Source organism: Loxodonta africana, chromosome 4 (assembly GCF_030014295.1).
Source record: "Loxodonta africana isolate mLoxAfr1 chromosome 4, mLoxAfr1.hap2, whole genome shotgun sequence".
NCBI classification, from domain to species: domain Eukaryota; kingdom Metazoa; phylum Chordata; class Mammalia; order Proboscidea; family Elephantidae; genus Loxodonta; species Loxodonta africana.
Window position 1 is genome coordinate 149,640,080 of NC_087345.1, and position 72,089 is coordinate 149,712,168.

The following is a 72,089-nucleotide window of genomic DNA, read 5'->3' on the forward strand; positions in this document are numbered from 1 at the left end:
TCAAAGGACCATAAGAAGCAGTTTGCCTTCAGCTGGCAAGGACAGCAGTTTTTTTTTTGGGGGGGTGGTGTTTGGCAAGGGCAGCAATACATCTTCAGTGTCCTACCTCTTAGTATATCGACTCTCCAGCCTTATCTCACAATTTAGTCCACAGGGAGTTTGATTCCCTTTCCTTTTCACAAGATGTCATACTGGTCTATTAATTGATGACATTATGCCGATTGGTCTTAGTAAGGAAGAAGTGTCAATGACTCTGGACTTATTGGTTAAATTTTTACCTGCTAGAGAGTGGGAAATTAGTGCGAAAAAATTCAGGTGCCTTTCGCCTCAGTGAAATTTCTAGGTGTCCAGTGGTATGGGGCATGTCAAGATATTTCTACTGAAGGGAAGGATAAGTTATTGCACCTGACTCCTCCCACAACTGAAAAGGAGGCAAATGCCTGCTGGGCCTCTATGGATTTTAGAAGCAACATATCACTCAATTTTGTGTGCTAATCTGGCCTATTTATCAAGAGACTCGAACAGCTGCTAGTTTTGAATGGGGTCAGACCAAGAGAAGACTCTGCAACAGGTTCAAGCTGTCTGCCAGTTAGACTATATGATCTGGCTGATCCAATGGTGTATGAAATGTCAGCGGCAGATAGAGATGCTATTTGGAGTCTTTGGCAAGCCCCTATTGGTTAATCACGGCAAAGCCCTTAAGATTTTGGAGCAAAGCCCCACTATCCTTTGCAGATAACTACTTTCCTTTTCAGAAACAGCTTTTGGCTTGTTACTGGACATTAGTAGAGACTGAACACTTAACCATGGGCCACGAAGTCACCATGCAGCATGAGCTGCACGTCATGAACTGTGTGTTGTCTTACCCATGGAGTCATAAAGATGGATGTGCACAGCAGCACTCCATCATCAAATGGAAGTGGTATATACAAGATCAGGCCTGAGCAAGATATGAAGGCACAAGTAAGTTGCACAAGGATGTGGCCCAAATGCCCATGGTCTCCACTCTTGTCACATTATCTGCTGTCTCCCAGTCTGCACCTATGGCCTCAATGGGAGCTTCTTATGATAAGTTGAAGGAGGAAGAGAAAACTTGAGCCTGGTATATAGATGGCTCTGCACAATATGCAGGCAACACTTGAAAGGGGACAGTGGCAGCACTTCAGCCCCTTTCTGGGACCTCCCTGAAAGATGGTGGTGAAATGAAATCCTCCCATGAACACAGCATTGGCAATCCACCTGTTTGTTCACCTTGTTTGGAAGGAGAAATGGCCATATGTGTGATTTTATACTGATTCGTGGGCTGTGGCCAATAGTCTGGCTGGATGGTCAGGGACTTGGAAGGAACATGACTGAAAAATTGGTGACAAGGAGGTATGTGGATAGACCTCTCTGAATGGGTGAAAGAAGTGAAGATATTTGTGTCCCATGTGAATGCTCACTAAAGGGTGACCTCAGCAGAGGAAGATTTTAACAATCAAGTAGATAGGATGACACATTCTGTGGAAATCAGTCACCCTCTTTCCCCAGCCACTCCTGTCATTGCCCAGTGGGCTCATGAACAAGGTGGCCATGGTGGCAGGGATGGAGGTAATGCATAGACTCAGCAACATGGACTTTCACTAAACAAAGCACCTGCTGAGTGTCCAGTGTTCCAACAGCAGAGATAAACACTGAGTCCCTGATATGGCACAATTCCTCAAGGTAATTAGCCAGCAACCTTGTGGCAGGTTGATTACGTTAACCCTGCAGAGTGATTACTGCTTCATGATGTAAATGCCTGTTATTCAAATGCAATATTTGTAAAGGATCTAAGTCACTATTACTATTTATTACTATTATTTATTAACTTCTTCAAAGGAGAACTTATTAGTAAGAAGGAACTCAATGAATCAAACTAAGCAGTTTTAAGAAGCTGAATCCTTTGTAAACCCCTTTTAAAATTCTATCGATAGGATTTAGCCATCATCATATTTACATGAAAACATCTTTAAATTTTTTATGTATATGGCTAGATAAATAGAAAAATAAATGAGTTGTTACAATGGCTTTTCCTCCCTGTGATGTGTCTATTTCCTTTGTACTATATTCTGGAGGAACCCTGGTAGGGCAGTGGTTAAGCGTTCGATTACTAACAGAAAGGTTAGCAGTTCAAATCCACCAGCAGCTCCATGGAAGAAAGAAGTGGCAGTCTACTTCTGTGAAGATTTCAGTCTTAGAAACTCTATGGGACAACTCTACTCTGTCCTATTTGGTTGCTACAGTTGTAATCAACTAGATGGCAATGGTTTTTTTTTGTTGTCGTTGTTATATTCTGACAGTTTCTCCTGGAGGGTGTTTTCCTTATGTCTAATATTACCTTTATTGACTGATTCCATTTATTAGTGTTTTCCCTAAAACTTATTTTGAGAGACTCTCCTGGTTCAAGATTGATTTAAGATCGATCTACTAGGAAAATATCTAACACTCTACTCCAGTGTTCACAAACCATGTCATGTGGGTAAAATAGAGCCCGTTACCTATTCCTATAAACAAAATTTTATTGAAACACAGGAATTCCTAATCATTTACATATTGTCTATGCTGCTTTTTACTACTACAGTAGACTTGAACAGCTGTAATGAATACCATATGTATCATAAAGCCTAACCTATTTATTTGTTGTTAGTTGCTGTTGATTTTGGCTCATGGTGACCCCATGTGTGCAGAGTAGAACTGTTCCACAGATTTGAACTGCCAACCTTTTGCTTAGCAGCTGGAGCTGTTAACCATTATGCCTCCAGGGTTTCCAGATATTTACATAAAGAGCAAAATTTATGTCCAATAGTTACTGCAAGGCTTCTGGTAATATTATGATCCATACAATATAAAAAATATATATGTATATAAAATTTTAAATATATAAGATTTCCCAAAGAATATTACAATGCCAAGGAAAATTTCTGTATATATGAAGCCCATAATACCAGTGTAAAAGCTTGGTAAATAAATTTATGGTCACAATCAGGTTACAATCTGTATTGCAAATGGCAGCTTAGTATGGATTAACCTAATAAACCTTAGATGTGGGAGCATAATCTTACTTTCCATTGAAATAATATGTTAAATACCAGATTTAGGGAGTTTTCAAAATTAACATACCAAGGAGGCTTTTCCGTTTTAAAATGTGCTCAATGGATTCTTTAATAATTCTAGAAACCATTAAATTTCATTAAGATAATATGGATTTTAAAGATTCTTTTACACCACAAGGCAGCAAGAGCTTGAAATATAATTCACATGAATACCAGAGCTAATTTAGGGAAGACAAACTGTCTCCAGTAATATTTAATGACTTTCTTAAGATCACACAATGAGTTTCTGTCATAAATACTAGAAATCGTAGCTTCTATTATCAAGAACATTGTTATATAAAATTGTTCAGTCCTTATTTACAGCACAAGTGTGGTGACAGAGAAAATAAAATGTGTTTTCAAACCTTATTTCCCTTACATTCCAGGCACTCAACGAGAAGATTGTGTTTTCCAACCACCTGCAATGAGGCAGGGACACAAGGTTGAATTCTAATAAATGGACTGTGGGTGAAAGGAATGCTTGTCATTTATCGATTCAACCCTAACATTTCCAAGATAGCCCTCCATGTAAGCTCTATCCCTTTCTCTGCAGGCAGGGTGGGAGGAATAGCAGTTGTAAAGCAGACTCTTGGATAACTGTAGAACATGCCCACTCTGACTTCCTTCTCCCCATATAGTACTCTGATGTGAGCAAAAAATAAATGTTTGTAGTCATATTTGTTTTGATCATGATACAGAAGTTAATCTAGCCTCACTAATAACCATCTTGCTCACTTATTTTGGACATAAAAAAATGCTACCTTAAAAATTTTAAGAAAAAATTCATCATTTAGCACCCAACTTGTTAGTTGCCATCGACTCATGGCTCTGATTCATGGCAACATTGTGTGTAACAGAACAAAATGGTGCCTGGTCCTTTGTCATCTTCATAATCCTCATGAGTCCAATAAGTATGGTTATAATAAAACAGATGAACAATAAGTGTTTCCGAACATGTGGAGAAATTTGAATCCTCATATATTGCTGGTGGAGACGTAAGATGATGCAGCCTCTGTGGAAAGCAGTTTGGCAGTTTCTCAAAAAGTTCAACATAGAGTTACCATATGACTCAGGAATTACCCTCCTATTCCAATGAAAATGAAAACAAATGTCCACACAAAGCTTGTACACCAATATTCATAGTGGTATTATGGTCCAAATGTGGGAACAACACAAATGTCCAGAGTAGAACTGGCTCATAGGGTTTCCAGGGAGAGCCTGGTCAATTCAAACTACCCACCTTTTGGTTAGTAGCTGTAGCTCTTAACCACTACACCACCAGAGTTTCCAAAGATTATAATTAATAAAATACAATCATTGTTTTGGCTTTTGAATTATGTGCACTATTATATACACTCTAAACACAGTTTTTTCCACCCAAACTATCTAAAGTCATAGAGGCAATATCCAACAACAGCTCAACAATGACAGGCTTACTCACTACCACAGTAATCCTTAACCTGTGGGTCCTATGAACCCACACCCTACTCCTCTTCTGAACCTCCTACGCTTAGGGTAAGGCTGAGTGTTTGTAATTTGAATATAGTCAAAGTAATACAAATATGGTCCTCTTTACATTATTCCAGGAAACCCTGGTGGCAGCGTGGTTAAGAGCTTATCTACTAATCAAAACTCGACAGTTTGAACCCACCCGGAGCTCCTTGGAAACTGTATGGGCAAGTTCCGGTCTGTCCTATAGGGTCGTTATTGTTGTTAGGTGCCGTTGAGTGGGTTCTGACTCATAGTGACCCTAAGCACAACAGAATGAAATACTGCCAGATCCTGCGCCATCCTTGCAATCGTTGTTATGCTTGAGCTCATTGTTGCAGCCACTGTGTCAATCGACCTCTTTGAGGGTCTTCCTCTTTTCCACTGACCCTGTACTCTGCCAAGCATGATGTCTTTCTCCAGTGACTGATCCCTCCTGACAACACGTCCAAAGTATGTAAGATGCAGTCTCACCATCCTTGCCTCTAAGGAGCATTCTGGCAGCACTTCTTCCAAGTCAGATTTGTTCCTTCTTTTGGCAGTCCATGGTATATTCAATACTCTTCACCAACACCACAATTCAAAGGCATCAGCTCTTCTTTGGTCTTCCTTATTCATTGTCCAGCTTTCACATGCATATGATGTGATTGAAAATACCATGGCTTGGGTCAGGCGCACCTTAGTCTTCAGGGTGACATCTTTGCTCTTCAACACTTTGAAGAGGTCCTTTGCAGCAGATTTGCCCAATGCAATGCATCTTTTGATTTCTTGACTGCTGCTTCCATGGGTGTTGATTGTGGATCCAAGTAAAATGAAATCCTTGACAACTTCAATCTTTTGTCCGTTTACCATGATGTTGCTTGTTGGTCTTGCTGTGAGGATTTTTGTTTTCTTTATGTTGAGGTGTAATCCATACTGAAGGCTGTGGTCGTTGAGCTTCACTAGTAAGTGCTTCAAGTCCTCTTCACTTTCAGCAAACAAGCTTGTGCCATCTGCATAACGCAGGTTGTTAATGAGTCTTTCTCTAGTCCTGATGCCCCATTCTTCTTCATGTAGTCCAGCTTCTCGGATTATTTGTTCAGCATACAGATTAAATAGGTATGGTGAAAGAATACAACCCTGATGCACACCTTTCCTGACTTTAAACTAATCAGTATCCCCTTGTTCTGTCCGAACAACTGCCTCTTGATCTATGGAAAGGTTCCTCATGAGCACAATTAAGTGTTCTGGAATTCCCATTCTTCTCAGTGTTATCCATAGTTTGTTATGATCCACACAGTCGAATGCCTTTGCATAATCAATAAAACACAGGTAAACATCCTTCTGGTATTCTCTGCTTTCAGCCAGGATCCATTTGACATCAGTAATGATACCCCTACTTCCATGTCCTCTTCTGAAACCGGCCTGAATTTCTGGCAGTTCTCTGTCAATATACTGCTGCAGCCGTTTTTGAATGATCTTCAGCAAAATTTTGCTTGCATGTGATATTAATGATATTGTTCTATAAATTCCACATTTGGTTGGATCACCTTTCTCAGGAATAGGCATAAATATGGATCTCTTCCAGTCAGTTGGCCAGGAATCTGTCTTCCATATTTCTTGGCATAGACGAGTGAGCGCCTCCAGTGCTGCATCTGTTTGTTGAAACATCTCAATTGATATTCCATCAATTCCTGGAGTCTTGTTTTTCACCAATGCCTTCAGAGCAGCTTGGACTGCATCCTTCAGTACCATCAGTTCCTGATCATATGCCACCTCTTGAAATGGTTGAATATCCACTAATTCTTTTTGGTATAATGACTGTGTATTCCTTCCATCTTCTTTTGATGCTTCCTGTGTGGTTTAATATTTTCCCCATGGAATCCTTCACTATTGCAACTCGAGGCATGAATTTTTTCTTCAGTTCTTTCAGCTTGAGAAATGCCGAGCATGTTCTTCCTTTTCGGTTTTCCATCTCCAGCTCTTTGCATATGTCATTATAATACTTTGTCTTCTCGAGAGGCCCTTTGAAATATTCTGTTCAGTTCTGTTACTTCATCAATTCTTCCTCGACACTCAAGAACAAGTTTCAGAATCTCCTCTGACATCCATCTTGGTCTTTTATTTGTTTTCTGTCTTTTCAGGGACCTCTTGCTATCTTCATGGATGATGTCCTTGATGTCATTCCACAACTCGTCTAGTCTTCAGTCACTAGTGTTCAATTTGTCAAATCTATTCTTGAGATGGTCTCTAAATTCAGGTGGGATATACTCAAGGTCATATTTTGGCTCTCGTGGACTTGCTCTGATTTTCTTCAGTTTCAGCTTGAACTTGCATATGAGCAATTGATGGTCTGTTCCACAGTCGGCCCCTGGCCTTGTTCTGACTGATGATATTGAGCTTTTCCATCATCTCTTTCCACAGATGTAGTCAATTTGATTTCTGTGTGTTCCATCTGTCGAGGTCCATGTGCATAGTCGCTGTTTATGTTGGTGAAAGAAGGTATTTGCAATGAAGAAGTTGTTGGTCTTGCAAAATTCTATCATTCTATCTCCAGCATTGCTTCTATCACCAAGGCCGTATTTTCCAAATACTGATCCTTCTCCTTTGTTTCCAACTTTCGCATTCCAATCACCAGTAATTATCAATGCATCTTGATTGCATGTTCGATCAATTTCAGGCTGCAGCAGCTGATAAAAATCTTCTATTTCTTCATCTTTGGCCCTAGTGGTTGGTGTGTAAATTTGAATAATAGTCGTATTAACTGGTCTTCCTTGAAGGGGTATGGATATTATCCTATCACTGACAACGTTGTACTTCAGGATAGCTCTTCAATAGGGTGATTATGAGTCAGAATTTACTCAATGGCAACAGGTTTGGGTTTTTTTTTTTTTTTTTTACCTTATTTCAAGTTGACAATCACCTCTAATTATTCTAAAAGTATGTACTTTCTAATCCATATCACACACACACACCTATGGAAAAATTTGCCAACTAAAGTAAATATTAAAAGCAGACACTGTGGAAGAGTCATAATTTTTCTCTGGTATAAACCAAAAACCCACTGCCATCCAGTTGATTCTGACTCATAGGGACCCTATAGGACAGAGTAGAACTGCCTTTTAGGGTTTCCAAGAAGAGGCTGGTAAATTCGAATTGCTGACCTTTTTTTGGTTGGCAGCTGTAGCTCTTAACCACTGTGCCACCAGGGCTTCATCTCTGGTATAAGCAATATTTATTTCAGAGAACTGTTTGATGAGCCTTTTTGCTTTGAGAAAGGAAGACAGTCTAGACAAATATAGCTGAGAGAATATGAGAAAAATAAAGGAAACTGGTCTATAAAAGAGTAGCAGGACTTTTGACTTTCCAGAGTCACAATAGGTGGGAAATCTCAGCAAAAGGGAAGAAAAATACCTCTATGAAGAGGAAATTTGTTCATTGACAATGTGTCCAAAGTTTAGAGCCTAAGAGTCGGACATGGCTAAGAGGTTTCTTGTGACAATGAGAAACAGATTTTCTTTAGCAGCTTAAATTTAATTGTCAAAATTCTGTTCTTTTACCCCTGAACCTTCAATAGAAATCTCTTATTAGTGGCATTTTGGAATACTGAAGGAAGAATGGCAATAGTCTAAGAATTTGAGTTGGTAACCAATAATCAAATAAGAGGATAGCTGAAAGCTACAGGTAAAACTAGAAAAGTGTGGCTTTAAATTGAAATGCCTCAGAAGCAAATACAAGCCAAATTACTTTGAAAGAAATGGAATTCTAAAATTGAGTGATATTCTTCTAAGTAACACACCTTGATGGAATTTTTTTTTAAATCATATTATATGATATAGACAAATGTAATTTTTGTCCTTAAATTACCAAGGCCTATGGCAACATTTAGCTGCTAGAAAATGGGCTTTGTTGAAAGTCCTATTAGCTCTCAAAAATATTTCCTTCCTTTAGTAGATATGACATGAATTTAGTCACTCAGCTGAAATGTGATAAAGAAATTAGAGCCTTTTACATGTAATTTATAATACAATATAGATAATGTGTTGGATAGATTTTAAATATGGTTATCAACAATTCCTCCCTTCCCTGTGTGCACATTTTTCATCTCATCAAGAAGTGAGGCCTGTTTTCCCCCTTTTGAACATAGCCTGGCCTTGTGACCTGTTTTGACGCTTTTCCTAGTTTTTAAGTGATCTGGCACTTTCTGATTTTGTATTATTTGATGAAGTGAGCTACCATATATAAAGAACTGAGCTAGGTGATTAAATGGTAATACATAAAGTGGAGAGAGAGAGATGATATGATAAGCAGGGAGACACTAACCAAAATTCAAACCCATTGCCGTCCAGTTAATTCTGACCCATGTAAACCTTATAGGACAGAGCAGAACTGCTCCATAGGGTTTCCATGGCTGTAATCTTTATGGAAGCAGATTGCCACATCTTTCTCCCATGGATCAGCTGGTGGGTTCAAACCACCAACTTTTCAGTCATTAGCTGAGTGCTTAACCACTGCACCACCAGGGCTCCTTAGGGAGATATTAGGCATGTGAATAAACCACTCTTGAAATTTTCAGCACAGTGCAGCCACCATCTGAATGCAACTGATGAAGTGACTTCAGCCAATGTCAAGTAGAAGAGAAGAATCAGCCAACTGAGTCCTACATGGGTTCCTAACTCAAAGATTCATAATAAATAATTGTTGTTATAAGCTACTACCTTTGGGGGATGTTTGTTACCCAGTATTAGATAACTGAAACAAAAATTGTACCAGAAATGTAGTGCCATAGTAACGAAATCCTAAAATATGTGCTAATGGAAAAGAAATGAGAAGACTGTTAGTGAGGGCTTGAAATATGGTGAGAAAATTGCTATTGAAACCTGGAGAAAGGAGTACTTGTATTATTTCCCTGCAGTAAATAGAAGATAGAATATATTCCACAAAATATACTACAAAAATATATACCTAATGGACACACAAATCTGATTAAAGATTTCCAGGTAGAATGTAGAAAGCACAAATTGGCTTATTTTAACCACTTATGATAAAGTGTTGCAAAACTGAGATAAAATAAGGAAGGAATTGAGATTTTAAAGGAAGTATTTCCAACTGAAAGCTTGCTAGGTTGAAAAACAAAATTGTTTCTTGAGCTGGCAAAAAGATATCAGAGTAGGGTAAAAATAAACTCAAGGATGTGGAGGGGTTCTCTTAACTCTTTTGAATTTCATCATAGAGCTGAGGTCACAAGGCAAAGGATGACATGACATACCAAGGAGTGAACACGTAGTTAATCTGTTTCACCTTTGATAAAACATGAGAGGAATTAAAAAAAAAAAAAAAAGTGCTTTCAAGTCGATTTCGACTCATAACAACCCTATAGGACAGAGTAGACCCCCCAAATGGTTTCCAAGGAGCAGCTGGTAGAATTGAACTGCCAAACCCTTGGTTAGAAGCTGAGCTATTAACCACTGCACCACCAGTTCTCCTATGAGAGGAATAAGCAGCTATAAAAGCAAATAGTAAAATAGCTAAAATTTTAATGATAGGTTCTCATTTCAAGCCAGGATACAGTTACAAGGACCAGATATATTGTCTCACCTAAAACAACTATAAAACTGAACAAAATAGGTAAAAATTGGTATTAAAGACATTGGCCATCAAGCAACAAAGGACCATGATCCTTGAGCTATGAGGGAGAAAATTAAGTCCTGTAACTTGCCCAGCATACTGTACAGAGAATGTAAACTCAGGTAAAGCCTAACAGATTCTCCAAGTTAGAGAGACAGAGTTTGGAGTTCAGGGAAGCCCAGGTGGTTAGATTTTTCAGAAATACCAAAGGGAGAGCTGCACAGAGAACTCTGGAGAGCTATAGAGGGTCCCCTTGAGTCTTCAACTGAGTAATCAGTAGTGCATGTGTGTGAGTAAACTAGACAAGATCAGAGAAAAACACCCCCCAAAATTAGAGGGACTAATATCCAGAGCTTACAAAGGCAGAAATAGTTCCTGTACGAGGAACTCTTAAAGTGAGTAATAGTTCCCAGGTACAGTGAAAAACTGGATTATTCACATAATCCATAAGAAGTTAGGGAAAGAGAAAAAAAAAAAAACAGACAGAAAGAAACATATGGGACAAATAGAAAATAAAAAGGAAGAGACCAGCTTTAAATTCAACCATATCAATAGTCACATTAAATATAAGTGGCCTAAAGTTCAGATTAAAAAGAAGAGATTCTCAAATGAAGGAGGGGGCTAAGTCCCAACTATATACTGTCTATAAGAAAACCACCTTACCTACAAAACTATTTGATAGATTAAAAGCATAATCACAGAAAAAGATGAACTATGCAGACATTAAACATAAGGACTCTTGAATGAATTCTTGAGAACTCAGCAGGGTGAACTGGGAGTAGTTAGCCTCCAAAGATATCTGCCATCAATTCTTTCCTTCTTTTTGTGCACATGTCACTCTTCTTATCAACAGGCGAAGTCAATTTTTCTTCTCTTTGAATTTTGGATGATCTTATGTCTTCTTTTGTTCAACAGAATGTGGTAAAAGTGATGCTTTCCCAATTCTTGGCCTAGTCTTTAAAATTCCTGGCAATTTCTGTTTTCACACACTGCAGTGAAGCCAGCCACCACTCTGTAAAAAAAAAAAAAAAAGTTCAGGCATTATTTGTAAGACTCCCTGTGGAGCAAGGACACAGCAGAAATAAGAATGAAAGCTTCTTGAAATTTCCAACCTGGTCCAGCTTCCAGCTAAATGAAGCTGAGTTAATAATCCCAGCTGATACCACAAGGATCACAAGTAATGTAAAGTTGAGCCCTACCCAAAATCCTAACTAACCTAATCGTAAGAAAATAATCACTGTTGTTTTAAGTTACTAAGTTTTGGGGTTCTCTATTACACAGAAATAGGTAACCGATACAGGCCAGCAACAAATCCCACCTAGAGGAATATTCTCAGGATGCTGGTTCCCAAGATTGATCTTCTAAAGATAGATAGGAACATGGATTCATAACTTTTAGTATGCCACCAGGTACTAATAGGTTAAAAAAGGAAAAAACTTACAGATGGAAATAAATTGTACTTTTGGATTGTTCATACCCACAGTAATGGCTCTTAGGTGGCTTATGCATAAAAAAGTTTCTCCCATTTCTCCATTTTGAAGAACTGAAAAAAAAAAATTATATTCCAGGCATGCTGCAAGCCTCAGAAACATTCTGAAGGTCTTTAGGGTGACAGTTTGACCCTACTGCTTTAATTTCTTATAAAGCTCTGCGTGATATCTATGTTTTCTCTTAAAAAGAGAGTGAAGTATTACATAGTAGGTACTACAGCATTTTTCTTTTTCAGGCAAAATATGTGCCAAGTAGCTGCTTCCTGCAAATGTGTTATCTAAATGAGTATCCTAGATAATGATCATAATTTTCTCCATGATTGCTCTCACTAAAAGGGAAAACCAGAAGTTAAAGGATTTCTCTAGTCTCCTCTAACTTATAATTTATCCTGAAAGCTGAAATAAAAGCATGTCCTAGGTTAACACAGTGGTAACCCTTTTTCTTCAGATATTTCTTTATTTTCCGTTTCTTAGCTGTATAACCTAAAGCAAGTACACCTACTCTAGAAAAAAGAATTGACTCAGTATTAGATTTGGTCACCATAAACTCATTTATGATTATCAAATTATTTTAAAAATTGAAAATACATGGAAAAAAAAAGAAGAGTAGGAAGAGACCATTGAGAGGAAAAGATCCAAATGCTCTACTTGCTCTCTTTCTGTTGGTTTTCATGTCAATTTAAATAAATATTGGGTCTGATTATTGTTGGGAAAAAAAAAAAACTTGCATATCTTCAGACTAGTCTGGGATATAAAGTCTAGGGACAGCAATGAGAGAGAGGAAAGCCCATGCTGTACTCCTGTTCACTAATTCTGTTTATTTGCAAGCCTCAAATATAAAACATAACTTTAAAAAATATGTAATGAGTAGAATTCTTAATATGGTATAGGATGTAAATTGTCTTTATCCATACAATGAAAATACTACTTTCTATTAAAATACATATTTTAGATGATACATATTTTAGAAAGTACTCTCACAGTGGTTAAAGTGCTCAGCTGCTAACCACTAGCCACTCCTTGGGATAAAGACGTGGCACTCTGCTTTTGTAAAGACTACAGACTGGAAACCCATCGGGGCAGTTCTACTTTTTTCTATAGGGCCTCTATCAGTCCGAATCATTTCAACAGCAGTTGGTTTGGTTTGGGTACAGTGTTTATGACAAAGATGGCAAATAAATTTTAATTTACATGCCTGTCTGATAAATGGGTAATAGCTCCCGCAAGGTCAAATTGCAGACCTATTTTTGTACCATAAAAGAGTATGATGATTAATTATATTTACAATAGACACAAGAAAGTGACTGTGCTAACCATTTTCCAGTTCCGATCTGCAAGAGTCACACCTTAATCAGACAAATATAATAGAGGAATCATCATTTGCAAGACATTAATGGATTTTATCAAAAGGAAAATTGATATTCTAATAAGACAATGGTTTATAGTTGCTTATTTGGAGTGCCAGGAGATTGGATTGTTTGGAACCGTGGACAGCTTCTTTTACCAAATGGTGGATGTGATACCTGATCTGGCAAGGAGAGATTTGTGAAGTGAGATATTTTTAGTTGAATTTCAAAAGCAGCATAATCCTCAAAATAGGAGTACTGTAAAGTGTTAGACCAGTTGGCCAAAAGTATATGTGTAAGATCTGTGCCACAAACACACTGTATATGATGGTTCCATGTCCTGTGTCAATACCTGATGTCTAAACTAGGAGAATATGAAGATGGCAGTCTTTGCCTAAAGATTATTTCCTCATATTTAATACATACACATTGTACTTAGATAACAAAGGATAGAATCCAATTACCAAAGAAATTGAAAACAGGATTCATAGGAAAGATACATTCATGGTAAACGTGGCCCAAAAAAGAGGAAATAGAAGTAACATTACCAGGGTGACAAGAAGGTAAAGGGGTTAAAGGCGGTGCATTTAAGTTTCTTTTTCAACTTACCTACTTTAATAAAAGGGCATATATATTCTACATTCTGCAGCAAATCAACGTTTAAGGTGGACAATATTGGTAAACATGCCATGCTTCAGGAACATAAACCCACCCAGTGCCGTCGAGTTGATTCTGACTCATAGCAACCCTATAGGACAGAGTAGAAATTCCCCATAGAGTTTCCAAGGAGCACCTGGTGGATTTGAATGCCAACCTTCTGGTTAGCAGCTGTAGCACTTAACCACTATGTCACCAGGGTTTCCACAGGAACATAGTACCTTCATGTTAACATATTTTTAATACCCATGTTAACAGGTATATTAATAGATAGGAGTCCCTGGGTGGTGCAAATAGTTAAGTACTTGACTACTAGCCAAAGTTTTGGTGGGTCACATAAAGAAGCAGACCATGATTGCTTCTACAACTTCCCAAACTAAAGAATCAAAATCTTTCCCAAATGAAGATACAATCCTGGAATTGCCAGATGCAGAATATAAAAAACTAATTTACAGAATGCTTCAAGACATCAGGGATGACCTCAGAAATGAAATAAGGCAATCTACAGAAAAAGCCAAGGAACACACGGATAAAACAGTTGAAGAACTCAAAAAGATTATTCAAGAACATAGTGGAAAAATTAATAAGTTGCAAGAATCCATAGAGAGACAGCATGCAGAAATCCAAAAGATTAACAATAAAATTACAGAATTAGACAACGCAATAGGAAGTCAGAGGAGCAGACTCGAGCAATTGCAATGCAGAGTGGGAAATCTGGAGGACCAGGGAATCGACACCAATATAGCCAGAAAAAAATCAGATAAAAGAATTTTAAAAAATGAAGAAACCCTAAGAATCATGTGGGACTCTATCAAGAAGAATAACTTGTGTGTGATTGGAGTCCCAGAACAGGGAGGAATAACAGAAAACACAGAGAGAATAGTTGAAGATCTGTTGGCAGAAAACTTCCCTGACATCATGAAAGATGAAAGGATATCTATCCAAGATGCTCATTGAACCCCATTTAAGATTGATCCAAAAAGAAAATCACCAAGACATATTATCATCAAACTTGCCAAAACCAAAGACAAACAGAAAATTTTAAAAGCAGCCAGGGATAAAAGAAAGATCTCCTACAAAGGAGAATCAATAAGAATAAGTTCAGACTACTCAGCAGAAACCATACAGTCAAGAAGGCAATGGGATGACATATATAGAGCACTGAAGGAGAAAAACTGCCAGCTAAGAATCATATATCCAGCAAAGCTCTCTCTGAAATATGAAGGAATAATTAAGATATTTACAGATAAACACAAGCTTAGAGAATTTGCAAAAACCAAACCAAAGCTACAAGAAATACTAAAGGAAATTGTTTGGTCAGAAAACCAATATCAGATACCAGCACAACACAAGGTCACAGAACAGAGCATCCTGATATCAACTCAAATAGGGAAATCACAAAAACAAATTAGATTCATTTTAAAAAGAAAAAAACGCTCAAAACAGAGAATCATTGAAGTCAATATGTAAAAGATCACAATAATCAAAAAGAGGGACTAAATACAGTGGCACAGAACTGACACATGGAGAGAGATACAAGGCGATACAGGACAACACAAGATAGGTTTTTACTTAGAAAAATAGGGGTAAATATTAAGGTAACCACAAAGAGGTATAACAACTACATAACTCAAAATAAAAACCAAGAAAAGCATAACGACTCAGCAAACATAAAGTCGAATACTATGAAAATGAGGAACACACAATTTACAAACAAAGTTTTGGTGCTTCAAACCCACCCAGAGGTACCTCAGAGGACAGTCCTGGTGATCGTCATTAGAAAGGTCACAGACTTGAAAACTCTATGTAATAGTTCTACCCTGCACACATGGGGTCTCCATGAGCTGGAATCTACTTGACAGCAACTAATAAAAACAGTTAATAGGTAATCATGATACCCTGTTGTTGTTAGGTGCGGTTGAGTCGGTTCTGACTCATAGACCCTGCGTACAACAAAACAAAATACTGCCCAGTCCTACACCATCCTCGAAATTGTTATGCTTGAGCCCATTGTTGCAGCCACTCTGTCAGTCCGTGTCTCATTGAGAGTCTTCCTCTTTTTTGCTGATCATCTACTTTACCAAGTATGACGCCCTTGTCCAGATACTGACCCCTCCTGATAACATGTCCAAAGTATCTGAAACATAGGCTTGCCATCCTGCTTTGAAGGAGCATTCTGGATGTACTTCTTCCAAGACAGATTTTTCTGTTCTTCTGGCAGTCCATGGTATATTTAATTCCTAGCAAACACTAAAATTCAAAGGCTTCAATTCTTGTTTGGTCTTCCTTATTCACCGTCCAGCTTCTGCATGTATATGAGGTGACTGAAAACACCATGGCTTGGGTCAGGAGCACCTTAGTATTCAAGATGACATCTTTGCTTTTTAACACTTTAAAGAGGTCTTTTGCAGCGGATTTGCCCAATGCACAATGTAGTGTTTTCTTGACTGATGCTTCCATGGGTATTGATTGTGGATCCAAGTAAAACGAAATCCTTGACAACTTCAATCTTTTCTCTGTTAGTCATGTTTTTTCTTATTGGTCCAGTTGTGAGGATTTTTGTTTTATATTGAGGTGTAATCCACACCGAAGGCTGAAGTCTTTGATCATCGGTAAATGCTTCAAGCCCTCTTCACTTTTATTGAGCAATGTTGTGTCATCTGCATAATGCAGGTTGTTAATAAAATGGGTATAATTCATAGTATTAATAAATACACAGGTCTAAGCATAACCAGTAGTTTCAGCCTCTTGGCCATTAAGTTCAGAGGACAAAGAAAGTCTAAGATACAACAATAAATGAAATTTTTGCCTTTCACCAGTTCTGGCAGATGTCTTGGAGAGTAAGAAAAGAGCAAAAGGTGTGCTACTGTAGAAAGCTAGAGAAGAAAAGATTAGGAATAATGCATACAATAAAGAAGGTACAGAGTCCCTGTGTGGTGCAAACAGTTAATGTACTGGGCTGTTAATTGAAGGTTGGAAATCCCAGTCTACCCAGAAGTTCTTCAAAAGAAGGTCTGGTGATCTACTTCCAAAAAATTAGCCTTTGAAAACCCTGCTGAGCACAGTTCCACTCTGACACAAATGGGGTCATGTGAGTCAAAACCAATTCGAGGGCAACTGGTTTTTGGTTTTAGAGAAGGTGCAAGTTAACTAACTATAATTGGATTAGTAAAACATTGCAATGCCATACCTGAGGAGCCAGGGGCATCTTCTGATTGCACGTTGTGAAGGGATTTTCAGAGAGTCTCAAGGGGATTGGTTCAGATTATATTAAATTCCTACATGATGGCTGGAGATCCTTCAAGTCACACTTCTTCCAGTGATTTAGTCACACAGCAAAATGAAACTAAGTTACTCACAGTATGAATATAAAGTTTTTCCTGCCTGCTGTTCTCTTAAGAACAGCCTGTTGGGGGCCTTTGAATACTTTCACCTTTTGACCTTTTAAAAATAAATTATATTTTTCAAGTTAAAAAGAAAATTTCAAAAGAAGGTGTTAACATAATTAAGGCATGATAAGTTTGACAGTAGGTGTCATTATCAGAGCTCTACTGACAGCTTTTAGAAGTTAAAAAAAATTCTTCTTACATAGGCACAAAACCTCTTCTAGTGTTTAAACAATTTAACCCAATATATTAATATTCTACAACTGCCCCTTCATTTTGAAGGTTACTCAAGTGAAATAGTTTTCATGATATTTGGGTTTTTTAATCTATTGAACAAAGATGCAGTACTCTCTGGTATTCAATACTGGGAAAATAAAAAAGAAATTCAAGTATGAGATGAAAGATAAAAATATGAAGAAATGTCCTCAGGTTTGTCTTCTGCATACCAATGACTCATCTTGTATGCACCTTAGGATACACATCTCCTACCTTGAATATCCTTGCTGTAAGTAATGTGGCTGGCTAAACGGATAAATAAGAAGCCAGATAAATCCCAGGTCATCCAAAAAAAAAAAAAAAGGCTTTGCCTAAATTTAGTAAAAAACCAAGAATGTGTTTTCCAAATGAAATATTTGAATTTTCGTTGTTGTTGAGTGCTGTCTAGTCAATTCTAACTCATAAAACAAACCCATTGTCATCGAGTCGATTCCAATTCATAGCAACCCTATAGGACAGAGTAGAACTGCCCCATACAGCTTCCAAGGAGTGCATGGTGGATTTGAACTGCTGATCTTCTGGTTAGCAGCCATAGCACTTAACCATTACACCAACAGGGTTTCCTTCTGACTCACAGCAACTCTATAAGACACAGTAGAGCTGCTCCATAGGGTTTCCAAGGCTGTAATCTTAACAGAAGCAGACTGTAACATCTTTCTCCTGTGGAATGGCTGGTGAGTTCAAACCGCTGACCCCAACCTCTGTATTAACAGGACTCCTTCCTTAAAAATATAGTAGTCCTTAATTGGGAAATTAAAAACATATATATAAGATGCTTTATATATATATAATGCTTATTTCAATTAAACATTGTAATTCTTTCTTCTTAGAGCTTTCCGGATTTCTGAGTTTTAGTTTATAAAAAAATTACTAGTGTAAATATTTAATACAAAAAAAAAAAAACTTGTGAATAATTAAGGAGTGCTGACCAGTTGATCTTGGAAGGAAAAAAAAAAAAAGTAACAGGTTATGGTGGAACAGAAAATAACACCAAGCCAAAATAATGTAAAGAAAATGCTTAGTTGGAAAATTTTTGTCCTAAGAGTCTCCTCTAACTTTCTTTTCCGGGTGAATTTTGACTTCTTTCCCTTAGCATTTCAAAGCAATATTTACTGCTTTAAAAATCATGCAGCTGAAGTGTTACGGAAATAAATCAGATACGAAGAGAAACAAACAAACAAAAAAATTAATATCAGAAGACATGGTTTGGGCCATCGCTTTGCCACTTAACACTGTGTGATTTTGGGTAAGTAACTTAAAAATTCTGAATCTCAGTTTTTTCTTGATTCTGGAGAGGATAAATCCTACTTCACAAGTTTTTTTCTAAAAAGTAAATAAAGATTTCTGTTTCCTTTAATGGCAATTCGATAACTTAGACCAGTTCTCCCACTAAGAACAACTAGGAAATGTTTTCCAAGCCAAAATCTAACAAATGACTACTCAGATGCAGAGAAATGAGTCTGATAATGGGGACTTTTTTGCCTGGGAACATTTCTAATCTGAAACAGTTAGTGGGCATCTGAGACCATGAGCCTTTTCCAATTCCGTACGAATAAAAGTTGGATTCCAGAGCTGGCCAAAGTTTGGGTGCTAATAAGTCCCATGTGCTTTGTATTGGACCGTGAAAGTTACACTATAGAAAAAAGGGTAAACCAGAAAGAGAGAAGCCATAGTAGAGATTACAACACAATATCAAAAATTTCTAGTCCTAGAGGCGGGGCCAAGATGGCGGACTAGGTGGACGCTACCGCGGATCCCTCTTGCAACAAAGACTCGGAAAAACAAGTGAATCGATCACATACATAACAATCTATGAACTCTGAACAACAAACACAAACTTAGAGACGGAGAACGAACAAATACGGGCAGACAGCGATCGTTTTCAGAACCAGGAGCCAGCGTACCAGGCAGGTGACCTTCGGAGCCCAATCTGGGGCAGAGCCCAGGGCGGCAGACGGCACAGACAAGGGGCCCAGCCCTACCCCCCAAACTCATCCCGGGAGAGAGCCTAGCCGGTTGGCGCAGGTGGAGTAGCGGTGCAGCCGGTGGGAGAAGCACCCGGGAGGCAGTGACTGATCTTGGAGCAGGGAGAGCAGTGTCCCAGCCGCAGAGCCGTCCCGCGGGGAGTTTGGCAGGAAGCGGGCGTGGCGCGAGCGTGGGGATCAGCTATATTTCCCTAAAGCGACCCTGGGGGTGGGCCCAGCCGTTCGTGCAGGCGAAGTCCACCCAGTTCGCGCGAGCGGTGCAACGCACCGGAGGGAGAAGTCCCTGGGAGGAAGTGACAGGTCTCGGGGCGGGGAGAGCAGCGTCCCAGCCGGGGACCCGTCCAGCTGGAATTTTGGCGAGCGCGGGCGGGGAGTGAGCGTGTTCGCCTGAATAGACCCCGGGGGTGGACCCAGCTATTCGTGAGAGTGACTCCCACCCAGTTCACATGAGCAGAGCAACGCGCCAGAGGGAGAAGTCCCCGAGAGGAAGTGACTGGTCTTGGAGCGAGGAGAGCAGCATCCCAGCCGGGAAGCCGTCCCGCTGGGATTTTGGTGGACGCGGGCGGAGCGTGAACGTGGGGATCAGCTCTATATTCTGAGGTGCTACACTCCCAGCTCTCTGATCCCTCCCTCACCCTCCCCAGGCAGCTCCATTAACATCCGAATACCCTGAGCCAGAGGGAGAATTCAGATAGGGATCTGACTGCATTTTTTTTTTAGCTGATTACCTGGAAAAACTAGTTTCCCAGTGATGGCTCGGAGACAGCAGTCCATGTCAAACCACATAAAGAAACAGACCATAACAGCTTCTCCAACCCCCCAAACAAAAGAATCAAAATCTTTCCCAAATGAAGATACAGTCCTGGAATTATCAGACACAGAATATAAAAAACTAATTTACAGAATGCTTAAAGACATCACAAATGAAATTAGGCTAACTGCAGAAAAAGCCAAGGAACACACTGATAAAACTGTTGAAGAACTCAAAAAGATTATTCAAGAACATAGTGGAAAAATTAATAAGTTGCAAGAATCCATAGAGAGACAGCATGTAGAAATCCAAAAGATTAACAATAAAATTACAGAATTTGACAACGCAATAGGAAGTCAGAGGAGCAGACTCGAGCAATTAGAATGTAGACTGGGACATCTGGAGGACCAGGGAATCAACACCAACATAGCTGAAAAAAAATCAGATAAAAGAATTAAAAAAAATGAAAAAACCCTAAGAATCATGTGGGACTCTATCAAGAAGGATAACTTGCGAGTGATTGGAGTCCCAGAACAGGGAGGGGAGACAGAAAACACAGAGAAAATAGTTGAAGAACTCCTGACACAAAACTTCCCTGACATCATGAAAGACGAAAGGATATCTATCCAAGATGCTCATCGAACCCCATTTAAGATTGATCCAAAAAGAAAAACACCAAGACATATTATCATCAAACTTGCCAAAACCAAAGACAAACAGAAAATTTTAAAAGCAGCCAGGGAGAAAAGAAAGGTTTCCTTCAAGGGAGAATCAATAAGAATAAGTTCAGACTACTCAGCAGAAACCATGCAGGCAAGAAGGGAATGGGACGACGTATACAGAGCACTGAAGGAGAAAAACTGCCAACCAAGGATCATATATCCAGCAAAACTCTCTCTGAAATATGAAGGAGAAATTAAGATATTTACAGATAAACACAAGTTTAGAGAATTTGCAAAAACTGAACGAAGACTGCAAGAAATGCTAAAGGAGATTGTTCGGCCTGATGAGCAATAATATCAGGTACCAGCACAATACAAGGTCACAAAACAGAACGTCCTGATATCAACGCAACTCAAATAGGGAAAGCACAAAAACAAACAAATTAAGATTAATTCTAAAAAATAAATAAATAAACAAAATAATACACATAACAGGGAATCATGGAAATCAATAGATAAATGATCACAATAATCAAAAAGAGGGACTAAATATAGGAGGCATTGAACTGCCAGATGGAGAGTGATACAAGGCAATATAGAACGATAGAAGTTAGGTTTTTACTTAGAAAAATAGGGGTAAATAATAAGGTAACCACAAAAAGGAATATCAATTCCTTAACTCAAGAAAAAGCCAAGAAAAACGTAACGACTCAACTAACATAAAGTTAAACATTATGAAAATGAGGATCTCACAATCTACTAAGAAAAACGCCTCAGCACAAAAAAGTATGTGGAAAAATGAAATGGCCAACAACACACATGAAAAGGCATCAAAATGACAGCACTAAAAACTTATTTATCTATAATTACGCTGAATGTAAATGGACTAAATGCACCAATAAAGAGACAGAGAGTCACGGACTGGATAAAGAAACACGATCCATCTATATGCTGCCTACAAGAGACACACCTTAGACTTAGAGACACAAACAAACTAAAACTCAAAGGATGGAAAAAAACATATCAAGCAAATAATAAGCAAAAAAGAAGAGGAGTAGCAATATTAATTTCTGACAAAATAGACTTTAGACTTAAATCCACCACAAAGGATAAAGAAGGACACTATATAATGATAAAAGGGACAATTGATCAGGAAGACATAACCATATTAAATATTTATGCACCCAGTGACAGGGCTGCAAGATACATAAATCAAATTTTAACAGAATTGAAAAATGAGACAGACACCTCCACATTTATAGTAGGGGACTTCAACACACCACTTTCGGAGAAGGACAGGACATCCAGTAAGAAGCTCAATAGAGACATGGAAGACCTACTTACAACAATCAACCAACTTGACCTCATTGACTTATACAGAACTCTCCACCCAACGGCTGCAAAGTATACTTTTTTTTCTAGTGCACATGGAACATTCTCTAGAATAGACCACATATTAGGTCATAAAACAAATCTTTGAAGAATCCAAAACATTGAAATATTACAAAGCATCTTCTCAGACCACAAGGCAATGAAGCTAGAAATCAATAACAGAAAAACTAGGGCAAAGAAATCAAATACTTGGAAAATGAACACTACCCTCCTGAAAAAAGACTGGGTTATAGAAGACATCAAGGAGGGAATAAGGAAATTCATAGAAAGCAACGAGAATGAAAATACTTCCTATCAAAACCTCTGGGACACAGCAAAAGCAGTGCTCGGAGGTCAGTTTATATCGATAAATGCACACATACAAAAAGAAGAAAGAGCCAAAATCAGAGAACTGTCCCTACAACTTGAACAAATAGAAAGTGAGCAACAAAAGAACCCATCAGGCACCAGAAGAAAACAAATAATAAAAATTAGAGCTGAACTAAATGAACTAGAGAACAGAAAAACAATTGAAAGAATTAACAAAGCCAAAAGCTGGTTCTTTGAAAAAATTAACAAAATTGATAAACCATTGGCTAGACTGACTAAAGAAAAACAGGAAAGGAAACAAATAACCCGAATAAGAAACGAGAAGGACCACATCACAACAGAGCCAAATGAAATTAAAAGAATCATTTCAGATTACTACGAAAAATTGTACTCTAACAAATTTGAAAACCTAGAAGAAATGGATAAATTCTTGGAAAAATACTACCTACCTAAATTAACACATTCAGAAATAGAACAACTAAATAGACCCATAACAAAAAAAGAGATTGAAACGGTAATCAAAAAACTTCCAACAAAAAAAAGTCCTGGCCCAGACGGCTTCACTGCAGAGTTCTACCAAACCTTCAGGGAAGACTTAACACCACTACTACTGAAGGTATTTCAAAGCATAGAAAAAGACGGAATACTACCCAACTCATTCTATGAAGCCACCATCTCCCTGATACCAAAACCAGGTAAAGACATTACAAAAAAAGAAAATTATAGACCTATATCCCTCATGAACATAGATGCAAAAATCCTCAACAAAATTCTAGCCAATAGAATCCAACAACACATCAAAAAGTAATTCACCCTGATCAAGTGGGATTTATACCAGGTATGCAAGGCTGGTTTAATATCAGAAAAACCATTAATGTAATCCATCACATAAATAAAACAAAAGATAAAAACCACATGATCTTATCAATTGATGCAGAAAAGGCATTTGACAAAGTTCAACACCCATTTATGATAAAAACTTTCACCAAAATAGGAATTGAAGGAAAATTCCTCAACATAATAAAGGGCATCTATGCAAAGCCAACAGCCAATATCACTCTAAACGGAGAGAACCTGAAAGCATTTCCCTTGAGAACGGGAACCAGACAAGGATGCCCTTTATCACTGCTCTTATTCACCATCGTACTTGAAGTCCTAGCCAGGGCAATTAGGCTAGACAAAGAAATAAAGGGTATCCGGATTGGCAAGGAGGAAGTAAAGCTATCACTATTTGCACATGACATGATCGTATACATGGAAAACCCTAAGGAATCCTCCAGAAAACTACTGAAACTAATAGAAGAGTTTGGAAGAGTCTCTGGTTATAAAATAAACATACAAAAATCACTTGGATTCCTCTACATCAACAAAAAGAACACCGAAGAGGAAATAACCAAATCAATACCATTCACAGTAGCCCCCAAGAAGATAAAATACTTAGGAATAAATCTTACCAAGGATGTAAAAGACCTATACAAAGAAAACTACAAAGCTCTACTACAAGAAATTCAAAAGGACATACTTAAGTGGAAAAACATACCCTGCTCATGGATAGGAAGACCTAACATAGTAAAAATGTCTATTCTACCAAAAGCCATCTATACATATAACGCACTTCCAATCCAAATACCAATGTCATATTTTAGGGGGATAGAGAAACAAATCACTAATTTCATATGGAAGGGAAGAACCCACGGATAAGTAAAGCATTACTGAAAAAGAAGAAGAAAGTGGGAGGCCTCACTCTACCTGATTTCAGAACCTATTATACAGCTACAGTAGCCAAAACAGCCTGGTACTGGTACAACAACAGGTACATAGACCAATGGAACAGAATTGAGAAACCAGATATAAATCCATCCATGTATGAGCAGCTGATATTTGACAAAGGACCAGTGTCCGTCAATTGGGGAAATGATAGCCTTTTTAACAAATGGTGCTGGCATAACTGGATATCCATTTGCAAAAGAATGAAACAGGACCCATACCTCACACCATGCACAAAAACTAACCCCAAGTGGATCAAAGACCTAAACATAAAGACTAAAACGATAAAGATCATGGAAGAAAAAATAGGGACAACCCTAGGAGCCCTAATACAGGGCATAAACAGAATAAAAACATTACCAAAAATGATGAAGAGAAACCAGATAACTGGGAGCTCCTAAAAATCAAACACCTATGCTCATCTAAAGACTTCACCAAAAGAGTAAAAAGACCACCTACAGACTGGGAAAGAATTTTCAGCTATGACATCTCAGACCAGCGCCTGATCTCTAAAATCTACATGATTTTGTCAAAACTCAACCACAAAAAGACAAACAACCCAATCAAGAAGTGGGCAAAGGATTTGAACACACATTTCGCTAAAGAAGATATTCAGGCGCCAACAGACACATGAGAAAATGCTCCCTATCATTAGCCATTAGAGAAATGCAAGTTAAAACTACGATGAGATTCCATCTCACACCAACTAGACTGGTATTAATCCAAAAAAGACAAAATAGTAAATGTTGGAGAGGCTGCGGAGACATTGGAACTCTCATACACTGCTGGTGGGATTGTAAAATGGTACAACCACTTTGGAAATCCATCTGGCGTTATCTTAAACAGTTAGAAATAGAACTACCATACAACCCAGAAATCCCACTCCTCGGAATATACCCTAGAGAAATAAGAGCCTTCACACAAACAGATATATGCACACCCATGTTTATGGCAGCTCTGTTTACAATAGCAAAAAGCTGGAAGCAACCAAGGTGTCCGTCAACGGATGAATGGGTAAATAAATTGTGGTATATTCACACAATGGAATACTACACATCCATAAAGAACAGTGACGAATCTCTGAAACATTTCATAACATGGAGGAATCTGGAAGGCATTATGCTGAGCGAAATGAGTCAGAGGCAAAAGGACAAATATTGTATAAGACCTCTATTATAAGATCTTGAGAAATAGAAAAAACGGAGAAGAACACATACTTTTGTGGTTACAAAGGGGTGAGGGAGGGAGGGAGGGAGGGAGAGGGGTTTTTTATTGATCAATCAGTAGATAAGAACTGCTTTGGGTGAAGGGAAAGACAACACTCAATACAAGGAAGGTCAGTCTAATTGGACTGGACTAAAAGCAAAAAGGTTTCCAGGATAAAATGAAAGCTTCAAAGGTCAGCGGAGCAGGGGCGGGGGTCTGGGGAACATGGTTTGAGGGGACTTCTAAGTCAATGGGCAAAACAATTCTATTATGAAAACATCCTGCATCCCACTTTGAAATGTGGCATCTGGGTCCTAAATGCCAACAAGCGGCCATCTAAGATACATCAATTGGTCTCAACCCACCTGGAGCAAAGGCAAAGGAAGAACACCAAGGTCACACGACAACTAAGAACCCAAGAGACAGAAAGGGCCACATGAACCAGAGACCTACATTATCCTGAGACCAGAAGAACTAGTTGGTGCCCGGCCACAATCGATGTCTGCCCTGTCAGGGAGCACAACAGACAACTCCTGAGGGAGCAGGAGACCAATGGGATACAGACCCCAAATTCTCATAAAAAGACCATACTTAATGGTATGACTGTGACTAGAGGAATCCCAGAGACAATGCTCCCCAGACCTTCTGATGGCACAGGACAGGAACCATCCCCGAAGACAACTCATCAGGCATGAAAAGGACTGGTCAGCAGGGGGGAGAGAGATGCTGATGAAGAGTGAGCTAATTAAATCAGGTGGACACTGGAGAGTGTGTTGGCAACTCTTGACTGGAGGGGCGATGGGAAGATAGAGAAAGAGGGAAGACGGCAAAATTGGCACGAAACGAGAGACTGAAAGGGTTGACTCAATAGGGGGAGAGCAAGTGGGAGAAGGGAGTAAGATGTATGTAAACTTACATGTGACAGACTGACTGGAATGGTAAATGTTCACTTGAAGTTTAATAAAAATTAATTAAAAAAAAATTTCTAGTCCTAAAAATAGATAAGATAATCCGTAACAATGATGCCCTCAAATTATATTTAGAAAGAATGTTACAGAGTTCTGTCAAAATCAGAAAAGTAACCAGATACATGGAGAAATGAGAAAAATGAACTAGAAATAATGCAAACAGACTAATAGAGGTCCAATATTGGAGTTATCAGAGACATAATAATGTATAAAATAATATTCCCATTATGCTTGAGGAGAAAAAAGACAAGTTGAGAACCTCAGAAAAGCTTGGCATTATACAAAAGGACATGGAAAATTTGAAAAAATACCAGATATCCTTGAACTGAAAAATAAATAGCCCAATGTCGGATATTAAAGGAAGGCTTTAGCAGGAGATTACATGCACTGAAAAGAGAATTCATGATCTGGAGAATGATTTAGAAGAAAACAACCACAATTATGCAAATGAGAAAAATAAGGAAAAATTAAAGACAGGATAAGAGAAATAAAAAAATAGCAAATATATATATATATAATATAAACAAGGCCTTCTCTGGAATGTGTGGGGCCTCTAGCAAATTCTCTAGAATGTAAGATTCCTGTCAGTAGAAGCAACTTGATTAAAAAATGTAATAAAACTCATATAGGTCCATGTTAGATATAGTGAGTTATTGACAAATATTTAGGATAATGCCTAGAGAAGAGGTACTTGCGAGTTTGTTTATTGTCTAGTCAGTGTCCGTGAAGCTTCTTTATAGTATCCAAGGTCTTGGATCTGTCTCTTCATGTTCGTTTTTGTCAAACGTGTATTTCCTGGCTCACTTTATATCTCTGATTGTGAGAAAAAATTAGTAACACTGTTAAGCTTATAATGCCCTGGCTCTTTTTTTTTTTTTAATTAAAACAATATATATTTTCTTGCCTCTGAAGTTCTCTCATACCATGTGTTAAATGATGATCGCATCACTATTCATGATTCTACATTATCCATCATACCTTCCAAAATATTACTTCCAATGACTCTCAAAACCTGTTACTGTGCTTTATTGAGGATCACCACAAATGCAAATTTTACCACACTATGCAGAAAAATATTAGCAATGATGCCTTTTCTGCTCAAGTTTATGTTTTTATAGCGTAAACCTAGAACAACACAACTAGCTGTGTCTTTTCTCAAACTCTTCAGACCATAATCAATGAATTTCTAAATATGATCTTTTCCAATGTTGCCTGCACCTTTGCCTTCCACGTGCCACCAATAGAGAGGAGGATAGACCAGGGCCCATGGACAAAGGAAGAAGATTTGCTTCATTTTATACAACGAATATCTGTTATCTGGCCATGGCTTATGACAGACCCAGGAAAGCATGATGTCACCACAAGGATCAGATTAAGAGATGGCCCATTGGTGCTATGGCCCAGTGGTCTTGAAAGCACTCAGAGAAGATAGGCACAGCCATCTCCAGAGGACTGCCTGGCACGTGGCACAGAGCCTGTGGAAGAGGTGGGGCACCTTCCCTAAGTGTGGTGGTATGGGGCACACAGAGTAACAGATATCTGTTGACATTCTGCCCTCTGTGCTGTAGGTCAGAGGGAGCACCCCAGTTAGAACATGGATGGGTGAGAGATAATGTGCTGATCCATACACACAGACAGTGGACTGTCAGTAACTCAGAGCCCTAAATTTGTCCTGTTTCCAAGGTGAGTAAGAGTCACTCAAAATCATGCCAGCATAATTCTGGCAGCTCAATCTGGCATGATCCTATGAAAGATATAGCACACTGGCCAGCAGGAACAATCCATTCATGAGGCTCACTTTCTGGAACAGGAGTCCAGGCATAGGAACCCATAACAGCCCTATGAGCAGAAGTCAAGATTGTGGAAAATAACTATAAAGCTAATTAAAACACAATAAATCTCAGAAGGAATATAAATGGCTTCATTTAATTTATATTGGGAGAGATTGTAATCAGATGGAAAAATCTGGGAAGGTTTATTGAAAACAAGGCAATGGAGACTGGCCTTAAAGGAAGGTTCCATGTGACCACCAGAGAAGGATAGAGAGTATCTTCTAACAGAAAAAGAAAAATTGAGAGTGCAAGTGAAAAGTCAGTTGATATCATATTTAGGGAGTAGTCTGAGGAGACAGAGCAGACATTGATCTTGCAATACATTGCAAGTGCCTGTGGGAAGGTAAAGTGGAGTTGTGGATATAGAAAATTAATCTGGCAGAGGAGTAGGATGAATGTGGTCACTTGTGTGTGACCAGAAATGGCTTTAATTGGAGTGGTGGTGGTGGAGGATGGATTTTCTAAGACAGAGTAGTTGGAACAATTTTTCCAGGCAGACTTGTGGCTCTGATATGAATAAGCAGGCTGTAGTGAAGGCTTTGATTTACTCGTGGAATGATTTGAAAAACCAGCCTTTCTATATAGTAATCCCTAAGCACGGATTTTAATGACAACTAAGAAACCAGTCTGAATGAATTTAAGCCCCAGTCTGATTTTCCTAGTGTCATATAAGCATAGTTTTGTCCTAGTTTTTTTCCGTATGAGGAACTCCTTGGTTTACTAGTGTCCAAAATAGTAATTTTGAAAATGATTCCAACCCGCAACATTACTTTAATTCCAGTAGCCTTAAAAAAGAAATCTTGGAGTTTGCCTAGAGGCCATAAAGAATGAGGTGCCTAAAAAAGACTAAGTGAGAGAGAATCTTTGCCTCAGAGTTCCTAGAATTGAAGTAAAGAAGACAGTAATGTTTTTCCTTTTCAACGAGAATTTTCCAAATGAATAGACACTGTCTTTTCTGATAGTGTCACTGCCAGAGTTATTGAGGATTTCAATGTTATAAATAATTTTCCCATCCTGACACTATTAGAAATAATGAAATGGTGAACAAAAAGGGGTCTAGGTTTTTAAAAACGGGCTATTTTAAGATATTTCTTAAAGTACCATTTAATTTGTGTGTGAGTATGTATATATATCCAGAGTAGATGTGTGTTTTCTCTCTACATAGATTTAAAGAAATAGTGATAATCTTTTATCAACGTATTAGTATTATTCATAATGAATTCATTGCTTGCACTTCTAAAGTTAGATCCTGAAAAGCTGAATTCAGTATTTACAATCTTACTAAATGTTGAAAAGATATTTGGCTTCGTTAGTCATCAGAGACATACTATTTAAAACTATACTACCAATAGGGCACCTAACAACAACAACCACTCACCATGGCAGTGGCTAAAATTTAAAATTGGAAGATAAAAATGTTGGCAAATATGTGGAACAGCCAAAAATCTTAAACTGTTGGTGAGCTACAGATCGATTCATTTGTTTTGTCAGTTTTGATAGTATCTACTAATGCTGTGCCTACTAAAGGAGCCCTGGTGGCAGAACGGTTAAGCTCTTAGCTGCTAGTCAAAAGGTTGGTGGTTAGAACCCACCCAGTTGCTCCATGGGAGAAGGATCTGGTGATCTGCTCCCATAAAAATCATAGCCATGAAAACCCAATGGGGCAGTTCTACTCTGTCACATGGGATTGCTATGAGTCGGAATCGACTGGATGGTGCTCAACAACACCACTAAAGCTGAATATATGCATATTTTTATGATCCTGCTGTTCCAATCTTAGGTATATATTGGACAGAAATAATTACAAATGTTCACCAAAAAAGAAAAAAACACGTAGATTGTTCAAGGAAACACTAATTTCAATATGCCCTAACCTGAAGCTCTGGTTAAGTGGTTAGGAGTTCTGGTGCTAACCAAAACGTCGGCAGTTTGAATCCACCAACCGCTCCTTGGAAACGCTATGGAGCAGTTCTACTCTGTACTAGAGGGTCATTATGAGTCACAATTGGCTGACTCTGCAGCAACACTTTTGATTTGGTGTTTTGGTAACCTGAAGCTGCTGAATTGCCCAACAATAGTAGGACGAATAACCAAATCCTGTTCGTTCGCACAATGGAATATTATTCATCAATGAGAGTAAATAGTCTATAACAACATGTGACAATATGAGTGAATCTAACACACTGTTTAACAAAGGAAACCAGACACTGGAGAGTACATGTTTTGTTCTATTTGTATAAAATACACAAAAACAGAAAAAAAGTAGTCTATGCTGTTAAAAATCAGGATAGTTGTTACCCTCAGGGTAAGTAGAATGAAGGGATCTGCTGGGGTGCTAGTAATAGTTTATTCCTTCACCTGGGTGCTGTTATAATAACCTATGCTTTCAAACATATGTGTGTGTCGACATATATATCTGGAGCCCTGATGGTACAGAGGTTAAGAGCTCGGCTGCTAACCAAAATATCAACAGTTTGATTCCACTAGCCACTCCTTGAAAACCATTTGGGGCAGTTCTACTCTGTCCTATAGGGTCACTATGAATTGGAATCAACTTGACGACAACGAGTTTCGTTATATAGATATATGTATTTTGTATATATATGTATTATGTATATAATTATGTATTTATTTTATATATATAAAATTATGAATATATTATATGTATATAATTATGTATATATAATTATTTTATCTATATATAATTATGTGTGTAATTTATATATATATTTATATATATGAAATTATGTATATAATTAATACATAATCTCAATTAATATTGGAAACCCTGGTGACATAGAATCCTAATTATATATGCACATATAGCATGCTGAAACCCTGGTGGCAGAGTGGCTAAATGCTACAGCTGGTAACCAAAAGGTCAGCAATTTGAATCTACCAGACACTCCTTGGGAACTCTATGGGGCAGTTCTACTCTGACCTATAGGTTCACTATGAGTTGGAATCGACTCGACAGCAATGGGTTTAGTTTTTGGTTTTTTGGTATATAATGTGCAAACGAAGTTTTATGACATATCTACAAGTCCTTTTACAAAGTATTATTAAATCCTTTAGCTTTTAATGTCCATCGGTAAGACAATAGCTTTGTGGCTATGTTAATTGTGTTAATTTCAGAGACTGAAAATAGTGCCTATCAAACTTTATTCTGCGGCAGAATTGCCTTTAGTGCCTGTTAAAACACAGACTGCTGGTTCCCATTCCTGGACTCTGATTTAATAGGTTTGGAGCGGAGCTTGAGAATTTGCGTTTCTAACAAGTTCCCAGGTGGTACTGATGGTCCCAAAAAACCCAGTGCCGTCGCGTAGATTCTGACTCATAGCAACCCTATAGGACAGAGTAAAACTGCCCCATAGAGTTTCCAAGGACCCGTAGATACTGCTGGTACTGGTCTGGAAATCACACTTTAGAAACCATTGGTTTAGAGAAAAAGTGGTATGATACATATGAGCCTTAGCAGGAGCTAGACCATTTAAAGCTTTAGAGGACATTGTCTTAGTTATATAATGCTGCTATAACAGAAATACCACAAGTGGATGGCTTTAACAAAGAGAAATTTATTCTCTCACAGTCTAAGAGGTTAGAAGTCCAAATCGAGGGTGCCAGCTCCAGGAGAAGGCTTTCTCTCTCTGTCAGCTCTGGAGGAATGTCCTTGCCACCAATCTTCCCTGGTCAAGGAGTTTCTCAGTACAGGGTTTCCTGGCCCAAAGGACACTCTATTTTCCTGGCTCTTGTTTCTTGATGCTTTGAGGTCCCCATGTCTCTATGCTTGGTTCTCTCTTTTATATCTCAAAAGAGATTGGCTTAAAAGCAATCTAATTTTGTAGATTGAGTTCTGTCTCATTAACATAACTGCCACTAGTCCCACCTCATTAACATCATAGAGATAGGGTTTACAACAAATATGAAAATCACATCAGATAACAAAATGGTGGACAATCACACAATACTGTGAATCATGGCCTACCCAAGTTGACAGATATTTTGGGGGGAAACAAGTCAGTCCGTGACAGACATGTTAGGGATTCTGGTCTTCTTTCTAAAAACAATGGAAGACACTAAAGTGTTTTAACCTAGGGGTTCAAATAATGCCATATATGTTTTGAAAACAACACTTGGGTACTGGCATGGGACACAAATGGAAACATTGGAAATCAGGAGGTTTTTGCAACTTTAGGCAAGGACTGACAGTAACTTAGGCTATGATTATGGTGATGAAGATAGAAATGTACATATTACAGAGGTTTTTATGTCAGGATTTTGGGATGGATTGGATATGGGTGGGTCAAGGAAAGAGAGAGATCAAGGAAGACTTCTAGCTTTCTCACTCTTCTAACTGAATAGCTGGAGATGTCATGCATTGTAGTAGATAATGCCTATTCGAAGATCACTTAATTTAGTTTTCATCACGGGAAAGTTGAAATGTCTTTGGGATGTTCAAGTGAAGACATTAAGCATGCAGTTTTGATATTCCAGTCCAGAGCTCTGAGTAGAAATGTAGACTGTGCATGCACATTTAAGAGTTTCCTGCAATTGGGTTGTAATGAAACTGATATAGAAAGAGAGCAAAAAGAAAGAAGAGAAAAGGATCCAGGACTGAGCCTCGAAGAACCCCACATTTAAGAGTCAAATAAAGGTGATGAGCCAAAAAAGGACAGAAGAGATATCACCAGAGATAGAGAAAGAAAACCAGGAGTGGGTGACACCTCAAAAGTCAAGGGAAGAGAAATCACAAGAAGACAGGTAGTAGCAGGAAAAGAAATGAGGAACAAGGGAATTTCAAGGGGTTTGTTAAGTTAGCTTTTCTTTTTAAAGGAGAGACGTAAGGATGTTTGAAAGCTGATGGGATGATCTTGCTGAGCAAGACAGTTAGGGCAATAGATAATTGATAATGTGATATCCCTGAGATATTACATTCTCTCCGTCTCTCTCTGTGACACACAGGCACACACACACAAGCAATCTCTCTCTACTTTGCTTATGTAAAAGGGTATCTTATTATTTGGGGCAAATTCTCAAGCTCCAACCCAAATCTGCATCTTATTACCAAAGTTGAATATTTTTAATACACTCAGTATCCACTTGCATTTCTTTTTTTGTGTATGTGTGAATTTCCTGCTAATGTCCTTAGCATATTTTTTCTATTGTAGTGTTAATATTTTCTGTTATTTTGTGAAAGCACATTATATATTAAAGCTGTTTGTATTTGTTTTGCAAGTAATTTTTTAAATATGTCCTTATAATTTCAAGTCGTAAAATATAATTTAATGAAAAATAATCATATTTTTCTTTTAGCCTGTGACTTTGATGTCAAGCTAAGAAACACTTTTTCTTCATTAATACCTTTCAAATATTTGTATGTATCCTTGTCTAATAATTTTAATAATTTATTTTTATCTTTTGATTTTTAAATTCAGCTGATATTTATTTATTCTTCAAAATTGTGTGATAGAAATTTTGCTTATATTTTTTCTCTGTAGTATAATTAGTTTTGAAGTTCAGGATAGTTTCAAATTTCTCTGCACAATGTCTGAAATGTAATGTCAAAAGCTGAACTGATTTTGTCGTTATGGGTTTTTCAATGTTCAGGTGAGTGTACCCATGCTTTTGGAGGGTCCCACTCAAGAAAACTTGACTCAATTCACAACCTGCATATTCCTTCGAATTTTTTCTCTTAGCTCACTTGAACTACTAAAATCATTTCACTCAAAAAAAAAAAAAAAAAAAACCTAGAAAGTTGACCTAGATTGTAATAACCCATCTGTTTAAAGAAATGAACTGAATGGAATATTCTATCATTCTGTTCTGGTTACCCATTAGCAATTCAGACTTTATTCAAGGGTTATAAAACTCATTACATTTTGAGTCTACTTGGTTTTAGAGATTACTTTTCTTCTTTAGAATTTCTTTCTGGTAGCTAAATAATAAAAAAGGACATATTTTTTTAGAACTTTTTCCCTATCGTGGGCCAAATAAAAATGTTTTAATTTCAAGGGCATGATGCAAATGATGTATTTTTAGCTAGCCTACTTTTCAAGAAATGTTGCATTCTTTTTTCCCTCTTTAATAAGGTATATTAAAAATCACACAATAATAATAAATAGAGTCTGTATAAGATCCAAAAATTATGAATGTGTAACTATGAATGCCAAAGAGCAGAATGTAAAAGATGCCCCTTTGTCCTTTCCCTTCCTGGTTGTATATGTCACTTTGCAGCCCTTCTTTACTAACGTGTGTAGATAAACACTTTTGCTTTTTGTATTTTTTGCACTTTTAGTTTTACATAAATGGGATCATAGTGGATGCCCCCCTTTTTTTTTTGTCACTTAACAATGTGTCTTGAGGCTTTATCACGTAAGTTATAATAGGTATACGACATTCTTTTTAATGGCTACATAGGATCCCATAGTATCATAATTTAGGTAAATCTTCAAGACAGTATTGATGTACTCTTGGTGTTTTTTTTTTTTTTTTTTTTTTTTTGATGGCACTGGGTTTTTTTTTTTATTATTATTGCAATGTTGAAACAAATGTGCAAAGATGCTGCACTCTCTTCCTGACTGGACTCCTTGAGTTGGCCCTTGCACCTATCCAGCCTTCCTTAACACAGTCCTCAGAGTGACCCTAGAAGGTTCTCACCAGAACACAGATTTCCCATTTCCCACAGAGTAAAGCCGAATTCATACAATGACAGGCAGCCCCTGCGTTGTGGGCATTCTCATCACCTCTCTGGGCTCCTCTCCTCCTTTACTTTTCCTTGCTCACTTTGCTCAGGCTGTACTGGTGGTCTTGATCTTCACTAAGTGCCATAGGTGTGTTCCAACCTGAGGATATTTACACTTATTTCATCTCTGTCTGGAATGCTCGCTATTCAGATTATCTGCCCGGCTTTTCTCCTCTTCTTCTTGACTTTTTCTCAGATGTCATCTCAGTGAGGCCTTGCTTGGCCATCCTATCTAACGTTGCAATGTATGTCCCCAACCATCTCTAACCCTCCTCCCTGCATAACTATTGTTCTCCTTAGCACTTACTCCACTATATATGACCTGTAATATATGTGTTTCAGTTATTCATGCTGTTTATTTCCTGTTCCATCCAAACAAGGGCAGATTTTTATCTGTTTTATTTTCTTCTGTATGGCCTCTGGGTTTCTTTTCACTGTTTCCCCAGAAGCATGCCTAGACAGACTTTTCATTCAATAAACATGCCTTTAACAAAAGAATTTCGTTTTTATGTGTGCATTTTTCTGTAAAATGGATTACTAGGGGTGAAATTACTAATAGGAAAGGTATGGGCATTTTAAATTCTTATTGCCTTTCAGTGAAATGATGATTACATTCAAACCAATAGTTAAAAGAGAGTTGTCCATTTCTTCATATCCTTGCCAAGGATTCAAATTATCAATCATTTTAATATTTGTCTATATTTAATAAACAAAATAGTGTTTCATTTTTAAAGTAAATAATTTTGGTTACTTATAAGGAGAAACATTTTCTTATATGCTTACTACTCATTTCTCTATATTCCATTAATTGCTTGTTTCTTTGCCTTTTTTTCTAGAGAGGTAATTGTATTTCATTTGATTTATTAGAACTGTTTATAAACCTTTGGGTATAATTCTTTTGGTTGATATGTAATTTCAATATTTTTCCCATGGTAATGTATGTTTTTAGCTTTATGATATGGTCATTCTTCATAAAGTTCTTTTATATTTATTTATTTTCCTTTATAAGTTCAATTTTGAATAGAAAAGCTCACCCAGCTACAAAGATAAATGTCCTTTTAATACTTTTTAGCTCTTTTTTATATGTCTAGACTTATGTGTTGTTGCTTTGGGTAAGAGATTATATAAATGGTATGATCTCACTGCTTCACTAAGATTTTAAATTATTGACAGATTATCTCAAAGTGATACTTTATATTTTCTCCTGAGTTTGCTTAAGGGATATGAATATATATATGTTTTCAGAAAGAACTAATTATGTTGTTGTTTAACAAATTTGAATATTCTGATGCACTCATATTAAATGTACTGTGCTAGAACAAAGACATTGCATTTTATATAAATTTGAAAGATTTTATTAAAATATATTCTCCCATGCTAGGTACCTTGTGTTTGACAGCTGAACAGACCTTCACAGAGCCAGAATGATCATTTTACTTTGGTTTTCACAATGCCTTTCTTTATTTAATAGGCCTGAGAAAATGATTAACATTTACAGATTCAATTCCAAGCACTTGCTAGAAGTTAAGGAGAGTCCACAGTGAGCTGATCAAGCCAGTCAAATTCTAAGGTGTAGTGAAATTCCCTACTGTGCCTGTCAACTTATCCAGGGCACAGGTCATTTCCCACATGGTCTCTGGCATTGGAAGAAGCCATTTCCACTTCAAATATTTCATAGACGATGGGGGAAAATGATATGGAACAAATATTGTGTTCTTTACCCTGCTGTGGAGAATTGAATAGACTCCATTATATAGTAATGTTCTTTTGAAAGGAAAGCCTTATCTGCCTAGAAGAATTCCCTGGCAACTCCAAATACAGCCACGGTATTTCAGGTGGACTGCGGCCTATCACTAGCATTTGTTTTCCTCCTCATTTCCAAGTTTTAGGCACTGGGGATTCACAATTGTCTAACTAGAGAAGTCATGAGGATTTACTTCAATTTGTTGATCCTACATACTTGCTGACCCAGGTGTGTGGGGGACTGAGCTCTAGTTCCTTCTTTCTAATCAAATGCTTTTCAATTCACCCTTGCCACTTTTAGAGATTCCAGTTAAAAGTCCTTGGAAACAAATCTGGGATTTTATTTAGGCATTCCTAAGATCACTCTAATTTTACTAATTTGGGAACTACTTGTACTTTGTGTGTGTTTCCTCAACAAATCGTAGAGTTTGGAATTTTACTTTTCAGATGTGGTTATTATTCTCCTTTTCTAAGTGATGTTAAAATAATATTTGTGTGATTAAATTCTATTACCATGGTAGAAATCATAGAACAGACACAGAGTGTAAACTGTGTAAGACATGGCTCACCATTTGGCATGTCTATAAATGAGCAAGTAGAATTTCTACATAAGAGGTAGCTAATTAATGTCATACAGTTTGCAGCTGAATAGGGTTGCTTATGAGGAGGGAAGTATTTTAAAAAGAACATCAAAATAAATAGGACTTGCTTTACTGGAAATAGTTTAGGTGGGCCTTTTCACTTCATTATGGAAAAGCAAATTGACTCAATTATTTTAAAGTGTATGTGAGTGCTGTTTTTATTTTCTTAAAGGAACTCTTCGGAAATATTCAGAGCAGCTCTAAACTCAGTCTGTCCCTTCTTCCTTACTACTACAACTACTTATTGAATGCCAGGTACTATGCCTGTGAATATAAGTATTTGTAGTTGTAGTTTGCCTCTGCTTTTCTGGACTTGAAAGCTGAACTTGATTCTTGAAGTTACTAGATTCTTAAAGTCAGAGGTGACTTATGGGCTTATTACAGTTGAGGCTGAACAAAAGTGATCATGTACACCCACTAAAAGGTTTTAATTCTCATGAGATCTAGGTCTAAAGATTCCATTGGTAATCCAGGAAAGTCCAGCTTACAAGGAAAGAACTGAAGATGCAGCCTCACAGATGCAAAAATAACAAAACCAGATAAAACTTTGCCTGAGAGGCATGGATTCAGCATTATTAGTCCTATAAATTAGATGACCATTTATAAACCCATCTAGTACCACTCCTCTATTGAATTGGAACAAGAATGTAGAAAACACGAAATTGTGAATATCCTGAAGAGAAGGCATACTCCCAACTTAGATCAGAGGTAAGAGGATAGATTAAGAAGCCAGAAGGCAAATAGGTATTAGATGTGTACTTCTGGAAATAGACACTCCTTTATTTCAGAGAAAAAGAAAATTCTATTGCTTTGACTAGTCCCTTGGCAGTGCAAACCATTAAGACCTGGACTTCTAACAGTAAGGTTGGAGGTTTGAACCCTCCCAGAAGTTCTGGGAAGTAAGGCTTGGTAATTTACTTCTGAAAAAACAGTCATTAAAAACCCTATGGAGCACAGTTCTACTCTGACACACATGGGGTCGTCATGAGTCGTAACTGACTCCATGGCAACTAGTATGGCATATTGCCTGGATGTCTCCCACCTACTTTGGCCAGCTTCTTACCCGACTCCCTCCCTTCCAAGAAGTGTCTTTGGCTTTAGCTGGGGCAGAAAGTCATAGGGGCATTTGTCAGCTTGCCTCTACTAAGATAAAAACTGCTTTCAATAAATATTGACTAAGCAAAAGAGGTTGGAAATAATCAATTTAACTTCACAAGAAAACAAAAAGCATCCTCCAGATATTAACTCTCCTTAAATGCTTATCTCCTAACAGTATAGATTGCTTGCTACCCACACACTCCTGCCATCTAAAAAACAACCATTACCACAAATTAACAAACAAAGAAATAAGCAAAACTGTCAACAATTCTCAAGTTCTCTTTCTTTTCTGGTATTTCACTTGGTATTTTACCTGTAATACAGCCGATACAATTTTAACTGTGTTGACATTATCAGAACCTGAGTCACCTCTGGCTACAGTTATGCTATGGGCATGAATTCTAAATCTTTTGCTGTAGGCAAAATTTTTAAGTAGGCTGCAGCTGGATGACTGGGCCTGGGTATATAAATCAAATATAATGAATGCAAATTGGTAGTGTCAAAAGTGTTTAGCCAGGCAAAGAATAAGGTGGAAGGGATTGTTTATTGATTGATTGATTATTTATTTATTTATTTCCTTTGAGTTTTGTTCTGTTATTAACTAGTTTCAGAAAGAAGTAAGTTCCCTTACCTCTTGGGGTGGTAGTGGCAGCAGTTAGTGATGCTGCCAGGGGGAACTTGATTTCCAAATGTATAATCTTCCCTATACACTTATTCACTGCTCATTCCTGTGGCCAAGGGCAATTATCTTTTGCCTTCCATATCTAAGGCTCTTCTTGCCCATAATCGTCAAAAGACAGAAACAGACAAAGGTCATATTCCGGGTCCAGGGGAAAATAAAAGTACCACTAGAGATGCTATTAGGAAAAAAGGCTTGTCTTTAAACTTTATCAGCACTGCAACACAGAAAAGTTTACCATTGTGAAATCATCACTCAAGCACTGGCCTCCACAGTTTAAGGGAGTTGGCCAAGGGTGATTGTTGTATCGTTAGCCAAGTGGCTACGTACTGAAATAATATATATTGAAAAAAGTAACTGTTTAAAGAAATCTATTAAGATGTCCCTTTCAAGCAGATTTGTACTTATTGATATAAACTAAATCCCCATTAAAATGGGGAAGGGGACACCATGGTCATATATGTGTGGGTAATGCAGGGTTAAAAAAAAAAAAGAAAACGGATCTGTTAGATTTCTCAGAGTATTTATTATAACCTCTTACCAAGAGGGGATACAGCTTAAAGCATTTCCAAAATGTTTTGGACCATGGAACACTCCCCCCCCCCCGCCCCACAAAACATCTATTAAGCTTTCAAAGGGCATCTTTGTTCCACGGAACAAAGTTTAAAAATGTTAAAAGGATTCACTCAGAGTAGCTGTTTGATATCGCCTGTAATAGTCAGGAAATCAGAAGTTCAGAGATGTAAGACCCCAGGTGAAAATATTAACCAGGTTTAACTTTTTTATACTAAACCCTGAGGATGACAATAGGAGGAAACTGGACCAGTATGATTTCTCTGATCCCATGCAGGTCTTATGTCCCATGAAACTTTATATACATTTACAATATAGTCAACTTTGGTCTACAGTTAACTATATGCTGAGTGAAGACTTCCATTTCACTTCGGTTTGGCAAATTTGAGTTTTAAGAAAAGTCCACTGTATCATTCTTCTTATCTTTTATGGGGAAAAATGAAAAAAAAAAATATGAGAACAACAAAATCAAAGAATATTGTACTACATTACCATAAATATTCATTCCACTGAGCGACGGAGCAAAAACAAATTGATTTTCTTCAACAAGAATCTTCCTTAACAAAAATGTGACTGTTTGGGTATCCAAGGGAATCGTTTCCCACTTTACAGAAGACTGGGCTGGGCTGGGCTGGGCTGAGCGGATCCAGGGAGAGTGCTGAGGGAATGATGCATCTCTGCATCAGGCACCTGGGAAGACATTTGAATATTTTCTGTTTGCTCCTAATGGTTTTGTTTTACCAGGGAATTAGTAACATGTATCCATAGAAATAACTATCCTTGAGCCCTTGATACAAGCTATTTGAGATACAATAAATGCAAATAATGTAATGGCTTCAATGCCCCAAACAAAGTAAGCAACCACAGGACTAGGCAACAGTTGGGTTCTGCAGATCTTCTTCCCAGGGAGCTGGGCAAGGACCCATAGCTGATTGTTAGAGGTCAAGTAGACACCTGTGCTCAATGTCCACTATAGCCCTAAAATATTGCCTTCTTTGTTAGTCAGAGAATTACCACTTGTTCTTGCTTTTGTTGAAGTTTCCACTCCAAAGTTCACAATATACTTTTTCAAAGTCTTGAAGATACTTAAGTCTGTCAAAAAAGTCTGTCAGGTGGCCAAAAATGAAATGCAGGAGATATTAAAAAAAAAAAAAAAAGTGACCCAATGCTGAAATAGTTTGAACAAAGACTCCCAACTCACTGTACTGTAAGCTGAAGGAAATAATGAGTTTCATTAAAAACTAGTTTTGTTTTATTTAAAGTCAAGATTACATTTCAAAACAATGAATGAAAAAAGCACTGGTTGTTTATTTTTTAATATAAGCATATCTAAAAAAAGAGAGCTTAATTCTTATTCTAACATATAAATAATAAATCCAGGACAGCGAAACATCATACACTTTCCACCTTATTTTACCAGTAATGCTACGCATATTGACATCCCACTGAAATCCAATCCAGTTCCTGAGAAGAGAAGAGGTAAAGGGCCAGTGACTGTGAGTTAAGTGAATAGTTGAAAGTCTCTGAAGAAAGAGGAAGTCAAAGACCAAGATAGTGACAGTTATGGACCTGGAGCAGGGAAGGGTGGTAGAGGACGTATCATATTCTATTATGGTACATATATAAACAGTCTCTCTCCTATTTATGAACATGTATTTCTTTAATTATTTTATCTACTTCTATTTTCAAAAAAAAAACTATTTTTATCATTTCTGGAAATCCTATTATAAACAGATTGGAGCTCTGTTTTATTTCCCACATCTCTCACATTTTCTTTTTATTCTCCCTCTGTGATTTTTGGGTGAGTTCTTACATTCTATCATATACTCCAAAAATCGTTTTCTGTCTCTATCTTTTGTCTGTGACATCACTCCCAATTTTTAAGTCAGCGTTTGTGTTTTCCTTTTCTTCCAAATTGAAATATGTCTTCTTTAAGATGGCTTGAAGCAGTTTAATTGATATACTTTCTCAATTATCTTTAGAATTCATGTTAGAATCACTTTATATTTTCTGCTTCATCCAGCATGACTCTTTCAGAGAGCTAAGTTCCTCTTGTTTAGCACAATGGCCTTTTCTTTTAACCTACTTGACTTTTTATAGGTATAATGGTTTTTACTGTTTCCCATCTAGCGAGAAGGGCAACTGAGCCAGTTTTCAGTTCAGTGCTGTTACTTCCCCCCCCAAAAAAGACTTCTCTCTACTCTCATTTCTGAGCTTTGTGCTGAGTGTTGCCACCTGGTCCTGAGGGAAATCCCACTGATATCTTGTACGTTGTCACCACCCACACCAAGGATAATTCTCTTGGGTAGACTTTCTGTCTATTGCATCTATATGGAACCCTTACCCTAGTACATTCTTGCAGAGATTTTCTCTTTTCTAATAGCTTACCTTTCCTCCTCCTCCCAAATGTGTTTGAGGAGTGCAGAAATTTTGTCTTGATTGCCTTTACTTATTTCCAGTTGACACTCTATGCCTCTTTCATTACTCACTCCCATTTTTACTCCCCCTAGAAAACAATTCAAATTTCTCACAAGTTGTGGCCATCCTGCTTAGTTCTGTTTTCCTCCGAGACAATCAGTTGTAGGGAGGGTTGGGGACAGAGATAACTGCTACCCAGAAGCATCCCCTCACTTGAAACCAGAGACTATCACGTTACTATTCTCCCTCTTTCTTTTAATTCCTCTTTATCTGTCTCTTTTTCATTTATTTAACAAATATTTGTTGAGCATCATTTATGCTCCAGGCCCTATTCGAGGCACTGAACAATGGAAACATAACAAAAATCCTCACTGCCATGGAGCATAAATTCTAGCAGGTCATGTGTGGTGCAATTGATTACTTTTGTGTGGCCCTTCTAGCCATGGTCTTGTAACTCCCACCCAGATGTTTGGGCAGGAGTGTGTGATAGGGTAATTTTGGCCCACCAAGGGGATTGGTCAGTTTTACCTTAAAAGAGGGCCAATTCCAGAGCATAGAATCCCAGCACCACCAAAGAAGAACAGCCAAGAGCCAGCATGTCCTTTGGACCTGGGATCCCTGTGCTGAGAAGTTTCTGGACCCAGGAGACAGAGAGCAAGCTGTAACTTTGAAGATGGTGAGAAATGGTGGCAGGAGAAACCTGGCAGCAGTAGATGGCATGGTGGGCTTCCCCACCCATGGAGAAAGAAAGCTGTATGCCTTTGGGAAGAGGCCAAGGGCCAGGGAGAGGCATGCCTGCAAGAACTGTTGGGAAGAACAGTATCCTGAGTGTTCCTGAGCCTGAATTGTAACTTTTAGTTCCATAATAAACCCTATAATGGTAAGTATGGTCTGTAAGTTCTGTGTGGTCATTGCAATGAAATATTGAACCAGTAGGCAGTGCTATGGGGGGGATGGTTGGTATCAGAATTGGTAAACATGGCAGACAGAGGAGGCTTGTCTGGCCCCTGCCTCATGGGAGTCAGCCTTATGCTGTTGATCTTGGTTCTCCTCACCTCTGTGGGGTTGGAGAAGGTGAGACACTGCCCCCATGCCATTTGTACAGCATTATATAGAGTATTTTATATGGTGACATGTACTATGGAAACAATAAAACAAAGAACAGAAGTGGGGAATGTGGTGGAGAGAGAGGAGTTGTAATTTTAGAGTAGTCGAGGAAGGATTTACTGACACAATATTTGCACAGGGAAATGAAGAAAAGGAAGGAATAAGGGAGAAGCCATTTGAATACTTGGGAAAAGAGCTTTCTAGGAAGAAGGAGCAGTAAGTTCAAAGGCCCTGAGACAAAAACATGCTTAGTATGTTCATGGAAAAGCAGGAAGGCTCATGGAGGTAGAGTAGAATGAGAGCAAGTATTAATTTCAGAATGGTAGTTAGCACCAAACTAATTTCTTTAAAGAACAGTAATGTGTAGTGCCTCTCTTCAAAACCTTCAATGGATTCCAACTGCCTAGACAATAAGTTTGAAATGCTTTAGCATGACATTCAAAGTGTTGCTCAAACCGTATTTTCCAATATATATAGTCTTGTTTCTTCACTCTGCTTAACTCTCCACTCTGGTTGCATTCACCATTTCCCACAGACAAATCCATGCAATTCCTAAAAATTCCATGCCTCTCCAGATAAGCCTCTTTACCCACTGAAGTCTGGCTTCATTCCTAAAGATTCATTTCAAATGCTACCTTCTACCTAAAGCTTTCTTCCAATACTGCTGGGTGTATTTAATTACTCCTGCCTTTGTTCTTCCATACCTTTTTGATTTTATCTATATTCTAATATTTATTTAATTCTGACCTATGCTTATAGTTACGGAACTACCTCTTCTATGAAATTATAAACTTACTGGGGCCAAGGCCCAGTGTGCCTCTAATATATTCATTGTGTTGTCCATGAAAAAGAACTAAGAACCTGGGTCAAACTACCCAATAAGCAAGGTAAGCATGGGTTTACTTGTGCATATGTATTAATCTGTAGTGAATGATTTCACCTGTTTTTTTTTTTTTTTTAAATGGAAGGTGAAACCCGTGTGAAATAGTTCACTAAAGTTTCAGGAATTGGCACCTGAATCATTGTAACTGGATAACCTCAAAAGAATATTGTTTACAGCTGTCAGCTAACTAAGGATACCAGTAGTTAGATGAACTGAAAATAATTGACATCTCCTAAGGACCCTATAGTTAAGGAAGCACTTACAATGGGCTCAAACACAAAAATGATAGGGAAGATGGTGCAGGACCGGGCAGGGTTTTGTTTTATTGTACATGGGGTCCTCATGAGTTGGAACCCACTTGACGGCACCTAACACCAAGTAAGCACTTAAGATACTGGAGGAAACACCTGCCACAGTTTCAAGAGAAGCAACGTTTCTTAAGAATTCCTGCTGTCGTGGATTCTTCCCTCTCCTATACCAGATATTCACCTAGAGTGGCAAGATGTTTGTTGTATACTACCGCTGCCTCTGTTAAAATGGGGACAGCATACAACTTAGCAGTGAGAATACCAACAAGCAAAACAAAAAAATCTTGATTTTAAATTTTCCATTCAGAGCCCATATCTTCCTGAGGACAACTACAGAAAAATCTCTTGGGTGGCTTGGAGTAGGACACATGGGAAGTTGTCATTATCTAGATGCTGGTTTTCAAGTAGGTCAAGGACATTAGACTTTTATTTCCACACAATTTGAATTTGTAGTTTGTAGCACTCCATTTTCCACTATTGCATGAGTCTAGCTCAAACTTGGTTGGAAAACATAACCAAAGAACTAGCTCTGTCTTAGAAAAATTGAAATGGTTTTGAAAGGCTATCTGTGAAGAGTCAAGTGCAAAAGAAAAATAATGCCTCAAAAGAGATGGCATTGATACATCATTTTAGCTCTTCTACTACCTCTCCTTTAATAATCTTATTTCCGACACACAAACACACATGCACACATGCACAGAGTGACTGAGAGATGTCACAAAACCATATGTGAATGTCAACACTAGTGGAAAGAAACGTGTTGTCTGAGAGCTTTATTCAGAAAGCTATTAGCTTTCCCTCACTTCAAAATTGAACAAGCAAGCTGTTGACAAAGTAAAAAAAAAAAAAAGCAAAGTTTATTCCAGAAGACTCAACAAATTCAAATGTCTTTGATCTTCACTAAATATCCGAGTATAGTATAATGCATTTAAAAATGAAGGCCTTCCCTTTATAAATTCATAATCTAAAGATGATAGTTATCAACTTTAGAATTTGATCCTTAAGGAGTCTGAACATGGATGAGTCATATTCCCATTTAAAAGCCTTTCATAATCTTTCAAGGAAGTGTTTTTAGCACCAGCCAATGTAAAAATTATGTTGAACTTTGCAGGGGCAAGACTCATCGAAAACATTAAAATGAATTAACAGTGAGGTAAAATGATCTCATGAAAGGCTCTCTGAACCAGAACTCAGGCAACCTGTGCTACAGTGTTTGTCATATCCTTTAACCTTCCTGGGACTCAGTTTCCTCTAAAAGGAGGTATTTAAACTAGGTACTTTACACAACCTTCTCAACTCTAAAACCTTTTGAGTTTTAATTTTACATAATGGAGAGGGTCATGGGGGAAAACAATTATAGTATGAGTGACAATCAGCATCATCTGGGAATTGTTAGAACTCCATCTTCTTGGTCCTCACCCCAGATCCGCAGACTCAAAAATCCTAGAGGTGAGGCCCAGTGATCTGAGTTTGAACAAGCTCTCCGGGTGGTTCTGATGCACGCTCAAGTTGGGCCTTGAAGACCTGAGGCACAGGCTCCAGAGCCTTCAGATATCTCCCTGCTGCCATTACAGTGGTGCTAACTAAAGATCTGTACTCATTCCAGGGTAAGGAAGAGGCATTGTGGGTGGATGGCGAGGGGAGATATGCATCTCAGTAGCCGTCTGGGACAAGAAGGCTCAGGGCTGCAGGGTTGGACTGAGTAAAGGTTAGAGATTATTTAGTCTTACTTGATGACTCACAGTATTCCCTGGGTGTTGAAAATAACTTTTTTTTTTTTAATATAGCACTAAAAGATTAGTTTTCAAAGTGCATTCTGAGCATCTCTTTCTATCTTTTCAGTAGGTCCTCAGGCAGGTCTCACAATACCTTCATATCTAGGCATTCATACCATATTCATCTAGTTTTGTAAATATAACACTGAGTTTTCATTGAAACGTGAACTTTTGTCTGATCAATGGATTTTTTTATTTTTATTTTTTTGCTGGGACTAGAGTTTTAGGTTATCTCTGTTACTGTATGTGTCTGATAACCCTAATATTATTTTAAAGTTTTTATTTCTTATAATATTGGAAGGATATTACTTAGTGGTTTGAGGTCCCTAGGTAGCTCAAACAGTTGAACACTTGACTACTAGTTGAAAGGTTGGCACCTAAAGGTGTCTCAGAAGGCAGGCCTGGCGATCTGCTTCCATTAGTTCATAGCCTTGAAAACCCTATGGAGCACAGTTCTACTCTGCATACATGGAGTCACCGTAAGTCAAAATTGAGTTGACAGCAGCAACAACAACATGACTGAGGAAAGTTTGTTCCTTGGGGACTTCCCACTTTGTGACTGAAGCCAGAGATAATGCCCTTTCACTATGTACGTTGTGACCAAAACACTGCTCATCTCACAGTGTTCACCCTGAACGTCACTAAGTACTGCTGGCCACAAAGGCCCCTCTCATTTCCTGAAATCTCATCACCCCAATGTGGTCTTTTGGCAGCTTTCACAAGAGCCTGCTGAGTCCCGATCGGTTGTCACAGACTAGCAGTGCCTCATTAGCCTATCCACATGTTCAGCCCAACGCCTCTGTGTTCCAGGCTGCAGCTCACTTCATGGGTCACTGTTTTGTTCTTGGTGTCTGGTTATTTTGTCAGTGGCACAGATTGAGTTCTCCAGATGGAATGCAGCCTCCTACAGGAGTGTTTTTCAAACCTATGCCATTTTAATTGACTTTGGGAAGAGCTGTCTGTACCTACAATATGTTCTTTCATATTTTATGTCACATCCGGTTACTCAGGGCAAAACATGTTAATGTTTACTTGTTCTAGGACTAGGAAGAGAAGACATTATGTGGTCACCTCTTAGCTATATCAGTCAAACTTTATGAGTCTATGTGTGTGTCTGCGTGTATATATTTCCCTTTCTCTTGGAGACCAGCTAATATTAAGATGATTCAAGATAAAGAATTATTATTTCTTGAGGAAGAGAAACAGTGCTACATCTGCCCCAAGGCATTTATTATGAAGTGCACTTTGTTTCTGATTACAGCACTCTGACAGCTAGGATGGGGAAGCAACCACATTGGGAAATTGTCAGAAGCTATCCCAAGCTTTTCGTATTCATCGGTTTTACCTTTTTTCTTCTGACCAGAAAACTCGTGGTTCTATTCCATTTGAATGTCAACAATAAAAACATAGCAAAAGCTTCATGAGTAAATGTTCAAACTCCAGGGGAAAATAATCAAAGGACCGGTTATTCCTATGTACTTGCCTAAAGATACGTAATACCGTTTGATGTGCGCACACAATTTAATATGACCTTCTACAAAGCTAAAATGATCAGAACGAGAAAATTCACCATTTGAACTATTTTGGAAGAAAGTTTTAGATCATCGCTCTGTTTGAAACTTTTCAGAGCTATTGCATTCCTGGAAAATATAAAAATAGCCCTGTTCACAATTGGGTAGAAAGATACATTTGAAAATGTCTCCCCAATGCCTTTCATGTTGTAATGGGAAAGGACAGAAGACAATAAGAGAAGTTTATCTGGTTTCTTAATATAGGCTCCTAAAGATAATTTAGAAAAAAATAAAATATGATAGCTCTATATCCTAAATCAGTTCTAATGATCACTCATATTTTAACAATGAAGGAACAGAGACATAGGTGGGCAACAAGTTAGAGGAGACCTTGTAAGTCAGTAGTACCAGATGCAAAAGAATCCCAAAGCTTCTTCTTTCTGGGCTTCAGTTTCTGGCTCCTATGAGCTCTTTATTTTGGTTGTGCCTCAGCTATATATTTTTAAAGCATATAATAACATTCAACCCAGCATGGTTTGAATGTGATTAGGCCCAAGTGAAACACATTAAAAACTACAGACATGTTCAAATGACATGACATTTTGAATGAGTGCCTCATGTAGGCCCCAGCGTGTTTGGCTTTGTGTTTGTGCTTCTTTCCTTGATACGGAAACCAATTTCTTTTCAGAAGAAAACGTGCTTTCCTGAGACAACTAATAGGATGCTTCATAGGTCACATGCTATTTTTGGGACCAAAGAAGAACGGCATGCATTATGGATGAAGTGAAAAACATCATTTCTGAGTTTCCCAGTCTCTGTAAGTTCAGGTCAAGGCATTTCCTTTGATTTTACTTTTCAGTTGTTATGAAGTTTTCTTTTTCCTTTGTTGACTACCTTGCAGGTTTTCTCAACCAATCAACCTTGAAGCATTCATCCACAATCTCTCTTTGAACTTTAAAGGTATAAAGGGCTAATCAACCCAAAACTTCTATTGCTTTTGGGCAGGGTGCTCAATCAGCAAAAGATAAGTACCTGCATCTAACCAAAAGCACAGATCAAAAAACACTCTCTTTGGGGAGAAACCTTTCCCATTTCTTGCCCCTTCCCCACTCTGCACCATGTCTAAAATCAGCTTTAGAGATCGCCACATCCCCTGGGCTAGAAGTAGGACCCATCACATTCCCTGAGCCATTCTCCTGGCTTTGGAGAGGGGACAAATTAACAAACAGGAAAAAATAATCTGCTCGCTCTCCTAACCTGGGAACCCGGGGCAGCCACAGCCCCTTTGCCTAGGAACAGACATAAGGGGTCCACGTAATTTGGATGCCTTTATGTGGGCCCTTTTCAACAGCGTAGGCCCTCACAGGACGGTACAACAGAGTATATACCTGAAGCCTATTATCAACTGTATCAACGATAAGGTCAAGTGGCAGATTCATGACATTTGATACTGCTTTGCCCATTAAGCAGGGTCCTTACCTATCATCAACAGGGGCCTAAGGACTGGCGGCTCCACCCATGCCACCTAGCCACCGGTAACAGGGATCCAAGAATAAATGGCATAGCGGTTAAGCACTACGGCTGCTAACCAAGTGGTCAACAGTTCAAATCCACCAGGTGCTCCTAGGAAACTCTATCGGTCAGTTCTACCCTGTCCTATAGGGTCGCTATGAGTTGGAATCGACTCAATGGCAGTGGGTTTCCTAGTCCTTACAGCTAACAGCATTGAGCGCCCATACCCTGGCTGCAAAACCCACCCACCTATGTGCTCTAGGGAACAAGAACATACTTTCCTCTCAGATATTCAGGGGCAGCCATCAGTCTCCTGCCTTGCTCGGCGCATGATCCACAACCTCAGCCAGATACCTGTGCCTACTCCAATCACCCCTGCCTGTCTAGGACTTTAGGTGAGACCCTGCACCACACACTTGGTGACTGACTACCTGACACCTGAGCTGAATCCATACAAGAAAGGTAAATAGACTCCTGGTCTCACATACCTAGTAACAGCTCCAATCACTTAGTGACAGGACATGAGAGCTTCAATGGTGTCAATAATCAAACTAGCTCACACGAGCAGCCTATTTGGGCATATCAAAACAAAATGAAACAAAACAAGAAGCTAGGACACAGTAAACAAACATAAAATAAATATAATAACATTGATGGCTCAGAGACAACAGTCAATATGAAATCACATAAAGAGGCAGATCACGATGGCTTCAGCAAGCACCCAGAACAAAGAATCATGAACCTTTCCAGAGGAAGATAAATTCTTGGAATTGCTGGATGTGGAATTCAAAAGATTAATATACAGAGCTCTTCAAGAGATCAGGAAGGAGATCCGGTGAAATGCAGAACAAGCCAAGGAACACACAGACTAAGCAATAGAGGAACTTAAGAAGGTTATTCAAGACATAATGACAAATTTAACAGGCTGCAAGAATCCATAGAGAGACAACAAACTGAAATTCAAAATATTAACAATAAGATTTCAGAATTAGACAACTCAATAGAAAGTCATAGGAGTAGAATTGAGGCAATGGAAATCAGAATTAGTGAGACTGAAGATAAAGCACTTGACACCAACTTATCTGAGGAAAAACCGATAAAAGAATTAAAAAAATGAAGAAACCCTAAGAATTATGTGAGACTCTATCAAAAGGAATAACCTATGAGCAATTGGAGTACCAGAAGAGGGGGAGGGGAATACCAGAGAACACAGAGAGAATTGTTGGAGATTTGTTGGCAGAAAACTTCCCTGATATCATGAAAGATGAGAAGATACCTATTCAGGAAGCTCATCGAACCCCACACAAGGTAGATCCCAAGACTCACGATACCCATCTGGGTCTCTATTCACTACTGCAGGCTGCCTCTCATCATCTCTCTTCTGTTGTTAGGTGTCCTTGAGTCGATTTCAACTCATAGCAACTCCATGTGAGAGTAGATCTGCCCCATACAGTTTTCTCATCTACAATCTTCATGGAAGCAGATCGCCAGGTCTTTCTTCCATGGAACCACTGGGTAGGTTCAAACTGCCAACCTTCTGGTTAGCAGCTGAGTGCTTAATCGTTTGTGCCAGGAGGGCTTATTTACATGAGCCTAGTGGGGTTCATTTTGAAAATCTATTTTATGAGTTTTCTCATCTACACAATCTCCAATTGGAAATGTATAGGTACTGAAAATCACAGATTTTTATTAGTTTATTTTAATCAAAATTAATCCGAATGACTTAATTTTGGCCATTCACACCAAGATCAAAAGCCTTTATAACCATTATGGAAATTATAGGACCCAAAAGAAAATCTTCAGCCGTTATCATGCTGGAGTTCTATGTGTCTGTGCACCTTTAGCACATAGAGTTCTTCTTGGGAAGCGTAAAATGCTGCATATGTACCGAGAACTTGTCAGCTAAAAATGCTTGAGGCTTTAGTCTGCATTTCAACAGGATGTGTACGAGCAGATGTTTATTTCAACACTTCGTCAGTTGAGCCATCACTGTAGATTTGCCTAAAGAGTAAGAAGATAGCAGCTGAAATGGATGAAGGAGTGAACAATGAAAGACACTATTATTACCCAGATTGCTTAAGAAAATACAGGCAAGAAAAGTTTTTAAGAATGAAAGAATGATTAGCAGTGTAATTTTTTTGATGTAGGTGTTAACTTTCTTTGTGTTCCTCCCAGAAGATTTGCTTCCTTCCAAGAGTTCTTTAAAAAGAATAGAATGTGGCACTGGTATTAACCATCCTAACAGGAATCAAAAGTAAAGGGGCCCTAATTTTTGGATTTCAGGAGGAATACCAGGGTGCAAGAGCATCTTTGAAAAAAGAGATATAACAAACTGGACAGAAAAAGAAAAATGAACTTTTATTGAGTGCTTACTTCTAGTTAGTTATATGTTGAATAATTTCGTGTATGAGATCTTGTTTAATATCTATAACAGTCACAGATTTTTTGTTTAGTTCATTTAAATAGTTGAAACTCAGAAAGTTTAAATACCTCACCCAAGCTCACAAAGCTAGTGAGTGATATATGTGCTCCACAACCAAACCAAACCAGTGGCCATAGAGTTGATTCTGACTCATGGCAACCTCATGTGTGTCAGAGTAGAACAGTGCTCCATAGGGTTTTCAATGGCTGAATTTTCTGAGGTACCTCTGCATGAACACAAATAACTAACCTTTCAGTTAGCAGCCTAACACTTAACTGTTTGCCCCACCCAGGGATTTCATATATGCTCCAACTGTGTCTGAAGGCATGCCTCATTTTATTGCACTCACCTTTATTGTGTTTCTCAGATTTTTTGGTTTTTTACAGATTGAAAGTTTGTGGCAATCCTGTGTTGAGCAAGTCTATCGGCACCATTTTTCCAACAGCACGTATTCACTTCGTGTCTCCGTGTCACATTTTAGTAATTCTCTCAATATTTCAAAACTTTTCATTATTATTATATCTGTTTTGGTGATCTCTGATCAGTAATACTTGATATTACTATTGTAAGTGTTTTGGGGCACCACGAACTGCACCTATATAAGACGGCAAACTTAATAGATAAATGTTGTGTGTGTTCTGACTGCTCCACTGGCCAGCTACTCCTGCATCTTTCTCCCTCTCCTCAGGCCTCCCTATTCCCTGAGACACGGCAATATTGAAATTAGGCCAATTAATAACCCTACAATGACCATTAAGTGGTCAAATGAAAGGAAGAGTCATACATCTCTCACTTTAAATCAAAAGAAATGATTAAGCTTAGTGAGGAAGGTATGTTGAAAGCTGAAATAGACTAAAAGCTATTCCTCTTGTGCCAAACAGTTAGCCAAGTTATGAATTCAAAGGAAAAGTTCTTGAGGAAAATCAAAAGTGCCACTCCACTGAGCATGTGAATGATAAGAAAGGTAAACAGCCTTATTACTGATACAGAGAAAGTTTTAGTGGTCAGATAGAAGATCAAAACAGCCACAACGTTCCCTTAAGCCAAAGCCTAATCCAGAGCAAGGCCAGATAGAAGATCAAAACAGCCACAACGTTCCCTTAAACCAAAGCCTAATCCAGAGCAAGGCCCTAACTTCCTTCAATTCTGTGAAGGCTGAGAGGTGAGGAAGCTGCAGAAGGAAAGTCTGAAGCTAGCAGAGACTGATTTCTAAGGTTTTAAAAAGAAGCCATCTCCATTACATAAAAATGCAAGATGAAGCACCAAGTTCTGATGTAGAGGCTTCGGCAAGTTATTCAGAAGGTCTAGGTAAGATAATCGATCAAGTTGACTGCAATAAACAAAGGTTTTCAATGTAGACAAAGCAGCCCTATATTGGAAGAATATGCCATCCAGGACTTTCATAGCTAGACAGGAGGAGTCAATGGCTGGCTTCAAAGCTTCAAAAGACAAGCTGTCTCTCTTGTTAGGGGCTAATGCAGCTGGTGACTTTAAGTTGAAGCCAATGCTCATTTACCAAACTGAAAATGTTAGGGCCCTTAAGAATTATGCTAAATCTACTCTGCCTGTGCTCTATAAATGGAACAACAAAGTGTGGATGACAGTACATCTGTTTACAGCGTGGTTTACTGAATATTTTAAGGTAACTGTTGAGACCTGCTACTCAGAAAAAAAAGATTCCTTTCAAAATGTTACTGCTTTTTGACAATGTGCCTGGTCACTCAAGAGCTCTGATGGAAATGTGCAAGGCAATTAATGTTGTTTTCATGCCTGCTAATACAACATCCATTCTGCAGCCCATGGATCAAGGAGTAATTTTGACTTTCAAGTCTTATTATTTAAGAAATACATTATAAAAAGCTATAGCTGCCATAGGTAATGATCCCTCTGACGGATCTGGGCGAAGTAAATTGAAAACCCTCTGAAAATGTTTCACCATTCTAGGTGCCATTAGGAACATTTGTCATTCATGGAAGGAGGTCAAAATATCAACATTAACAGGAGTTTGGAAGAAATTGATCCCAACCATTATGGATGACTTTGAGGTGTTCAAGACTTCAGTGGAGGAAGTAACTGCTTATGTGGTGGAAATAGCAAGAGAACTAGAATTAGAAGTGGAGCCTGAAGATGTGACTGAATTGCTGCAATCTCTTGACAAAACTCTAACTGATGAGGAGTTGCTTCATATGGATGAGCAAACAAACTGATTTCTTGAGATAAGATCGACTCCTGGAGAAGATTCTGTGAACACTGTTGAAATGATAAAAATGGATTTAGAATATCACATAAACTTAGTTGTTAAAACAGTGACAGGGTTTGGGAGAATTGACTCCAATTTTGAAAGAAGTTCTGTGGGTGAAATGTTATTAAACAGCATTGCATGCTACAAAGGAATCTTTCACGAAAGGAAGAGTCAGTCAATGTGGCAAATTTCATTGTTTTAAGAGATTGCCACAGACACCCCAACATTTACCAACCACCATCCTGATCACTCAGCAGCCACCAACAATGAGACAAGACCCACCACCAGCAAAAAGATTATGACTTGCTGAGCTCTCAGATGCTGGTTAGCATTTTTTTAGTAATAAAATTTTTTTTTTTTTATTGTACTATAGATGAAGGTTTACAGGAAAAACTAGTTTCTCATTGAACAGTTAGTGCACATATTGTTATATGGCATTGGTTTACAACCCCACGACGTGTCAACACGCCCCCCTATCGAACTTGGATTCCCTTTTACCAGCTTTCCTGTTCCCTCCTGCCTTCAAGTCCTTGCCCCTGGGCTGGTATGCCCCTTTAGTCTTGTTTTGTTTTATGGACCTGTACAATCTTTGGGTGAAGGGTGAACCTCAGGAGTGACTTCATTGCTGAGCTAAAGCATTGTTAGGGGGTCATACTCTCAGGATTTCTCCAGTCTCTGTCAGACCAGAAAGTCTGGTCTGTTTTTGAGAGTTAGAATTTTGTTCTATGCTTTCCTCCAGCTCTGTCTGGGACCCTCTATTGTGATCCCTGAAAAAGCAGTCAGTGGTGGTAGCCAGGCACCATCTAGCTGTACTGGACTCAGTCTGGTGAAGGCCGTGGTAGTTGTGGCCTACCAGCCCTCTGAGCTAATCTTTCCCTTGTATCTATAGTTTTCTTCATTCTCCCTTGCTCCTGAATTACTATGACCAGTATCGTATCTTAGAAATCTGCCCACAGGATTTTAAGGCCCCAGATGCTACTCACCAAAGTAGAATGTGGAACATTTTCTTTATAAACTATGTTATGCCACTTGAGCTAGAAGTTCCCCAAGACCATGGTCCCTACAGCCCTCAGACCAGCAATTCTGTCTCTCATGGAGTTTGGATGTGTCTATGGAGTTTCCATGACCCTGCCTTGTACAACTTGTGCTAGTTTCCCCAGCATTGTGCAGTCTTACCCTTCACCAATGTTACCACTTATCTATTGTCTATTTAGTGTTTTTTCATCCCCACCCCTCCCCTCACTCGTAACCATCAAAAGATTGTTTCTTTTTGTGTGTAAACCTTTTCATGAGTTTTTACAGTAGTGGTCTCATACAACATTTGTCTTCTTGTGATTGACTTATTTCGCTCAGTATAATGCCCTCCAGATTCATCCATATTATGAGACGCTTCACATATTCATCATTGCTCTTTATCATTGTATAATACTCCATTGTGTGTATGTACCACAGTTTGCTTATCCATTCATTTGTTGATGAGCATCTATACTATTTCCATCTTTTTGCTGTAGTGAACAATGCTGCAGTGAACATGAGTGTGCATATGTCTATTCATGTGATGCTCTTATTTCTTTCGGATATATTCCTAGGAGTGAGATTGCTGAATCCTACAGTATTTCTATTTCTAGCTTCCTAAGGAAACACCATATTGTTTCCCAAAATGGTTGTATAATTTTGCATTCCCACCAGCAGTGCATAAGAGACCCAATTACTCCACAGCCTCTCCAATATTTGTTATTTCCTGTTTTTTTGATTTGTGCCAATAATGCCAGGATGAGATGGTATCTTATTGTGATATAGGGTCGTTATGAGTCAGAATCAACTCGATGGCAACGGGTTTCATTTTTTTGGTTTTAATGGCTACTGATCAGCAGCATTTCCTCATGTGTTAGTTGTTGTTGTTGTTGTTGTTGTTGTTATTAGGTGCTGTGGAGTCTGTTCCGACTCATAGGGACCCTATGTACCACAGAATGAAACACTGCCCAGCCCGGCACCATCCTTATGATAGTTGGTATGCTTGAGCCCATTGTTGCAGCCACTGTGTCAATCCATCTTATCGAGGGTCTTCCTCTTTTCTGCTGACCCTCTATTTTACCAAGCACGATGTCCTTCTCCAGGGACTGATCCCTCCCAACAACATGTCCAAAGTATGTAACGCTCAGTCTCGCTGTCCTTGCTTCTAAGGAGCATTCTGGTTGTACTCCTTCAGATAGATTTGTTCGTGGTTTTGGCAGTCCACGGTATATTCAATACTCTTTGCGAACACCAAAATTCAAAGGTGTCAATTCTTCTTTGGACTTCGTTATTCATTGTCCAGTGTTCACAAGGATATCATGAGCTTAAAAATACCATGGCTTGGGTCAGGTGCACCTTTGTCTTCAAGGCGACTTCTTTGCTTTTCAACACTTTAAAGAGGTCTTTTGCAGCAGATTTGCCCAATGCAAGCAGTCTTGACTGCTCCTTCATGGGCGTTGATTGTGGATCCAAGTAACAAGAAATCCTTGACAACTCCAATCTTTCCTCCATTTATCATGATGTGGCTTTTTGGTCCAGTTGTGTGGACTTTTATTTTATTTAGGTTGAGGTGCAATCCATACTGAAGAATGTGGTCTTTTATCTTCATTAGTAAGTGCTGTAAGTCCTCTTCATTTTCAGCAAGGAAGGTTATGTCATCTGCATACTGCAGGTTCTTAATGAGTCTTCCTCCAATCCTGATGCCCCATTCTTCTTCATATAATCCAGCTTCTCATATTATTTGCTCACCATACAGATTGAATAGGTATGGTGAAAGGATACAAACCTGACACACATCTTTTGTGACTTTAAACCACTCAGCACCCACTTGTTCTGTCCGAACAACTGCCTCTTGATCTATGTACATTCCTCATGAGCACTAATATGTGTTCTGGAATTCCCATTCTTCGCAACGTTATCCATAGTTTGTTATGATCCACACAGTCGAATGCCTTTGCATAGTCAATAAAACACAGGTAAACATTCTTCTGGTAGTCTCTGCTTTCAGCCAGGGTCCATCTGACATCAGCAATGATACCCCTAGTTCCATGTTCTCTTCTGCATCTGGCCTGAATTTCTGGCAGTTCCCTGTCAATATACTGCTGCAGCTGCTTTTGAATAATCTTCAGCAAAATTTTGCTTGCGTGTGATATTAATGATATTGTCAATAATTTCTGCATTCAGTTGAATCATCTTTCTTGGGAATAGGCATAAATATGGATCTTTTCCAGTCAGTTGGCCTGGTAACTCTCTTCCAAATTTCATTGAATAGACGAGTGACCACTTCCAGTGCTACATCCATTTCTTGAAACATCTCTGTTGATATTCCCTCAATTCCTGGAGCCTTGTTTTTCACCAATGCCTTCAGTGCAGCTTGGACTTCTTCCTTCAGTACCGTCGGTTCCTGATCATACGTTATCTCTTGAAATGGTTCTTTTTAGTATAATGACTCTGTCTATTCCTTCCATCTTCTTTTGATGCTTCCTGAGCCATTTAATATTTTCCCCGTAGAATCTTTGCCTATTGCAACTTGAGGCTTGAATTTTTTCTTGAGTTCTTTCAGCTTGAGAAATGCTTAGTGTGTTCTTCCCTTTTGGTTTTCCATCTCCAGCTCTTTGCACATGTCATTATAATACTTTACTTTGTCTTCTCAAGCCACCCTTTGAAATCTTCTGTTCAGCTCTTTTACATCATCATTTCTTCCTTTTGCTTTAGCTGCTCCACATTCAAGAGCAAGTTTCAGAGCCTCTTTTGACATCCATCTTGGTCTTTTCTTTTTTCCTGTCTTTTCAATGACCTCTTGCTTTATTCATGTATGATGTCCTTGATGTCATTGCACAGCTTCTCTGGTCTTCGGTCATTAGTGTTCAATGTGTGAAATCTATTCTTGAGATGGTCTCTAAATTCAGGTGGGATATACTCAAGGTCATACTTTCGCTCTTGTGGACTTGCTGTAATTTTCTTTAGTTTCAACTTGAACTTGAATATGAGCAATTGATGGTCTGTTCCACAGTCAGCCCCTGGCCTCGTTCTAACCAATAATATTGAAATTTTCCATCATCTTTTTCCATGGATGTAGTTGATTTGATTCCTGTGTATTCCATCTGACGAGGTCCATGTGTATAGTCGCCATTTACATTGGTGAAAAAAAGGTACTTGCCGTGAAGTCATTGCTCTACCAAATTCTATCATGCTATCACCAGCATTGTTTCTGTCACCAAGGCCATGTTTTCCAACTACTGATCCTTCTTCTTTGTGTCCAACTTTTGCATTCCAATCACCAGTAATTATCAATGGATCCTGATTGCATGTTCAATCAATTTCAGACTGCAGAAGCTGATAAAAATCTTCAATTTCTTCATCTTTGGCCTTAGTGGTTGGTGTGTAAATTTGAATGATAGTCGTATTAACTGGTCTTTCTTGTAGGTGTATGGATATCACCCTATCACTGACAGCGTTGTTCTTTGGATAGATCTTGAAATGTTCTTTTTGACCATGAATGCAACACCATTCTTCTTCAAGTGGTCATTCCCAGCATAGTAGATTATATGATTGCCTGATTCAAAACAGCCAATCCCAGTCCATTCAGCTCACTAATGCCTAGGATATCAATGTTTATGCTTTCCATTTCATTTTTGACCATTTCCAATTTTCCTAGATTCATACTTTCTACATTCCAGGTTCAGATTATTAATGGGTGTTTGCAGGTATTTCTTCTCATTTTCAGTCATGCCAAGTTAGTAAATGAAGGTCCCAAAAGCTTTACTCCGTCTACTTCATTAAGGTCGACTCTACTTTGAGGATGCATCTCTTCCCCAATCGTCTTTTGAGTGCCTTCCAACCTGGGGAGCTCATCTTTTGGCACTATATCAGACAATGTTCTGCTGCTATTCATAAGGTTTTCACTGGCTAATTCTTTTCAGAAGTAGACTGCCGGGTCCTTTTTCCTAGTCTATCTTAGTCTGGAAGCTCAGCTGAAACCTGTCCTCCATGCATGACCCTGCTGGTATCTGAATACCAGTGACAGAGCTTCCAGCATCACAGCAACATGCAAGCCCCCATAGTAAGAAAAACTGACGGACACATGGGGGCACATGTGTCTGTTGGCTGCTTGGAAGTCTTCTTTGGTGAATTGTCTGTTCATTTCTCTTGCCCATTTTTTAAATTGGATTATTTGTCTTTTGTTGTAGAGGTGTTGGATTTTTTTGTAGATTTTAGAGATCAGACCTTTGTCTGATTTTTAATATCCATTTTTTTTTCCCTGTCTGTAGGTTCCCTTTTTACTTTTTTAGTTATGTCTTTTGATGAGCTTAACTGTTTAACTTTTAGAAGATGTCAGTTATCTAGCTTATCTTCTGGTGTTTGTGTGTTGTTAGTTATGGTTTGTATCCTGTTAATGCCATGTAATAGGGCCTCTAGAGTTGATCCTATATTTTATTCTATGAACTTTATACTTTTTGGCTTTATATTTAGGTCTTTGATCCATTTTGAATTAGTTTTTGTGTATGTTGAGAGGTATGGGTCTTGTTTCATTTCTTTGCAATGGACTTCCAGTTTTGCCAGGACCATTTGTTAAAAAGGCTCTCTGTTACCCATTTGATGTGCTTTGGGCCCTTGTTGAAGATCAGGTAACCGTAGGAGGATGGATGTACATCTGGATTCTCAATGATCTTCCATTGGTCAAAGTATCTGTCATTGTACCAGTAGCAGGCTGTTTTGAATACTGTAGCTATATAGTACTTTCTGAGGTCAGTTAGTGCGAGTTCTCCTACTTTATTCTTCATCTTCAATAGTGTTTTACTTATTTGGGGCTCTTCCCTTTCTGTATAAAGTTAATGATTAGTTTTTCCATCTTTTCAAAGAATGTTGTTGGTATTTGGGTCGGGATTGCACTGTGTTTGTAAACTGCTTTGGGTAGCATTGTCATTTTTACAATGTTGAGTCTACCTATCCATGTGCATGGTATGTTTTTCCACTTACGTAGATTTCTTTTGGTTTCTTGCAATAGTGTTTTCTAGTTTGTTTATATATATATAGATAGATAGATAGATCTTTTACATCCCTGGTTAGATTTATTCCCAAGTATTTTATTTTTTTTAGGGGCTATTATAAAAAAATATATTGTTTTGTGTTTTCTTTTCCATAGTTCTCTTTATTAGTGTATAGGAATCCAACTGATTTTTGTATGTTTATCTTGTATCCTGCTAATCTGCTGAGTCTTCCTATTAGTTCCAGTAGTTTTCTCATGGATTCTTTTGGGTTTTCTATGTATAGTATCATATAATCCACAAATAGGGACAGTTTAACTTTTTCATTACCAATTTGGATGCCCTTTATTTCTGTTTCTTGCCTTATTGCTCTAGCTAGGACTTCCAGCACAATATTAAATAGGAGAGGTGATAAAGGGCATCTTTGTCTTGTTCCTGTTCCCAAGAGGAATGTTTTTGGCCTCTCTCCCTTAAGAATGATGTTGGCCATTGGTTTTGCACAGATGCATTTTATTATGTTGAGAAATTTCCCTTCGATACCTTCTGTACTGAGAGCTTTTATTAGGAATGAGTTTTGGACTTTGCCAAATGCCTTTTCTGTGTCTATTGAGATGATCTTGTGATTCTTTTTTTTCCTTTTATTTCTGTGGTGGATTACATTGATTGATTTTCTAATATTAAACCATTCTTGCATACCTGGTATGAATCCTACTTGGTCTTCATTGTGGTGTATTATTTTTTTGATATGATGCAGAATTCTATTAGCTAGAACTTTGTAGAGAAATTTTGCATCTATATTCATGAGAGATATTAGTCTGTAATTTTGCTTTTTTGTGGTGTGCTTGCCGGTTTTGGTATCGGGATTATGCTGGCTTCATAGAATGAATTTGGAAGTATTGCTTCCTTTTCTATATTCTGAAATAGTTTGAGTAGTACTGGTGTAAGCTCCTCCCTGAATGTTTGGTAGAATTCTCCAGGGAAGCCATCTGGGCCAGGGCTTTTTGAGGGGGGAGTTTTTTTTTTTTTTTTTTTACCTTTTCAATCTCTTCCCTTTTTATGGGTCAGTTCAGATTTTCAACATCATTTTGTGTTAGTTTCGGTAGGTACTGTGTTTCTAGAAATTTGTCCGTTTCCTTTAGGTTTTCAAATTTGTTGTGCATAGTTTTTCATAATACTCTGTTATGACCCTTTTTATTTCAGTTGGGTCTGTTATAATGGCCCCTATTTCATTTATTGTTGGGGTTGTTTGCATCCTCTCCTGCTTTTCTTTTGTCAGTTTGGCCAGTGGTTAGTCAATTTTGTTGATCCTTTCAAAGAACCAACTTTTGGTTTTGTTGATTCTTTCTATCGTTTTTCTATTCTCTATTTCTGCTCTTTATTTTTTCCTTTCTTCTGGTGGCTGTGGGGTTTTTTTGTTTTTGTTTTTGTTTTTGTTTTTTTGCTGTTCTCTTTCTATTTGTTCCAGTTGTATAGATAATGTTTTGATTTTGTCCCTTTCTTCTTTTTTGATGTGTGCACATATTGCTATGAACTGACTTCTAAAGACTGCCTTTGTCGTGTCCCAAAGGTTTTAGTATGATGTGTTTTCATGTTCATTGGATTCCAGGAGTCTTTTGATTCCATCTCTCATTTCTTCTATTACCCAGTCATTTTTAAGCAGGGTGTTATTCAATTTCCATGTGATTGATTTTTTTCCTTGCTTTTCCTGTTGTTAATTTATACTTTGATGGCATTGTGGTCAGAGAAGATACTTTGTATTATCTCAAAGTTTTGGATTTTGTTGAGGGCTGCTCTGTGGCCTAAAATGTGGTCTATTCCTAGATCGTTCCATGTGTGCTGGAAAAGAATGTGTATTTTGCAGCTGTTGGGTGTAGTGTTCTGTATATGTCTGTGAGGTCAAATTGGCTGATTATGCCCTTTAGCTCTTCTGTATCTTTGCTGAGTTTCTTTCTATGTCCTGTCCTTTACTGAGAGTGGTGTGTTGAAGACTCCTATAATTGTGGAAGTGTCAACTTCTCTTTTCAGTGCTGTTAGAGTTTGTTTCCTGTATTTTGGAGCCCTGTCATCGGGTATGTAGATGATTATTATGGTTATATCTTGATGATGGATCATCCCTTTAATCATTATGTAATGCCCTTCTTTGTCTTTTATGGTGAATTTTGTTGTAAAGTCTATTTTATCTGAGATTAGTATTGCCACTCCTGCTCTTCTTTGGTAGCCATTTGCTTGATATTTTTTTCCATCCATTGAATTTTAATAAATTTATGTCTTTGTTTCTAAGGTGTATCTCTTGTAGACAGCATATTGATGGATCTTTTTTTTTTTTTTTTTTTGTCCATTCTGTCACTCTCTGTCTCTTAATGGGTACATTGAGACCATTTACATTCAGCGTAATTATTGCTAAGTGTGAGTTTATTGCTGTCGTTTTGTACTGCCTTTTTTGGGGGGGGGTGGTTGATGTTTTCTTTTTCCCTCTTACTCTCCTGTACTGAATTCCTTTTGTTTGTGGATTTTTTTTTTTCATTTCTTTTGTTTTTTTAGATTTTGTTTTTACTAAGACTGTTTTTCTTCATTTTGATGAGTAGGTTTGTTAATTTTCTTTGTGGTTACCTTGAAGTTTACCCTTATTGTCCTAGGTTTGAACAAGTGTATTGTTACTTGGTATCACTTTGCCTTGCTGGACTCCCTTTAATAATTCTATTAAGTTTGGTTTGGTTTTTACATATTCCTTTAATTTCTATCTGGAAATATCCTAATTTCACCATTATATTTGAACAAGAGCATTGCAGGATATATTTTCTTGGTTGGCAATTTTTTTCTTTCAAGTTTTCGTATATGTCATCTCATTGCCTTCTTGCCTGTATCGTTTCTGCTGAATCATCAGAGCTTAGTCATATTGTTTCTCCTCTGTATGTGACTTTTGGTTTTTCTCGAGCTGCTCTCAGTATTCTTTCTTTTCTTTGGTTTTAGCAAGTGTGATTATGATATGCCTTGTTGATTTTCTGGAAACCCTGGTGGAATAGTGGTTAAGTGCTACGGCTGCCAACCAAAGGGTCAGCAGTTCGAATCTGCCAGGCGCTCCATGGAAACGGCACTGGGTTGGTGGGTTTTGTTGATTTTCTTTTGGGGTCTATCCTATATGATGTTCATTGAGCTTCTTGGGTGATCAGCTTTTCATCTTTCATGATACTAGGGAAGTTTCCTGTCAGCAATTCTTCGATGATCTTCTCTGTGCTTTCCCTTTTCTCCTGCTGTTCTGGAACTCCAATCACTCATGACTTTTTGCTATTGATTGTATCCCACATAATTCTCAGGGATTCTTCATTTTTCTTCATTCTTTTTTCTGATTTTTCCTCAAACAGAGTTATATCCAAGTGTTTTTCTTCACCTTTGCTGATCCTGTCTTCCATCATTTCAAACCTGATCATCAGCCAGACTATGACATTGTCCATTTCTGATATCTTGTTGTTTATCTTTTGGATTTCTAGTTGTTGTTTTTGTATGATTTCTAGTTGTGAATTTATTTTGGCATTTTGTTTTTGTATTATTTTCCTGAATTCTTCCATTTTTTTGGTCTATATTTTCCATGAATTTGCCTGCCTTTTCCATACATTTGTCTATTTTTTCCTCATTTTTGTCCACTTTTTTGCTTCAACTCTTGGATAGCTTTGAATATTAGAGATTTGAATTCCCAATCAGTTAGCTTTTTCTTCTACTGAAAAGTCATCTAGTGTTTTATTTTCCATGCCTGCTTGTACCATCCTGTCCTATTTTTTTATATATTTTGATATTGTCTGCTGTCTTTGGGATATTTAGTAGTTATTTTCTTCACATATTGATTGTAAATTTGTTTGTTTTGTGCTGCTTTTTTGTTTTATTTGGCTATATCTGAGCAGGCAGGCTCTAAGTTCTTTGTTGTTTGTTCTTCTGTTGGCACAATACTTTTCACTTACTTGTTCAATAAGCAGGATCATTTGCTCAACTATGGTGAATCAGAGCAGGTCCAGCTAAAGGGCAGGACTGGGATAGGTTGTTTGTGGCACATACTAGGGCCAATAGGGTGGGCTGCAAATCATTTTCCTAAGGAAAGTGACTCCTAACTCTTCACTTGATAACTTACAAATCTTCATGTCTTAAAGTCAACCATACCCAATGCTCCTACCACCACTCCTGCATAAAACTGCTTCTCTTTGTGTATTATTTACTTCAGTCGTGAGTCACTTGGTCATCCTTAACCTCTCTCTTGCCCCCAGATCCACTTCCTGCCCATCAGCAATCACTTTTTCCCTCTTCTCTCAATGCTTGCACTTGAATCTCTATATCTTTACTGTCAGAGATTTTTACAATACCTTGTCATCTGTAACTTAGATTTCGTTAGTCTCTGAATACATCTTATTTTCTGCACTCTTGTTCAGCTCAATCCATTTTCCACAACGCTTCCGTATTGCTTTTTCTAAACCACAGAAATGATTAGTCAGCATCCTGTTCATCCTACACACTTCTTCTTAGGTTCCTAACATTCACCACGACTCTTCTTTCCAGTTTTCTAACATTCACTGTGACTGCCCAGAGGTGAATTTGTTTAGGTCAGCTTCTCTGAATTCACAGGGATAAAAATTAGCTTTAACATAGAAAAAAATGTGGACAATATTTCTGAATAGACAAGGAAATCAGTCTATTTTAAAGGCATTTATCAGATAAAATGTACCTTAGCAATGTCATGAAGAAAACTTGCCTGTAGAAATTTATAAGGCAAAAAGCAAAAAAATTAAATGAGGAGCCTATCGCAGAGCTAAATTGGAAATCTAGGTAAAAGAAAAATATCAGGGCAGCACCTCTTAAATTAAACTTAATTGAGCTAGATTAACCTGAATTAAAATTGATTAAACAAAGCTTGACAACATTATGAATGATAATTAATAATGTTTATTGAACATCTAGTTGATATAGGACAAGGCACTCTCCTGTCCCCTGAGTTTATAATTCAAATTAGGGAGGGAAACTAGGGTCTGCAGAAAGAGAAAGAGATGAAATAGACCTCAGGGAAATGAACCATAATATCACTAACTCCATTTAGAGAATACTGTTCTAATGAAAATAACTGCACAAAATATTAGATTATTTGTAATTATTTAAAAGAGATGTAAAGACCTGGGACATTATTAGAATTGTTACCAGTGAAATTAAATAGTATTTGCTAGTTTTAGTGGAAAAGGTAAAAAAAAAAATTATTGAATACAATGTATATCATGATGAGTCACAAGGAAGAATACACACATGTATGGCTTCATTTGGTGAGGAATAAAGGCTCTGTGAAAGTATTAAGAGTTATTAGTTGCCATCCAGTTGATTCCCACTCATGGTGACACCATCTGTGCAGAGTAGTGCCGTTCCACATGGTTTTCAAGGCTGTGACCTTTCCAAAGCAGGTTACTAGACCAAGGTACCTCTGGGTGAGTTTGAATGTTAACTGATAGTTATTATTTTGGAGCAACTAAATTTTCCTAATCATTACTCATATTATATGATTATATACAGATTTTATATTCTATTTCACATCTGAGAAAATAGTTACTTGTTTATTGATTTTTGTTGTTAATACAAAGTTTTTTCTTTTTTTTCCCAACAGTCTTAATTTTGAAGAACGTTTAAAAACCAAGCTGAATTACTTTTCTTGGACCTCTTGTAAATGCCTCTAAAAGCATAATTCCAAAAGAAAAGCTGTGAGAATGTCTTGAGCAATGGCAGAGTCTTTGAAATAAGTGAGTAGACTTATAGAATTCTACATTAAAAAACTAAGTACAATATGCTTTATTATAGAGTTACAACTTTCAAATATTAATTTATATATCCCAGAAGTAGGTGTTTTGCAGTTGCTGATATCTGTCTTTTTCTCTTTATAGATCTAAATTTGTAACCAGAGAGGATGAGCAATCTCTTTAGCCTGATTTTCTTCCTTTTTTGAGTTAAATTAAAAAGAGGATGTACTCTGCCTTTCTCTATATTCTGCTAATGATCTTGAGCTGTCCATAGAGAAGATGTCACCAGTTTTTATTTGTTGTGACTGTCAATGTCAATCATTGATTCAGATAGTATATGTTTCTCTCTTATAGGAGGAATTCTTCAATAAACCAGATACATGGTGGCCATGGCTCTGAAGGGAGAGTGTGGCCATACCATGATTACACAGAAGGCATACTTCCCTCTTTCTTCCCAAGAATAATGATGCACTGCCCCACTTCCCAGAGGTTCCCTAAGGACTCAGGAAAAAAAAAAAAATACAGACTTATGCCAACATAAGAAAAATGTGCATCGCTTCACAATGCATCATGATGCTTCAAAGTAAGGAAATATCGCATATGTCAGAAATGTGACAAACCAATCAAAACTGCATGGAATTATGTATGTAAATAATGAAGTTATATCTCTATTTTTTTCCCAGTAGCACAAAAATAAAGATAAAAAATAACTGCAAAAAGATAGCATAAGAGGAAATTTAGGTGACTTTGGATTTGGTGATAAGTTTTTAGATACAACACCAAAAGCACAAACCATGAAAGAAAAAATTGATGTTGGTCTTCATTAAAACTAAAAACTTCAATTCTGTGAAAGACACTGTTAAGACAATGAAGAGACAAACCATAGACTGATAAATATTTGTAAAACACATATTTGATGAAGAACTTGTATCTAAAATATACAAGGAGCTCTTAAAACTCAATAATAAGAAAACAAACAACCCAATTTAAAACTTGCAACAGATTTGAATAGACAACTTAGCAAAGAAGACATAGACATGGCAAATAAGGTTACGAAAAGATGCTCAACATCATGTGTCACAAACGAATTGAAAAATAAAACAACAATTAGGTACCACTACACTCCTGAAGAAAAAATCAAGCCTTGAGTTGCAATATTGGAGAACCCTGTGGGTAAAATGTTGAATGATGCAGGAAGCATCAAAAGAGGACGGGAGGAATACACAGAATCACTGTAGCAAAAATAATTCGTTGACATTCAACAACTTCAGGAGGTAGCATATGATCAAGAACCTATGGTATTGAAGGGAGAAGTCCAAAGTGGACTGAAAGCTTTTTCAAAAAACAAGTCTTCAGGAATTGACAGGATACCTATTGAGATGTCTCAACAAATGGATGTAACACTGGAAGTGCTCACTTGTGTATGCCAAGAAATTTGGAAGACAGCTACCTGGCAAACTGACTGGAAGAGATCCATATTTGTGCCCATTCCAAATAAAGGTGATCCAAGAGAATGCAGAAATTATAATACAATATCATTAACATCACACACAAGTAAAATTTTGCTGAAGATCGTTCAAAAGCGGTTGCAGTGGTACATCGACAAGTAACTGCCAGAGATTCAGGCAGGATTCAGATGAGGACTTGGAATGAGGGGTATCATTGCTGATGTCAAATGGATCATGGCTGAAATCAGAGAATACCAGAAAGACATTTACCTGTGGTTTATTGACTATGCAAAAGCATTCTACAGTGTGGCACAACAAATTATGGGCAATATTTTGAAGAATGGGAATTCCAGAACACTTAATTGTGTTCCTGAGAAACCTGTACTTAGACAAAGAGGAATTTATTTGCACAGAAAAAGGGGCTATTAAGTGATTTAAAATCAGGAAAGGTGTCAGAGTTGTATCCTTTCACCACGTTTTTCAATCTGTATGCTGAGCAAATAATCTGAGAAACTGGACTATATGATGAATAATGCAGCATCATGATTGGAGGAAGATTTATTAACAACCTGCAATATGCAGATGACACTACCTGGCTTGCTGAAAGCAAAGGGGACATGAAACACTGATGAAGATCAAAGCCTACAGTAAGTTCTTACAAAGCTAAACACAGGCTTAGCATACAATGTAGAAATTTAACTTCTAGGTATTTATCAAAATGAATTGATAACATGTTCACCAAAAAACCTGCTTACGAATGTTTATAGCAGTTTTATTCCTAATTGCCAATTATTGGAAAGAATAAAAATGTTTTTCTATTGATGAATGAATAAACTGTGGTACATCTATACAACAGAATATTAATCAGCAATAAAAAGAAATAAGCTACCAAACCATAGAAAAAAAAAAAATAGAGGACCCTTAAATTCATATTGCCAGGTGAAAGAAGCCAGTCTGGAAATGCTACATCCTACTAGAAAAAATATGATTCCAATTAAATGACATTCTAGAAAAGACAAAAACCATAGAGACAGTAAAATGATCATCGGTTGGTTGGTCATAATTCTCTTTTTTTCTTTCCTTTGCTTCTCACCTCTGTTTCCCTTTCCTAATTTCATGTTGGCTACTTTAAGGCCATCATGCTTTGGATAGGAATCCACATCTTTAATTTGAGTCTTCATTGTGCTTTGTATTCAAAGCTTTTTCAGTCTTATCTTTCACTCTATGAGGTATAAAATAGTCTACTTTTCCAACCCCACAAGGTCTCAATTTTCAGACTCCATTTATTTCTTTTCATTTCTATTTACAAACCAGGCAATTCTTATGAGAGCTCCTTTCTTTTAGTACCAAGCAACATACACCACTAATCTTGTATTTTCTAGCTCTTCCCCTAAAATTTTAGGTTCGTTAGGCAGATGGTAGGCCTTTATACTTGCACCCTACAAAATTTATCAAAGTTTTGCCACTTCCTACCACTAGCCTCCATCTTTCCATAGATGGAGTTTTCTACTTTTCAATACCAGTTTTCTCATATCTAGTACCCTACCCCTAAGCTCATGCTAAATATCTTAGGGTTTTGTAATAGCAGCATCTCACTTAAAGGTACTAATTTCTGTATTAAATAAGTTAATGCCAACTGCTATAACAGATAATCTTTAAAACAGCAGTAGCTCAACAATCTAGAAGTGTTTTTATTTATTAATTTAAAGGTATAATCATTGATATGTGTTCGGAGAATGGAGTTCTCTGATTTACACAGTCATTCAAGGACCCAGGCTGATGAAGGTTTTTCCAACTTCAATGTGTTGCTTCTACAGCCACCCTATAGATATTCATTCAAGAGATGACAAAAGAGAGAAAAATAGCACATAGGAGGTATTTTGGACAAGGTGCACATCACTTCTGCTCACATTCCACTGGCAGGAATTCATTCACATGGGCACACCTAAGTACAAGGGAGGCTAAAAAAAATATGGAGTAGCTGTAAGCCTAGAAGGTAAAGGAAATGACTATATTGACCAAGATAAATATATGTCTTGATAATATTTAGTAAGATAACTAAATAAATAAAATTGAATAATTCTATAGCACAAAATCTTTGATATGAGTTTATACACACACACATATATGCATGTGCACATTTCCTACTCCTTCATACACCTTTTGCTCTTATGCAAGTTAAAGTTGAAAATGAAGAAAATTAGAACAAGTCCATGAGAGCCAAAGTATGACCTTGTGTATATTCCACCTGAATTTAGACACCATCTCAAGAATAGATTTGACACATTGAATGCTAATGACAGAAGACCATACAAGTTGTGGAATGACATCAAACACGAAGAAAGTGAGAGGTCATTAAAGAGACAGGAAAGAAAGAAAAGACCCAAAGAGATGTCAGAAGAAACTCTGAATCTTGCTCTTGAAAATCAAGTAGATAAAGCAAATAGAAGGAATGATGAAGGGTTGAACTGAAGATTTCAAAGAGCAATTTGAGAAGAAGAAGTATTATAATGATATGTACAAAGATTTGGAATTAGCAGACCAAAAGGAAAGAACAAGCTCAGTATTACTGAAGCTGATAGAACTGAAGAAAAAATTCAAGCCTCGAGTCTCATGGTGAAGGATGCTATGGGCAAAATATTGAACTATGCAGGAAGCATCAAAAGAAGTCGGAAGGAATACACAGAATCACTATGCCAAAAAGAATTAGTTGACAGTCAATCATTTCAGGAGGTAGTATATGATGAACAAATGATGATTCTGAAGGAAGAAGTCCAAGCTGTACTGAAGACACTGGTGAAAAGCAAGGCTCCAGGAATTGATGGAATACCAACTGAGATTTTTCAACACACAGGTGCTACACTGAAAGCACTCACTTGTCTATGCTAAGAAACTTGGAAAACAGCTACCTGGCCAACCAACTGGGAGTGATCCATATTTACGTATTTACGTCTATTCCAAAGTAAGGTCATCTGACAGATAACACAGCTTGTTGAACAATATCATTAATATCATAAGTAAGTAAAATTTTGCTGAAGATCATTCAAAAGTGTTTGCAGAAGTACATTAGCAGAAAATTGCCGGAAATACAAGCCAGATTCAGAGAGGACATGAAACCAGGGACATCATTGCTGATGTCAGGTAGATCCTAGCTGAAAGCAGAGAATACCAGAAAGATGTTTACTTGTGTTTTATTGACTAGGCAAAGGCAACTGACCGTGTGGATTATAACAAATTATGGATAACATCTCGAAGAATTGGCATTCCAGAACACTCAATTGTGCTCGTGGGGAACCTGTACATAGACAAAGAGGAAGTCATTTGAACAATACAAGGGGATACTGAGTGGTTTAAAGTCAGGAAAGGTGTGTGTCAGGGTTGTATCCTTTTATTATACTTATTCAATCTGTATTCTGAGCAAATAATCTGAGAAGCTTGACTATATGAAGAAGAATGTGGCATCAGGATTGGAGGAACGCTCATTAACAATGTGTGTTATGCAGACTACACAACCTTGCTTGGTGAAAGTGAAGAGGACTTGAAGCATTTACTGATGAAGATCAAAAAGAAAACAAAAATCCTCACAACTGGACCAACAAGCAACATCGTGATGAACGGAGAAAAGATTGAGCTTGTCAAGGATTTCATTTTACTTGGATCCGCAATTGACACCCATTGAAGCAGCAGTCGAAAAAGCAAAGGACACATTGCATTGGGCAAATATGCTGCAAAAGACCTCTTTAAAATGTTAAAAAGCAAAGATGTCACTTTGAGGACTAAGATCCTCCTCGTGCAAACCATGATGTTTTCAGTGGCCTCGTGTACATATGAAAGCTGAACAATGAATAAGGAAGACTGAAGAAGAATTGATGCCTTCGAATTATGGTGTTGGCAAAGAATATTGAATGTACCAGGACTGCCAGATAAATGATCAAATCTGTCTTGGAAGAAGTATAGCCAGAATGCTCCTTAGAAGTAAGAATGGCTAGGTTTCGTCTCACATACTTTGGACATGCTATCAGGAGGGACCAGTCTCTGGAGGAGGATATCATGTTTGGTAAAGTAGAGGGTGTTTGAAAAAGAGGAATACACTCAACAAGATGGATTGACACAGTGGCTGCAACAAAGGGCTCGTGCATAACAATGATTATGAGAATGGCGCAGGACCGGGCAGTGTTTTGTTCTGTTGTACATAGGGTCACTTTGAGATGAAACCAACTCAAGGGCACCTAACAACAACAACCATACATCTTATTCCTTCTGCACATGAATTAATGCTTCTGGTGAGAAGAAAGGAATGGAAATGGGGGAAAAGAAAAAAAATAAATTAATTAAACAAGGGTGAATCTTTGCATGACAGCATGACATTTATTGAGGAATATGATTAACATAAATATCTGTAGCTGAGTTAGAAATATGTATATAAAAAAGAGAAAGTTAAGGTAATCCTACTAAAAATGGACAGTTTTTTTGAGGAGACACATTATGAGATTCTTTCCATTATTTTAAGTTCTGTCAATTTTTTTCTTTCCCAGGAGAGCTAATTTCTCACCACACTCTTGAGTCATGACAGATAATTAGGAAATCTGGTCAGGCTTTTGCGGGTGCCATATTTCTGCAATTTTTATATTGTTATAAAATAGCTTCGGGGAAGACACACATACAAAAAAGGATAATAAGGGTGAGAGTGCATTAGCCTAAAGTATAATTTTATTGTTTTCCATCTGTTGTAATTATGAAAATAAACTCTTTTATACTCTGATCAGCAGGATAAGTCATCAGAAAGATGCTTGTCTCTAGCAACGCATCTTGTTACATGTTATAAATAAGAACATCTTATCTGTATGGCTTTTTTCTTTCTCCCTTAGGAGCAGAGCCATGGCAATCTTCCCATTAGAAGAGTGATTTTTTTTTTTTTTCCCAAGCCAACATCACTTTAGGGAATAGTATTTGTTTCAACCACATCATTATTGTATATGGAATTTAGGTTT